We start from the raw sequence: 70,129 nt of genomic DNA on the forward strand, positions 1-70,129 counted from the left end.
GCCGCCCCCACGGCCCTCCAGCTAGTAAAGCTCTTAAGCTGCTCGACAGCTTGTGGGTATGTGAGTCTCTACACGGGTGTGCTGGGCGTCGTGTGTCTGTGTGAGCATGTGGGCACTTTCCGGGGAGGGTGCATAACTCTCATCCGCTCGGAGAGGGCCAGGCCTTACCCCACATTTTAACACTGACCTGAGGGTGTCGTCGCAGTTCAGGAATGATGCGCAGATTTCCCGCGCCTGACCTTTGCCCTCTTCTGCCCTTCCTGTCCGACTCCTGTCCGTCTAGCACGACACACGCTGTCCACACCGAGCCTTGCAAACCCACCTACACAGACGCACGCACGCTCACACTGGGCTCCCCTCGTGTCCGTGGCTTCCTCCACCCAGAACGGGTCTCTGCTGACACAGGGCTTCCCGCGCGGTTTATAGCCCTGCTGACTCCCCCGTCCAGACACAGAACGCCTTCTCGGGGCCTCCCGGCCGTACCGGCCAGCAGAACTCGGGGGGAAACACGTTTTCTCTCCCTGAGAAGTGACCGGCACCTGCGGTCGTCACTAGACTTCACGCCTGGACTGACGGACGGATTGGATTTCAAACAATGAAAAGCACCAAGTACCTCGGAACGTTCCTGCAGATAAGTGTGAAGCAGCCGCCACCTCCCTCTCCCCTCCCCCTCCCTCCCCCCTCCCCCTCCCTCCCCCCACCCCTCCCCCCTCTCCCCCTCCCCCTCCCCCCCTCTCTTCTTTCTTTCTTTCTTCCTTTTGCAACAACCCCGTTCAGTGGCTCCTCCGCTACACTCACGCGAGCTGAGAGCAGGGCCGGCTGCGACCCTTCGCCGCGTGTGTGCAGATGGGGGTTCCTGCCTCTCCTTGGTCTCTACAGCACCTGATGCTTCGTAAGGACCACGCGTGCGCGGGCTTCCGCCCCGCTGCGCAGCAACTCCTTGAGGAGAGTTAATCACATCCCTTCCGCGCGGGTTAATTTTCCTGCACAAATATGACATTCCTCTGCGTTTGTTCCTCCTTCTCTTATGTAACCCACCCCGGATTCCAGCCAGAACAGGTGGAGCGATCATCCGAAACGTGTAGGCTGCCTTAGTTCAGCACACTTGCTTAATTTACTTATGTGAACTTTACTATAATTAGAAAACCTAAAATAATACATAAAATTATAAAGAGACGAAGTAGGATTTTAAACACAGACTTCGGTGGCCTGGAAATCTTGATAGCGAAACCTATCATTTTCTGAGACTTCTCCACGCTGGGTCTTGTGTTTGCTGCCGTCAGGGAGAGGTGGGCAAGGGGCTCTGCCAGAGCCAGGCCGGACAACACGCCCAAAGTCGCAGAAGCCACCGAGCTGCCACAGACCCTGACCTTCGAGCCTGAATCTCCTGGTCTCTGAGCCTAAGCCCCGAGCCCTATTCAGAAGGTCCTCGTGATCCATTTAAAGTGAATTTGCTTAACATGGGGGCACCAAACTTTCAAAATAAATGGTGTAAAGCGTTTTGGTTGAGGACATTATCTTCAAAGATGAAACCAGGAGAGTGACTAATACATCTATTTCCTCACACATAGAATAAAATGTAGGTTCTCACTGCATTAGTGACTAATCCTTATTAAAACGAAGGAAAGAATCAAGTGTCACGTGGGGCTCCGGGGCTAATTTCTCAGCAGAACGTGACGCGGCACCACCCCTCCCCCCGCGCCCAGGAGGGTCACAGGGAAGGTGGGCTTTGCAAATGGTAGATCGGGTTCCCGAAGGCCACTCTGACACTCAAGAATTTCCTTTGGCATCTGTGCGTTCCGTGATCTATGCGCGTCTCTTTTTAAGAAAGATTATTTATTTATTTATTTATTTGAGAGAGAGAAAGAGAGAAAACCTGAAAAAGTTGAGGGGGGAGGGGCAGAGAGAGGAGGAAGCAGGCTCCCCGCTAAGCAGAGAGCCCGACGCGGGGCTCGATCCCAGGACCCTGAGACCACGACCTGAGCTGCAGGCAGAGGCTTAACCCACTGACACCCCAGGAGCTCCTGCGCCTTCCCTTCCGGTGGCCAACTGGAGATGGTCCCCATGGACTCAGCGTGTGCGTGAGAGAAGCGTTGTCTGCACTGCTCCACGGGAGAGTGGCTCCTGCAAAGTCTGTGGTTTTGTCATGCGTCATTTCGCCTTGTGTGAGGTGTTCCGCGTTCGGCGGTGGGTGGCGAGCTCCTGTGACAGCACCCGGGAGACACGGGGCGTTCTGCACATACCCGCCGTCCTTGGGCCAACGTGCAAGCCCCTGCAGGCTGGCGTCGGGCCCTGGGATGTGTTCTGGCTGACGGAGCGGGAGCGGTCGTGGCGTCCCCCCAAGCTTTATAGGAGCCGAGGGTTTGCTTGGGCCCAGGTGCCCCGGCTGTCTGTCAGGAGGTGGTCACCTAGGGCATAGCTCCGTGTCCTAAGAAGGTCTTCAAATGTCCCGACATGTCTCCAAGGCAGGCGGGTCCCTGTGCTGCCAGCCTTCCTCCCTCCGCCCCCAAGAATGGGCTGAACTCTGCGGTCATGGTTATTGGGGAGGAAGCAGAGACGGGGAGGGCGAGGCGGCCTCGGGGCGGAAGGGAAGGTGCTCAGGGTGCTGGTGGCTGTGGCATCGTGTCCTTGCCAGGACAACAAGCGACCTTCGTGGAGGTCATCACCTGCGGCGGCTCTTCTCCCGCACGGATTCAGTAGCCAAACGGAAACTGCGTGGCTTCAGTGAGACAGTGACCCTGCGGAGCCACGGGCCGGGGAGGTGGGCAAGTCCACGGGCGCCACTAGTGCCGGCTCGGGCCGATGGAGAGCGACGGTCGATGAGCCTGTTCCAGTCTTGGCAAAAACCACATCCTGCTATGGGGGTTTCCCTCGGTCCCCACGTCGCCCCGAGGAAAGTGACGGTTTCCTCCACCCTCGCTGTGACATGATCCTGGATGGCAGCGTCGGTCGTGGTCATGGTTTCCCGCAACAAACTCCGTCGACGTGAGCATTTGCTTCTCCATTTTCCCACGGCGTGTTTCCCGAACGAGCAGTGGTGGTTTCATGAGGACACGTCGGCTTCTGAGCGTGGACCGGAAGTGCCTTCGATTCGCTGCAGGGGACGGCATGTCGTGGCACACCCGTGACCCGGCTGGTGGCCCCGCCGTGTGGGCGCCTTCGCGAGGTCTCCTGGCACCTGAACCAGGTTGTGGACATTTTATGACCCAAAGAAACATTCGATTTGAAATCCAGGGGACTGATTTAAATACCCACACGGATGATTTTTACTATTTAGTCGGTGGAATTCTGGAACCTCTTTACACGGCGTGCGGGGAGGCCCGAAGGCAATGCCACGGCCTTGAGACTTACTGATCAAACAGCCCTGAAGAGAGCGTGGCGCAACATTAGAGTGTTCTGTGATAACAAAAACGGAACAGCGATTCAAACCCCTAGGAAGTGAAATGCTGGAAAACTTGAGAACAATATTAACAAATTCTTACGTTTATCCGTCTTGCCCGTTTGCCAACGTGTCTTTGGGATTACATGGATCCTCTCTCTGGTGCTGGGGGTTCCGTCTGTGTCCGTATTTTTCTTTTGAAATCTGTGGAACATAAGGAGTAGCGCAGCGGACCCCAGGGGAAGGGACAGAAAACCGAGTGGGAAGAAATCAGAGAGGGAGACAAGCCATGAGACTCTGGACCCCGGGGAACACACTGAGGGGAGGGGAGCCGGGGTGGGGGATGGGGTGACCCAGGGACGGGCATGGCGAGGGCACATGTGACGGTGGGCGCTGGGTGTCGCACACAACTCACGGACCACCGAACACTGCACCAAACCCTAATGTTGTCCTCCGCAGTGGCCAACTAGACACAATAATAAAAAATCAACAAATAACAAGTAGAACATGTTCCAGGACATGTGGACAGCTGTGCTGTGATCACCCAGGGTTGTCGCCCAGGGTGTTGGGGAGAGGCCGGCGCTCCAGCCGCCCCCAGGGAAGCGCTGACCTCATCCCCGGGAGAGTTATTTCTTGCTTTAATTTAGAGCGTCCCGCCTGGGCTGTGCGTCTCACCCCATCTGGTCCCGTCTGTGAGGGAGACCGCCGCGTGCGCCCCGGGGGCGTGTGTCCTCCGCTCTGAGCTCCGCTTCTGGGATTCGTCTGTTTTCTGCGCATGGAAGCGAGTGGTTCAAGGGCACTGGGGCGTGTGTATCTTTTCCCCATGGGGTATGTGTCCATTAGCATCCTTTCGAGTAAAGTTCAAATTCCCTTTTGGGTTTAGCTAATTGGAGCTAAATGACGCTGCCTTTAGACGGTCGTGGGGACCTGCACACGTGGGAACAAACGCCAGGAAGCCTGAACTGGGGCCGAACAAAGGAAGGAAAAGAAAACATGGTGCTTCCTAGTCCGCGTGGGGGTTCTGTGGGCGGAACAGACGGTTAATAATGTTCATCAGGGCATCTCAGAACGAGAGGAAAAATGAAACTTCACGTGCCCTTGTCCTTGAGTGAAGTCAGCAGAGACTCGGGTGAGTTGGGTTGGCCCGGGTCTGGGCTGGGGACTGGCCCTGGGCTCCAGATGCGACAGAAAGGCAGAGGGGGTCGGCGCGGGCGGCCTGTCTGCGTGCTGCGGCGCTAGGAGCCGGAAACGCGGGGGTGGGCTCGCCACATGCATGTCGTCCTCCTCAGACCACGAGGCTGTGCGCAGTTTGCAGATCCTGAAATTGTGTGAGTGTATCTGTTGATGCCAAAATACCTCTTGAAAGATGCAGGAGAAGCCGGCTCCACGGGTGGCATCCAGGGAAGGAATGTGGGTGGCTGGGGACGGCGGTGGGAGGCAGACTGCCCCGGTACCCGTTGTAGCTCAACGTCTTGAACTATGTACTGATATCCCTTAAAGAAAAACAATTAATGTAACAAAATTGTCAGCACATGCACATGACTCATGCTTTAGGCCCCATTAGCATCAGGTAACTTTATAATCAGGAAAGCAGGGGCGCCTGGGTGGCTCAGTGGGTTAAGCCTCTGCCTTTGGCTCAGGTCATGATCTCAGGGTCCTGGGATCGAGGGTCCTGGGATCGAGCCCCGCATTGGGCTCTCTGCTCAGTGGGGAGCGTGCTTCCCACCCCACTCTCTGCCTGCCTCTCTGCCTACTTGTGATCTCTGTCAAATAAATAAAATCTTTAAAAAAAAAAACAACAAAAGAAGCGACAAGAAGAGCAATTCTGCAGCTGATCCGGGGAGAAGCAGATTCCCTGACCTGGAGGTGATTCTGATTGGAGCAGCTGAGATCCTCTCCGTTCGGGGACCCATGAGGCTGCCTCAGGAGAGGGGCCCAGGGGAGCCGGGGTCCTCAGAGACAAGGGGGAGAGAGAACCAACACACTGAAGAAGCCAGGGCCCTCCGCAGAGGGACACCCCCACACAGGAGCTGAGCTTTGGAGCCTGAAGGCTTCGCTGCAAATAAAAAGTGCTGAAAGAACGTTTTCGTGGCTTCAAATAACTGTGATGTGTGATAATTTTCTGTGTTATTTAGGGCTGTGATGAAAACCTATAAATAACTTGAAGTGTGAGGTCTGCAAGCCATGTTGGTGCCCAGTCCCAGCACAGGTGACGCTAAGGACACGTTTTGGGGTGTAAAACAGGGGCAGGAAAAGTGGGCTGGCCGAGGGGAGCCTGAGTCGCGGGTCCTGCTCCCTGGGACGGTGGCCAGGACGCTGCCAGCAGTGACGTGACCCACGGGGACAACCTGGGCGGGACACGGCCGGTGCGGAACGGAACGCCCTGGCCTGCGGGGGTGCGCGGCCCATGCAGCAGGCCCACGGAACGCCCCCATACATGTCCACCCCAAGCCCCTTTCCTCTCTTCCTTCTAGAGACAGAAGCCTTCTTGGGTTTGACCCTCCGTCCTGACTGTGCCCTGCTCACATCCCGGGTCTTAGTGGGGACCAGAGAAGCTCCCACCCCAGTTCCTCTCTGCTACGGTACATGCACCCCTACCCGCTCTCTGGGGGACGCCTCTGCTTTGTAACGGAAGTCAGGAGCCACTATGGGAGCTATGACAGTCAACCAAAGTGACCCATTCCCCTAGCCCAGGAGAGTCCCCAGTCCACCCCTCCTGGCCCCTAAAGTCTAGACAGCAAATAACCCCCAGGCCGCTAGTATTCCAACACGGATTTTAAAATGTGTGTAGCTAACATCTACAGTGTAGCTGTATATAATATGCTATACTAGGTGGCTGTTACGTATTTTAAAATAATATACACCAATGGTATTTTAGTATACACACGTGCTATGTGTTCAACCACATCTGTGGTTCTTGTCTGCACACGTCCATGTAGGTGATGCAATCGCTGGCCCTTGGAGCGAGCCGTGCACCCCACGAACAGGCCTGATTCTTATTTTCTGGCTAAAGTTCCTGAAGAGGATCCCACACTGGTTACCGGGTCTATCAAAGCGGCTATGGCTGAGACCATGGCTGAGACCACGGCTGAGGCCACGGCTGAAGCGTGTCAGTTTTGATTCCCAGCAAGGGCCTTGTCCCGGGAGCTCACGCGTAGCCGCAAGGTCGATAAGGGGAGGTGAATCCCATCCAAGTCCCCGCGTTTCCTAGAGAGGCGAGGAGGGGTCATCCTGCGCCGAGGGGGCGGTCAGGCTCCCGTCCCGAGTCTGGGCTGCGGTGCAGACGCCCTTGGGCATCCCGTTATTTTAGGGGGAAACTCACAGCAGGAGGTAAGACTCATGGCTCAGCACAGGTGCCGAGATTTTCAGTCGTTGCTGTGACGTTGTGAGCCGGCACAGGAGACTGTCAGTGAAATGCTCTTAGTGACGTGACGGGCGCCGTGGTGGCTTCGAGCCCTGCTCTCAGCCCCGGGGAAGCTTCTGTGTTTGGGGAAGAGTCGGAGAGCGTCCCACCCCGCAGGCTAGAGGGATGGGCGTGCGGACACGGAGGCCGACGGGGGACGGGCCCCCTTGTCACCTGGCAAACCGGCCGCCACTTGGCATCTTACCTTCTTCATTCGTCATGGGGTCACCCACGTCCCACGGAGCCAGCGCGCCTCGCTCAGGGTGGACACTGCAGTGCTTTCTGCGAGGCGGGGGCATCTCCCGAAGCCCACGCCCCCTCGGCTCCTCCGTCGGGGCAGCTCCGAGCAGCGTCTGGGTGAACGCAGAGGGCAGGAGAGGGACGGCGGGAGCCAGCGCGGGAGAGATCGATCCGCTCTGCTTCCTGCGTTCTGGGGCTGACGACACGGATGACATCCGTGGTGCGAGGCTCCGGGAACCGTGTCACTCTGCTTGACCGACAGTGTCCCAAATACTGTGTTAGATTACACTGTCTTTAAGAGAAAAGGACAAGAAACGCCAGCCTTAAGTGATGTGGATTTTTTAAAAAATGCGTTTTCCAGAAGCATGCATGTCTCTATTTCCAAAATAGAAAAAAAGGAAGTCCTAGCAACCACCACGGAGCAGGTAGGACATGGTAACGGCCTTCTCATCCGATCCCAAATACACGTCCATGCGAGGTGCTCTTGTGACTTACGTTTCACAGCTGAGGACATCAAAGTTCAAGCAGTGACTGTCAAAGAGCGAATTTGATGGTTTCAGAACCAGGATTTGACCTCTGGTTGCTCTGGCTCCAAATCCTATGCTCTAGGGGCGCCTGGGTGGCTCCTTAGTTAAGCATCCACTGTTTTTGTTGTTGTTTTGTTTTTAAGATTTTATTTATTTATTTATTTGGGGGAGACACAGCGAGAGAGGGAACACAGGCAGGGGGAGTGGGAGAGGGGGAAGCAGGCTTCCTTCTGAGCAGGGAGTCCGACGGGGGGCTGGATCCCAGGACCCCGGGATCATGACCTGAGCCGAAGGCAGCTGCCTAACCCGCTGAGCCACCAGGCGCCCCCGCATCCCACTCTTGGTTTCGGCTCAGGTTGTGACCCCAGGGCGGAGAGATGGAGCCCCATGTTGGGCTCTGCGTTTGCAGGGCGTCCACTGAAGCTTCTCTCCCGCTGTCCCTCCCCCAACCCCACTCTCTGAAATAAATGCACACATAAATCTTAAAAAAAAATCCTGTACTCTTAACAGCCGTGGAGCAAGAACTCTCCCCCCCACACCCAGTTTCATCCACCAAGAGAGCTGTCATCCACGTTTTACAGGACTTCCTTCCTGTTCCGTCCTCTGTTCTCGCGCACACACACACACTCACACACTCACACACTCAGTTCTGGGTAGGTAGGCTCTGTACACATGCACACACTTACACACGTGCACACACTCACGCACGTGCACACACTCACGCACGTGCACACACTCACGCACATACACTCACACGCACATGCACACTCACAGACACAGGCACGCTCACACACTCAGTTCCGGATAGGTAGGTTCGGACAAGTCATCCCGTTCGACAGCTGGTCTTTCTCACTCAGCCCCGTACCTGCAGATCTGGACGTGTCGGTCTTGTGGCGTAGCACTGAGGTTAGTGTGGGGAACAGTGCAGGAGTTTGGTTCACTCACCTAGAGAGACGAGCTCCAACGTCCCGGCACCTGTCATGTCAAGAGCATTACTTGGGCCCATTACGGCATTTTGAGACTGTTCTTTGTCTGCTGTGAAGGTGCCGCCATGGCTTTCTGCGTGCAGTGACCCTGCAGGTGAAGAGGTACAGCCGAGCTCAGGGTGCGCCGTGGTTTCTACGGACGGTGGAGCCTTGTTGACCGCTCCAAAAAGGAGACACTCTTCTGAAAAAGTTCATTTGACTAACACGTGCTCTGCACGTGACCTCGTGACCCTGGAGACGGATCTGCCGATCCGTTTCCAATCTGTCTCTGCGACGGTCTGATGGACGAACTCCCAGACCCCCCTTTCCTGCAGGGAGGCCGAGTGTGGTCGGGAGGCTGGTATTTCATGCCGATGTGGCAAGACGAAGAGTATTCCATTAGCTCCTGGGGGAATGTGTCATTAGGTACATTCTTAGAAATTCCGTAAGCTTCCTGGGACCTGGTGGCCAGTCACGGTGACGAGCAGCACCTTCCCAAACCCACCTCCTGAGGAACACGCCTAGGCCAGCCCCAATCTCAGCGTGGGCGCCTTCCTGGTGATGAGACCTCAGCCCCCATGAGTGTTCTGCCGAGGCATCGAGATCCATGCTGGAGGGGGGCGGTGAGGAGGGGTGTTTCTCAGCTTGCTGGGTTTTGTTCCCTCAGCCAGGGAGTACCACTCCGTGTCTAAACACTGGAGCTCTCTTTCAGAGCTCGCTACCCTGGTTTCTAGAGTCTGACTTATATAAGAAAGTGCATTTTTACAGTAAGGCTAAGTTTATTTTTCTGTGTCCCTTATATTCCTTACAGTCTATGAGACCTAAGAACAGGGATTATGGGTTATTTATTTCTGCCTCTCCAAAGCCCAGCAAAGTGATGAGTACCTATAGGAAGCAGTTAATTAATGCTGAATTAAGGGGGAAGGCCAATGTGTGAAAGGAATAAGTGCTGAATGAATGAGTGCAAAAACAACCCAAGGTAGTGGAGATATTGACAATATGATGATGACGGTGGTGATGGTGATGATGGTGATGGTGGTGGTGATGGTGGTGATGACGGTGATGATGGTGGTGATGATGGTGATGATAGTGGTGACGACGGTGGTGATGGTGGTGATGGTGATGGTGATGATGATGGTGAATGGTGATGATGGTGGTGATAATGGTGATGGTGGTGATGGTAATGATGGTGATGCTGATGGTGATGCTGATGGTGATGATAGTGGTGACAATGGTGGTGATGGTGGTGATGACGGTGATGATGGTGATGATGATGGTGATAATGGTGATGGTGGTGATGGTAATGATAGTGATGATGATGATGATGGTGATGATGGTGGTGATGATAGTGATGATGATGGTGATGGTGGTGATGGTGGTGATGGTGATGATGATGATAGTGATAGTGGTTTTGGTGATGATGATGGTGATGGTAGTGATGGTGATGGTGGTATTGATGATGATGATGGTGATGATGGTGAGGATGCTGGTAGTGGTGATGATGGTGGTGATGATGGTGATGGTGGTGATGGTGATGGTGGTAACAGTGGTGGTGGTGGCGGCATTGATGGTAGTGGTGGTGGTGGTGTACATGTGTGTGTTCTCTGAGAAGGGAGGCGATGGTAGTCTTTTGGTGTGTGTGTGTCCATGTGTGTGCACACACACACCCCGCGGTCTTTTGGGCGACGTCAGTAGGGAGGGCACAGTGTGGTTTGCTGGCAGCACATGGCACTCCTGCCCCAGCACACAGAAAGGATTACTAGTTTTGATTCCTGGGTTCAGCTTTGGGAATATGGAGGGAGAATCTTTTTTCTTATAATCTGGTTTCTGTTGGTTTGTTCTTGGAAGTAGTGAGTCTTTTCTTGCACTGGCTTGCTGAGCTGAGCAAGTGGGCTGGTGGTAAAGCCGACTGCAGGGACAGCGGGGAACAATAGCTAATGGAAGGTGATTGCCTGTAATGACACTCTTTGAAAGTGTCAGATGCTTACACACTAGAGGAGGAGAGAATAATCGTCCGTATTTCAATGAAACTCTCTTCATGGTACCAGAGGTGTGAGCAGTCTAATGTCGCACCCTTCCCGGGCTCCCAGCTCCGTGACCCATTAGAAACTCCTACGGGATTGGGTCTCAGGAGCTCCGTGCTGCTGAATTCCATCACCAGGTGGGTGCTTGGTGTCCGTGGTCATATGCCTCTGGACGGAAGTGCTGAGTTGGCTGACTGATCCTTTACATTATGAATTAACACCTTAAAAGATCTTGATTCTTAAGGAAAATGTGGTAGAACTTCCAGTAACTGTGGAGAAGGTGTAAGGAAACTCTGATGGTTTCTGATCTTGCTCACATTCAGCTGCCCCTTTCTGGGCAGGCAGTCGGACAACCTCTCAGCCACTGAGCATGTGAACACTTGCACTGAGACCCCAACCCCATTCACAGGTCATAGTGTCAGACCTTTGGGGCCACATACCATGAGCTTCCTGTCCTGGCCACAGTGTGTTCCACAGGGACCCAGCTCACCGTCCAAGCCCAAGGCTGCCAGCCTGCTGCAGGAGAGGAGCTCTTGTCGGCAGGGGGGTTCTTGATGTTTCCGACTCTGGTGACTTCGGTACGACATCACGTGTAACATGGGACACCAGCTCTGGGCTCACCTGTGGACACTCACAGACCCCTGGGCAGCGGGGCCTCTCCCGGGCAACTTTGTGGGAGGGCACCGGTGCTTCTGAAAGGCACCAGGCCTCGGGAGGACCAGAAGGAGCCCCAGGACCGTAGCTAGGCCCGTTTATAGGTTTAAAACTTTCTTTGCATCTAGCACAGTCTGATTTTTGTCTGCTCCCCGCACTGGTTTTTTGACAGCATGTAATACATGCTCCATTCCAAGACACACACGGACAGAAGTAGATAAATGAGACATTAACATTGTCAGACTATTTGTCTGAAATCAAAGTCCAGAGAGAAACATGCATTGTGAGTGCTGCTGGGGGCTCCTTGTGCCCTCCCCACCTCAATGTGGAGTGTCCTGGGGTCTGGAGAAGGAGAGCCTATGTCTGTGACGCGCTCCCGCCCTGGAAAGCTGAGGGGAGGGCGAGTGTCTCCATCTGTTCCAGCTGTGGTCCCAGCCAGAGGCCACGCGGGCCCAGTGACTGCGGCAGTTCCCACCTGTCGGCTGAGCCCAGGGAATCAGAAGTGAAATCCAAGATCAGCTCAAAGAATCCGGTCCCGTCGTCTTTGCTTATGAAGCCAAGACTCGCGAAGGGGTTTGAGCTCCTTCAAGAAAACCGTTCTTCAAACACCAAACATGCAAATGTACAAAAATCACATCCCCCCCATCAGACAAATGATCTGAAGCAGCAATGCCTCACTCGAAAATTCCATCAAACTGTGTCTTTGAACAGAGAACGCATTACAGACTGTCAGGACCCGGCGTCAGAAGTCGTAAACCCACAGTCGCTGCTAAATGCAGACGAGACTTTCACCCACAGATAAACTTTCAAACTCACATCATTTAAAAACCAACCTGGAACCCTTTCAGATTCTAAATACATACACTTTATTGAAAAAATAATCTTAGAGTTTTTTTGTTTTTTTTTTTTAAGTTCTTTCCTACGCGATGAAAATTCCTAGACAAAGCAACGTGCTCCTTAGGGCCCATCCAGACTCTGTCACGTGAGGCCCGCGTGGACGGCGCTCCTCGCTTGCTGTGAGCGGAAGTCCTGAGCCATCAGTGTTGGCTCGGTAACGAGCTCTCTTCCGCTCTGTCCTCGCCTCTGTCATCCTGCCCCCCACCTCCCGGGCGATGTCCAAGCACCCACCTCTTCAGCAGAAACCCGTGAGCTGGCTCCTCCCGGTCGTCAGTTATGGGGAGGCACGACCGCATGCACAGATCACTGTTCCCCAACAGAGATCCTGAAGGAGGGCGTTTGACGGGCACCAGCCTCCGGGTGGGCACCCTCCGGGCGGGGACCCTGCAGAGGGCAGTCTGACAGGGAAGGTCGGTGCCCTACGTGTGCGCCCATCTGCGGGAAATGGCTGTTTTCTCAGCTTTCTCTGATGGGCTCTTTCGGTCTTTACGCCTGTTTTGAACAGAATAGAAGGTTATACTCAGCAATCTCGGGGAAGGGGGGCGTCTGTTTTGGAGTTATTCCCTGAGATCGCGTATCCGCTACTGTGGTTCTGGGCTGTTCACCCTTCTCGCTCGGGGGACACAGTCAGTCTTGCTGTGTTCAGTCTGTGGGTCCCCCTGCTTGTTTTCAAATCAGCCCGAAAAAAGGAGTCTTTCATTTTCTAGTCTTCATCTGGTGACGGCTTGCATTTTTTTAAAGCATTCAGTGTCCTCGTGAATTAATTTCTCTTCTATCTCTTTCTTTCCAGAAAAACAAAAAGCAAAAAACAAAAAACCTCGCGGAGTATCATTTTTGACATTGACTTTGTTTGAAATGGCGACGTGTGGCTCGTGCTGCCTGAAGCATCTAAGACCCCCACAGGACCAGAGGAAATCCTGGGAGTTAATGTGAATATTTCGTCTCCCGCTGAGACAAACCCCTTTATTTTCAACTAAAGCAATCTTTCCTTCCCTTCCCCCCCTTCCCGCATTGTGAGCGGTTCTTTATCAGCATTTCTCATGAATGACATGCAAATGAAGACTGTGTCAGTCACAGGGAACACGGATATTTATTTTCTTCTCCTCCTGCTTCGCACTGAGGCCAAGCGGCAGCCAGCGTTCTCCCTCCTGCTAATTCTCCGCCTGCAGGGTGGCTGGTGCCAGCCCTTTTGTGGCGGGATCTGACACCCAGGGCCAGTCAGTGCTGGGGGCTTCTTACTCCCCTGTTCCTCCCAACCACAGCCCCCCCCCCATCCAGCTGTCTGTCCCCGTGCGACCCCGGGGCCCTCCCAGCGCTCCTGGGGGGCAGCTCAACCCTGAGCCACGCGTGCTCACGCTGACGGAGCTTACTCTGAGAAAGAACCATCCAGAGGAAGACTCTGAACGTGGGGCTTGGGCTCTGGGCTGGCCCTCCAGAGGGCGGTCTCGGTAACAAGCGGGGAACCGCACACCGAGCTCGGGGCTGGGGTGGTTTCGGTGGGAAGCCAGAGGGATGTCGTTGTTTGCTCTGTGCCCTGAAGGGACTTGAATTAACCAGGCGTGAGATGAAAAACAGAACAGGCAAGTTCAAGTAGATTCTGGGCCTTGGAGGAAGAGCCACAGGGTGCGTCTATTTTTAAAAATACCTCAAATTTGAGCTTGTCATTGCTAGGGGTAGAACTGTGTCCCCCCCCCCCCAGGTTCTGAGCCCTGTACCTGGGAAGTGACCTCGTTCGTGGGGTCTCTGTGGCATAACCAAGTCCAGAGTGACTGAGTCCTTACAGGAAGGGGAAATGCCACGTGAGCACCCAGGGGTGACTCGGGCAGGTGCAGGGGTGGGGCGGCTGGGCGGAGGAGGCCAGCGATGGGAGGCAGAGGGCTCGGAGCCCAGCCGCCCCTCGGCCCCTCCCGGAGAGTGCGGCCCTGCCCACACCCAGACCTTTGGCCTTCCCACCTGGGAGGGGCGGGTTTCTGTTGTTCTAAGCCGCCCAGGCGGAGATGCTGGGGAGGCAGCCCCAGGACACCCACCCAGCCCCAGCGAAACCCTGGACTGAAATGAACCCGAACCGGGGCTGATGTGGGGTGACTCAGCTTGAGATGTTTTCCATCAGCAGCTTTGGAGATAGAACACAAAGGACATGACATGGCCCCTGTGCGCGTTAACACTGAAGGGAATTAAAATCTGTTTTGTCTGGGGCTTCCTGCTGAAATCCCAGTTGAAAATCAGAGATCTACGGAATTAACTCCTTTGTTCTCGGCAGACTCTCATGACCCAGTGCCGCGCCAGCAATGGGGGCACCGGCGGACGGGAGGCCCTTTGTCCCCAGACCTTTCCAGAACGATGCCCCGGACCACTCCTGCGCCGGGCGGGCCCCTGTGCGGCCACTGGGGAAGCAGAAGGGGTTTAGGTGTCGATCCCACTGCCTTCATGGGCTTTGGGCAGAACAATGTGAGTGCTACCCCTTCACATCTTTCCTGCTTTAGAATCAGACCATCTTGGTTGTAAAGCAGCCTCCAGAGCTCCTCCAGACTTCCTTCTGCCAGGGCCTTTCCAACGTGCCGACTCCCCTGGGAGAGGCGGGTCCGTGTGTCCCCACATGCTCAGCCCCGACCTTCCTGGGGCACGTCTCTGGCAGGCCTGCCCACTAACGCAAACCTGGGTGATTTGGTGCCAGCCTCCTGTCCCCACGCCTGCAGGGCTGGTTCTCAGATGAAGGTCGACACACACACTATCTCAAAGCAGGTGTACCCTGCGCTTCTAGGTGGACCCTGAGGTCAGCCCAGGGCCAGGCCCACACGTCCCGAGCTGTGTGCCCCTTGGGGCCGTGGGATGAATGCGTGCTCTGTGCGCCCGTGTCCTGGGCTGGGGAGAGGGTGGGAACCCGATCCCCTTTGTTAAAGTTCTGGGGGAATGTCAGCTGCTGATGGCCGGGGCGAACGTCCAGAGCCGTCCTCTGCTCAGCCTGGGCTTCTCTTGGCCTTTGCCTAGCCGGTCTGTAACCAGACACCAAGGACACAACGAGGTTGGCCTTTCTGCTTGTTTTTCACTTGAAAGGCCCTGTGAAACTGGAATTTGAAAAAAAAAACCATATATTTGTTTTTAAACGGCACTCCCTACCCTGGAGAAGGTTCTCCAGGTCTGGCAGTAACTCCTTCCCTTCCGAAGCCCCGGACCCTTCTGAGAACTTGCTGCTCGCCAGCACGGGGCGAGCCGCCTTCCTTCCGTTGCGGCCTTCGTGGTCACTAGAGTTTCGTCGGATGGTTTCATCGCCAGCACTTAATAGATGGACAGACAGACTCAGAGAGGACGTACAACGTGGCAGATGGTAAGACTGGGGGCCTAGAGGGGCAGGGGAGAGACAGCGACGGAAACGAGACAAAGACAGAGAGGGACAGACAGACAGAGCAGGGGAGAGGTGGCGGCGCTGTGGCCGGGGCGGGCTTGAGGGGGGGGCCTGCGGGAAGGCACTCGGGGCCACCTTCTGAGGGCTCCCGTGTCGCCGGCACGTCCTCTCCGCGGTGTTCCTGCTCTTCGGTGCCCACCTGGCGGTGTCTTCGGGCTGGTCTCAGGCCACAGAGGTCAAGCCAGCAGGTCTCTCACCCTGGCCCCCGCGGGGGAGCCCAGGACCTGTCTGAGAAGAAACCTATTTCCCAGCTTTGTGGCTTTTCCGCAGGGACCCCCTCCGCGGCCTTGGAGGAGCCGCACCCCGTCAACACAGAGGCTTTCCTGCACCGGCAGGCCCAGCCCCTCCATGGGCCTCTCCGTGGGGCCTGGGAGCAGGGCTGGGCCTGCCGGTGGGGGAGGCCCCGGAAGGGCAAGGTGACTGTGACCTTCCCGGGTGCCCTTCCCGTTCTCCTGGAGAGGAGGCTTAGGGTCTGTGTGAGTGTCGCCGCTTGTCAGTTTTAGAGGAAATACAGCAAGACCTGTGTACTCCTGTTTCCTCCGGAAGGAAGGGTGCCGTGCACTTGTCCCCGCTGACCCCGGACCTCCGATGCGTGGCCTCCAGACCCAGGGACACCGTCCTACCTACCGGCTGTGCGAAGTGTCGTGGTGGCCCTGGGAACCGAGCGTGGAGGTCTTCCTTGACTGATGAGGGGGTGACCTCCTGATAAGTCCGTGTCGGCCATGGCCCCCCGTGGTCACGTGGCCGGCATGGAGCTGCTGCTCGGGGCCACGGCCCAGCGCCCCGAGTGAGGATCTGAGTGTCTGTGGCAGGGACAAGATCCACATTCAAAACTCCAAGTATGATTTGTAGTGAAATGCATTGATTCTGCACCGCTGTGAATTCCAAACATCGTCAAGGTGAACTTGGAAAACCGCGGGCGTCTGTAGGAGGGACAGTTGGACTAAAATTGTATTTAGGAACATCGTCTCCTACATTAATGTTTATCGTCTGTTCTACACGAACGCACGTTTGCTGTGCAAACTTAGTTTTTAAAACAACCCCCTTCGCCTGTCTTCTGGTCAAAGGGCTGCTCCCTAGTCTAAGCCCCTTGGGGTAGAGGTGCTGGAGCCACGGCCACGAGGAGCCATGGCCACGAGTCTGTGGGCGCCTGCCTGGGGGCCCACAATGCCCCAAGAGAGAAACCGCCAGGCGGTCAGGATGTGGAGGGGCGAAAGAGTAGTGACGAGGGTGCATGTGGCGCAGAAACTCGTACACTGAACCTGCAAATACCTTCCTCTCGGCTCCTGGGAAGCAGCTCTCCCTCCATGGGTCCTTGGGTCCCGAGGTTCGAGGTTCGAGGTCTGGACTCTGGGCCCTCAAGTCCCGGGCTCTGTCTCTCCGGGCTGGGCCAGGCTTGGACGTCGAGAAGCTTCCAGGCCATTCTGACGGGCGCCGGAGGCAGGAGCTGCAGCTGCGGACTCCCCGGGCACGGCCTGGCTAAGGGAGCCGAGGTGGACCCAGGCCAGCACCATGCAGACCCCATGGGGGCACACCCACAGCCCCCCACACGGGCCACAGTCAAGGGACGAGCCCTCTCAGAGCGGAGCGGGGGCTCATTCCAACAGTGCCGGAGGGAAGGCCTGGCGATCTCCCCGCAGGAAACGCTTCCGAACGCTGGTCGTCATCAGGCACTTCATTAGCAAAAAGGGGGTTTTTCTCTTTTCTTCCGGTGCTCACTGCATTTGCCAGGGTTTGTTTGGGATTCCTCTTCTGTTCTCAATACCTCTCATTCTTCTTCCCTCGGTGCCTGTGTTTTTACTCTTTCTCTTGAAGAAGGTCCCCACGCTGTGCACTGTCCCTGCACGGGGAGGTCTCCCGGCTGGGGGTGGGGGACCCCAGGCCTCAGAGCCCCCAGAGGGACAGACGATAGTGCATGGTCGGTGGGGGCGGACCGTGGCCACAACGTGACCCGCGAAGAGGTTTAAGAGCACAAAAAAAGCACAGATCTGGAGCAGTTGCTGTGAGTCTGGAATTTTAGGGAGTGGCAGGGAAGTGGGAGCACGGAATGTTAAGGAGCGCTGCGGGCGGTCGGCCTGGATTTCCGCCCGTGCGTGTGCGTGCGTGCGTGTGTGTGTGTGTGTGTGTGTGCGCGTGTGCGTGAGCGTGTGCGTGTGTTGGCGGGAGCGGGAGGGAAGTGGGAGGCTGAGAAAGACGAAAACCCACCGCTCCTTCCCTCGAGCACTTTCCTTCTCAGCAGCAAGCCTTTGTGACGTGAATGTGACTGGATTTATTTATTCATTTTAACGATCTTTATTTCTTTATGTGAGAGGGAAAGAGAGCACAGCAGGGACAGAGATGCACACACCCCGCTGAGCAGGGAGCCCCACGCGGGGCTCGATGCCAGGACCCGTGGACCGTGACCTAAGCCCAAAGCAGACACTCAGCCCCCTGAGCCACCCAGACATCCCCTGAGTGTGACTTTAAACAAAGACTGAGCCACAGGGGACCCAGGTTCTTCTCAGGCCACACCGGGATCAATGGCCAGGACTCTCGTCCTTCCCTTTCTGGACTCCCGGGTGCCCTTTGCAGCACGGGCTTTGCTGCCGTGTCCTCCCAGGAACACCCCTGGTCCCTCCTGGCATCACTCAGGCCACCCCTGTGCCGAGTCCTCGGAGGTAACGGCTGTGCCCACCCTGTGTCTAGCCAGACAGGTGCCGTTTCCAGAACATACTTGCACTTTCCACTCCCTGCCCCTTTGTGAGTTTGTTCTTCCCGTGGGCTCCCCTTCTCTACCAAGGGGCCCTCGGGGGCACAGCAGCATCAGGATGTGCCCCCGGCCCCTCCTCACCCCAGGGCTGGTGCTTTCCTCACCGGCCGCTCTGCGGTCCTCGTCTGCGGGCAGCTGGTGCTCTGGGCGAATGCTGTGTGCAGGGAGGGGAGCCTGGGAGCCTCTGCCGGATCCGCAGCAGACTTGTCCGCGACTTGTCCCTGCGTGGACCTGGCTGACCCCTCATGGACGGGGTCACGCCTGCTCCGTGTCATGACCCCGGCACCCGGCCAGAGCCTGGCTCGCAGGCGGTGCTCCGGGGAAGAGGAGGACGGCGAGTGTGGCCGCTGCGTGTCTCAGTCCTTCCTTCTCTCTTTGGGGGCACATGTCCCATGGCGCGGAGGAGACCTTGGTTCCCGTGGGGGCAGGTGAGGCTCGCAGCCATGTCCCTTGTCTGTGTCCCCAGTTGGCAGGCGTGGGCAGGAATCCCACAGGGCGTCTCCCTGTGGCCTCGAGAAAGGCTCCCCTGCCTCAGAGCAGAGGGGTATCGCGGCACAGGGGCCGTTCCAGTTCTCCCTGAGGATCTCTGAGGGTTTCCAGCCACCAAATGTGCCCGGGGCACATATGTTGGTGGGTGAGAGTCTCGCGGGGCGTCCTGGCGTGTGCATGTTTTGGAGCAAGTCCTCAGGCTCTCCTAGTCCATCCTTCTGTGCGTCAGGATAAGAGGTAACCGTGTTCCCGTGGCTGGCACAGCCGTGCTCTGACCGCAGGGCTGTGGCCGTGTTCCCGCCCCTCCCGCGAGGCAGCCTCTGGGCGTGCGTCCCCACAAGCACGCACCGTGCCCTAACCACAGACCAAGAAACCGCAGCTCTGGGTGCGCGTGGAGGAACGGGGAAGGTTTGCCGTCTCGCTGCCTGGGGACCCGCAGAGGGTGTGGAAGGAGCCCAGGGCGCCTTGGCCCTCGGTGGGAGCCGTGGAGTGGCCTTCGTGATGGGGACAGCACTGCTCACCTGGGGTGGGGGCTCCCCAGGACACTGCAGGAGGACAGCGCGGAGCCTGCTGACCGGTTAGCTTGAGGTCGCCACGGGCTTATCGTCGTCACTCACAGCCTCACTGGGATGAGCCCCTGGTTCCTGCGAGGTTTTGCTGCCCGACACTCTGGAAGGAGTGATGGGGCTGGACAGAGAGCGAGCGAGCAAGCCCCGGCTTGCAGCCAGGAGCCTGGAAGCATCGGGAGCTCGTCTGTTTGGGGCCACAGCAGCTGGCCTCGGGTCTTTTCTGCGGCCACTGCGGTGGGACACCACAAAGGCAGGCGTGGCCTGCAGCGGGCGGGCCGGGCACAACGCCACCGGCACGTGGTGGGGAGCCGCCTCCGGACTCGCTGGCCAGAACCGCGGGCCTGCCAGTCTTCCGGGCTCTGAGGATCCATGGGGCCACGGACCCAGGCCCGGCACAGAGCTGCAGCTCAGGAGGGCAGGGGTGGGGACAGCTCGCGGGCTGCTGCCCGGCCGCCTCCTCTTCCAGGCCTGTCCCGCCACGGTCCCCGGCAAACAGGCGCAGCGCAACCGGTCTCCAGGAGGTCAGGTGGGGGCTCCCGAGCCTGCCCCCAGACTCCCCATGACAGACGTGCTACAGTGCGGCGCCTTCTGTCCTCCACCAACCCCGCGGGGTGCTCGGAGGCGATGGATCCGCGCTCGGTCCCACGATGCCGGCCGCCGACATGGGCGAGTGGCCCGCACGCAGCCTCGGGCCCGGCTGGAAAGGGACGCGGCTGCCTGCGCCTCGGACCAGAGGCGGGGAGGCTGGTGTCCCCTCTCAGGGCCACGCTGTCCGGGGAGCGGCCGCAGAGCCTGCCCGGAAGCTGGACCTGTCCTCTTGTTACAGCAAGACGGAATCCAACGTTCAGATCTGGGATCCGGGATCGGAAGAGAGCAACTTCCTTTTTCTTCTCTTTGTTCTCGTCCTTGACTCTGAACATGCGGTTTGAAGGGTCACATCAGTCTTGTTTGCACCATCGATAACATCTACGACAATTTCTGCTCATAGGAGGGTCTCAGGAAACACATGATTATTACAAAGTCACTGAATAATTCAATGAATAAGTGAGTGATAAATGAAATAAAGAATGAGTGAATGCTATACTCTTGGTCTTTTATTGTTTATATAACTGTAGTCAAAGCTTCATTCATAAAAGTCTCATTTGGCACCACCATTTGTGTTTACAATTCAACAACAACAAAATGACCCAATTAAAAAATGAGCAAAGTACTTGAGTAGACATTTCTCCAAAGAAGACCTGCAAATACCCAATAAGGACAGACAAAGATGCTCAACATCACTAATCACTCGGGAAATGCAAGTCCACGCCGACGACGTGGCTTCTAGCAAAGGACAGAGGATAGCGAATGTTGGAGAGGAGGTGCAGAGGTTGGAGCCCTGCGCCGTAGCACGGAAAATGGTGCCGCCATTATGGAAAACAGTTTTCGGGTTTCTTAAAATTTTAAAAATAGAATTACTATTATGGAAATCCCACTTTTGGATCTGCATTCCAAAGAATTTAAAACAGGGTCTTGGAGCGATATTCGCACACCTGTGTTAACATAACATCATTCACAATAGCCAAGAAGTAGAAGCAGCACAGAGATCCATCACCTGGTCAGTGGAGAAACAAAATGCGACATATGTATAGAAACACATATACACACACAACGGAATATTATTCAGCCTTGGAAAAAAAGAAGGACATTTCATCACGTGCCATAACCCGGCTCAACTTGGAGGACACGATACTAAGCCAAATAAGCCAGTTAAAAAAGAACAAATACTGTATGTTCTAATGCATATGAAATATCTACAGGCGTCAGCATGGGAGAAACTGGAGGGAGAAAGGTGGCTGTGAGGGGCTGGGGACCGGGAGATAGGAGGCAGATTGGTGCTTAACTGGCACAGAGTTTCAGAGTTACAAGATGAGAAGGTTCTAGAGATCTGCGGTACGGTCGTCATTGACCTGCGTGCTTGAAATGCTTACGGTGGGAAAGGTAGTGTTGTCTTTTTTACCATGATAATAATGTAAAAAATGGATAAATCCCTTAACCAACACAATTTTCCAAAACTAAGTCAAGAAAAGATTTCAAAAACCCTGAATATTAAATATTCTATTAAATAAATAAAGGTCATAATGATAAATCGTTTCACAAAGAAAACTCGGGCCCAGGTGGCTTCACTTTATTCCTCATAATACCATCAGATTTCTGAGGAAAAGTAAAATAATTCCACCATCCATTTAAGAAAAGGAAGAAGAAGCATCTCCGAACCATTCGATGAGGTTAGCGTGACACTGGTCACCATCTGAGAAAGTCACAAGCACATATTCCTCAGGAACAGACTTGTAAAAATATTTAGAAAATATTAGATAATAAAACTCGGCAGCATATAAAAAGGATAATGCATCATGTCCAAATAGAATTAATCCCAGAAATTCAAGACTGATTTAACATTCGAAAATCAGTTACTGAACTGGAAACAAACAAAATGACCCCAACTAGTTAATGATAAACACATTTGGTGTCTCCATAAAAACGGAACACTGCTCAGCGATGATAGAAATGTGCCAACAATATACATTTCAATACGCATTGCGGCAAGTCACCATAGCCAAACCCTGTGCACAGTATGATTGTATGAGTAGGATAGACAGAAAATGGAAACGTTCGAGAAGAAAACACAGATGAGTGTTGCTAGAGGCAGCAGGTGGGGGAAGGAGCTGATTACTAAGGCGTAGGAGGGCATTTCTTTTGGGTGATGTAACGGGTTTATCTCGATTGTGGTAATAGTTAAAATCTGTGTGTGTCAAAATCATAGAACTTTATAGCAAAAACAAAGTGAGTTTTGCTATATGTAAGCTACACCTCAACAAAAAATTTAAACAATGTAATTCACTATTTAATAAGATAAGGGAGAAAAATCATATATTTATCTCAATAGATACAAGAAAGACATTGTAATCCTTCAGCATCCATGCATGAAAAAACTGAACGAACGAAAAATAAATGAAACATCTCCAACCTATTAAAGGACATCCACACTGAACATCCTTCTAATGGTCAAAGATTCAGTGTTTTTTCGCAAAGACTGGAAAAAGGCGAGAATGTTCATCCTCATCACCTCTATTTAATATTATCCTGGAAATATTAGTCAATGCAAACGTCAGGAAATGACACGCGTACAGATAAATAAGTAAACTTGTGTCTTTTTCTCAGATAACATGATCCTATACATAAAAAGCCCAATGAATCCATAGACACAAAATCTATTAGAATGAATAAATGAAATTAATAAATAAAATCTATTAGATTTTATTTTATTTTATTAATAAATAAAATTGATAAATAAAATCTATTAGAATGAATAAATGAAATTAATAATAAAAATAGACACAAAATCTATTAGAATGAATAAATGAAATTAATAATGTCATAGAACACAAGACCAAGATAGAAAAATTTACTTCTGTACGCTCGCCATGGATGATTGGAAAGTAAAACAAAAATATTTCTACTTTGTAATAGCATCAAAAACACAAAATAATTCAGAATAAATATAACGGAAGATGCTTACAACTTGCACCCTGATTACTCTAAAACACTGCCAACAGAAATTACAGAAAGCCTAAATAAATGGAGAGGTGTACAGTATTCATGGGTTGAAAGCACCAATAATGTTATGAGGTCAGTTCTGCCCAGATTTATCTAGGTAAGCAATGCAATCTTAATCACAACAACAGCAAGCAATTTTTAGTGGAAATTAATGAGTTGTTTCTATATTATTTAAAGAAACTCATAAAGGACCTAGAAGATTCAAAAAAAATTTGATAAAGAACAGAATTGGAGGACTTGCATTACCTGATTTCAATATTGACTATAAATCATCTGTAGTCCCATAGGGTATTATTAGCATACAGAGAGCCACATAGATTATGAATCTCTTCCAGTAAATATACACCTGCATGTATATGGCTAACATACTTTCAGTAAAGGTGTCCAGGTTCTTCAACGTGGATGGGATAGTCGCTTTTCAACCACTCTTGTTAGAACAACCAGATCTCCACATGTCTCCTTGGCCCTCACCTCAGAACAAACACAAAGATTAACTTGAAATGGAAAAAATCCTAAATATAAAAGTTTAAACTGTAAAATGTTTAAAGACAAATTTTTTTTTTTTGCAAGATTGAAGAGGCTGACATTTCCTTAGAACACAAAACTCACTAAATGTAAAAGAAAAGAATTGGTAAGTTGGACTTCATTCAGATTAAAAACCTACTGTTCAGATAAAAAGTCAAGTCACAGATTTGGAGGAAACATTGGCAGCACATCTATCCAACAAAAGGATTTGTGACCAAAATACATCCCAACTCCAACAAATCATCCATCAAATAAGATGAACAACGTACAACGAACAGAGGAAAGACCTGAGCAGATACTTCACGAGAAGGTCTATGATAATGGACCCTAAGCTCACGAAAGGTACCTTACATCGCTGTCAGGGAAATGAGAATTAAAACCCCAGTGAAATACCACCTCACTAGAATGACTAAAAGAAAAAAGGTGGGCCATTCCCTGTGTTGGTGAAGAGCGGCAGTTGGAACTCACATGTCCCTATTGAGCGTGTAAAACCTCACAACCACTTTGGGAAAGGGTTTATCGGCTTTTTATGAAGTTACACACACAGCAATCTCACTCCCAGCTGGATGCCCAGAGGCAAGAAAACATACGCCCATGTAAACCTGGTAAACAAATGTAAACAGCAGCTTTATTCATAATAGTTCCAAACTAGAAACAGCCCACTGACCAAGAACAGAGGAACACACAAGCGTGTCACTGTACACCCACGCAACGAAGGGAACATAACCCCTGACAGATACAAGACGAATCAATTTCAGAAGTTTTTATTGCCCAAAATGAGGCAGACACGAAAGAATGTTCACGTGTGACTCCAGTGATACGATTCCAGAGCAGCAACACTACCCTGCGGTGAGAGCTTTGAGACCAGGGGTGAAGTACGGACCCAACGGCAAAGAGGAACAAGGAACTTTCCAGAACATCTTGATGGTGGCGTTTACCCAGGTGAGGAATTTGCCCCCAAATTAACAAATTCTGCACCTAACAGGAGTGCATCTGCGGATACAAGGCCGTTATGAAGCGTGAGTGTCATGAAATTCAAGGTCCTCCATGGGGGGGTCAGGGTGTCCAAAAACACCAAACGCACGTTGGAAGATTATGTCACCTAAACGGCAGGAAGTCTGCAGTTTTCTGCTGACAATATACACTCATATTTTTCTGAATTTGTAACCCCAGTGCTTTTTATTTTTTAGAATTTACCTTAGTTTCTGCAAGAGTGAAAAGCATGTTGGGAAACCCCTTCTCACTCGCTCCACGGTTCTTTTCCGGACTCATGACCTAGAAATTTGTCCTGCTCCACATTTGACGAAGGCCTTGTGGAGCAAGGTGTGAGCAGTTCTGATAGCTTGCAAGTGGGAGGTGCCTTGCGTGGAGGAAGACCTGCCTCTGTCACCCCAGGAGGGACTTACGGACGTGCCCCCCACCGCCTGCCGCCACAGCCCCTGGGAAGGCGTGCCGGCCACGCGGCCAACCACAGTGTCGGTTCTCCACATGTGCGCAGGCTCTGGCGTGCCACTCCCGTGCACTGTGGAGACCTCACTGGTTGTGGGGACCACCCCTAATGCACAAAAGCCACGATTCCTTGAATTCTCCTCTGGCTGCTTCCGTGGCTGCAGAAAGGATTCGCACCTGCCTCCCTCGTGGCGCCTGATGGCTCGTCAGTCTGCGCCCTGGCAAGCCGCTGTGGCCTCCGTGCGGCCGCCGCGGGACTGTCTCCCGGGACGCGGTGCCAGGACCCAGGCCCAGGGCAGCCTGCCCCCCCCATCAGCCCTTCAGTCCCATCATAGGGGTTCTGGCTGCAGCGCACACGTGTGCGTGTCCACACACGAGCGTGCTCTAGTGCCCAGGCACGCACGGGGCACACGCATAGGCCACCGTCCTGGCCTGTCTCTTTCCCGCAGCCCCACGCGGCCTCAACGACGATGCTTCTCCCTTTCTTCGCCGGAAATCTGGGAAATAGCTTAAATGCGGAAGATGATTCTACTTTAAGCCAGGCAGCCCTTTGTCTGATTACTTAGCATGCCTTGTACAAGAGCGCAGCGAGATTTACAGAATGAAATGGACGGAACGGGGAAGCACCCGGGACACAGGGACCCACGCGGGGTCTGGGGAAGCCCGGGGCAGCTCGCTGGCGGAGGTGGTGCCTGGCGGAGGGAGGGCGCTCCCGGGCGGGGCGACAGAAGGGCCCGAGCCCAGAGGTACCGGCTGTGTTTGGGAATCAGTAACTTCTTTTTATGACCTCCTTCAGAGTGGGCCCTAAAGGCTGCCTGCAAAGCTGTTTTGCTCTTTGAAGAGAAACAGGATCGCTAACGGTTTTTTTCGTTTTATTTTTTATTAAAAAAAAAAAAAAAAAAAGAAAAGAAAAGAAATACAACTATTATTATTCCTGCCCTTCCCAAGAATGTGAGGCTGGGCTCGTTCAACATTCGGGGTGTATTTGAGGAATCCTGCTAAACAGGGAGAGTTGTTATTCTTGTTTTTAAAGAGCTGCTAAATTTTATTTCAAGTTTTTCTTTATTTTTTAGAACGGCTTATTGATTTGGGAGAGAGAGAGCAGAGGGAAAGGCAGAGGGATAGAGAGAATCTCAAAAGGCCTTCAGCTGAGCGCGGAGCCTGGTGCGGGGCTCGATCCCATGACCCCGAGATCATGATCCGACCTGAAATCAAGATGGGCACTTAGCCGACGGTGCCAGCCAGGCGCCCCAAACATGAATCACTTTTAAAAGAAAAAGAAAAAGTCAAATGATTTAGCAGAAGCAAGTCACAGCAGTAACGACTCAGAAGGGGGGGAGACAGCCGAGCGCAGGTGTTTTGGCCGGTTCAGGTCCGCGGATTCCTGTCCTGGGACAGAGCAAGCGCGTGGGCCGGGTGTGGCCTCGAGGTCCCCGCAGCCCCCACCCCCCGCCTGCTGTCTGCCGCGCCACAGGTGCCGCTCGTCAAGGACACGCAACACGGTCCACGCCATGGGGCCAAAGCCATGTTCCAATGAAACTTTATTTTGGGATGCTGAGATCTGAATTTTTTACAAGTTTCATATATCAAGAAATAGTCTTCTTCTGACTTTTCAACCTCTTACAGGTATGAGAAACTGCAGGCTCCTGGTGTTAGGACATCAAGTGTGATCAGCACATTCGGCTCTAGGAAGACGCAGCCCTTCCTCCCCGCTCGGATGGAGGAACAGAAGACCAGGGCTCATGCCTCCCGTGGCTGCAAGGCTGGAAGAGACAAATGCTGAGCCTGGGGCACCCACGTACGCAGCCGTGAACACGTGACGTGGGGGTCACCCGCCTTCCCCACTCGGAACATGTGGGATTGGAGACAAAGACTTAGACCTGACTTTATCCGGATACCGTGTCTCTGAAAAGAAAGAGTAGACAGGTCATTCTTCTGCTCAGACCGTGTATTTTGCACAGGTATCACCTTGAGGAAAATCGGCACCACCTCCGGGGATCTCTGCTGACCCCTTAGAGGGAAGACACGGCCGAGCGGCGAGGAGCGGGGCGGTACCGCCTCGCTGCCAGGTCCCCGTAAGACAGGAATCGCCCGCCAAAGCCTCGTTCAGCGCAGACGGGATCTGGGATCGCCATGGCGACCGTGTTTTCTCAGGATCAAGGCCAGTTCCTTAGGAAAAAAATAGGGTTGTTTGCTTGAAATTCTCAAAGCCGCCTGTAACTTCAAAGCCATGCTCATTGTGTTTGAACTTTCTCGAATTATTGATACGCTTTGTTCAGAGTATAGATCTGCTCTGGAAAGCGGAGCAAGACCCAAACTGCAGAATGTCACGTGTGAGCCCGTGTCAGCAGGACAAGAGCAGCGGGAGGGGCGCTTGCCTGGCTCTTCTTGGGGATCCAGGTGGGAGGAGGGGGCGGGGCACTGCAGGTGCCGTGCTCTCGGGGCGGCTCCCTGTGGCGCCGGACACCAAGGGGGGGACAGCCCTCAGCACGACTCGGAGCACAGCTGACCCCACACTGGCTTGTCCAGGCAACCAGAACAGGACCTCGAGGTGCAGGCTGTGGGGCCCCCGCTGCCCCGGGGTCAAGGTCGGTCTGCGGGAGGATGGAGCGTCACAGTGCGGGAATGTCTGTCCCGGGATCTGACTGCTGGTTCCCGATTCGATTTAGGGTGAGGCGCATGTTAGCAGGCTGAGAAAGGTTTGTTTGATCTTAAGTGAACATTTCTCCTTAAATCGCCCGCAGGGTCCTTCCTGTCTTTCCTCTTGTGAGGCTGGGGACCGTCCGGGCCCGCGGTGAGGCTGGATGTGACGGAGGACAGGGCCTCGACTGGGCCTCAGTCCCAGATACGGGCCATGGCAGTGGCCACCCCAGTTAGGGCACCCGCAGACCAGCTCAGGGCACCTCATGGCCACAACCATGTAGGAAAAGCCCGAGACACAAGTCTGGCGGTAAACCTGCAGTGCCGGCCTCAACGGGTGTGAACGCCCCTAGGGCGACAGAGGGGCCAGCACGGAGCGCGGGAACATCGTCCCCTGGGGTTCCAGGTGGGTCGGAGTCCCACTGGCGCTCCCAGAGCTCTCCGGTGCTGGGGGACCCAGTGCAGTGGGGGGGGTGAGGGGGGCCGGCCCGGATCCCAGTTCTCACCTATCCTGTCCCCGCAGCCACAAAGCAACGCCGACTTCCTTCCTTAGTTCACAGTATCGTTGATGAAGGAAGGAACCCAAACGGCATAAAACAGGGCTCGTGCTTGCCTCAGCAGCCGGACACTTCTCTCCTCACGTTCTGAGCAGACAGGTGGACGCCGAGGAACGCTGCTGACTCCGCTGCGTCCTCCTCCTCCCGCTGGGGATGTCTCTCTGGGACACCTGCTCTACCAGCAGGTCGGCGGCAGGCCCGAGTGCCCCCTGCCCTGCCCTGGGCCTGACCCTAGCCAGGGCACTTACCTGAGCCCTGTCCCTGACCCCTGGCCTGACCCTGATCCCAGCCCTGACCTCTCCCTGACTCCAGCCCTGACCCTGACCCCAGCCCTGAGCCAGGCTTGAAGGTGGGCACCGTGGCCAGAGACGCTGCAGGCAGTAGGCAGAGTGCTGGGCCGCTCTCGGGCTCGGGGAGCCGTTGAGTCTCACTCCCTCTCCAGGTTAGGTGGACACGGGACCCCGAGGGTCGTTCACCTCTAACGGACACCTGCCTTGGGTTTGGAAAACCCAGACTTGCCGCGAGCTTGGTTCTCCCTTGGCTGCTGCTGCCCCTTCCTCGGCCAGACCCGAGGGCCTCCCTCAGTGGACGGCTGTGAGCACGGGCCAGGACGACACAAAGACAGCCTCTGCCCGCGCTGACCTCCAGGATGAACTCCTGGTCTCCTGGCAGATGCACGCTGGCTCCGAAGACCCCCCCCCCAATCTGACGACTCCCGCAGGGGGACCTCGTGTTGCTGGAGGATGCACGGTCCCTGCCCGTCTGCCGTGGGCGTGGTCACTTGACTGGCGGTGGGGCTTCGGCGGGGCCCCCCACATTCTTGGCCGCCATCCTTAAATCCCCAGCCCCCAGCCCAGCTCTGACATGAAAAGGAGCAGTGGGTCAGAGAGGAACCCAGGGAGCCACCGTGGGGATAACTGGAGTGTGGGCGGGCTTTACAGGAACGATCCGACACCGCCATGTGCCTGCGGGGGAGCTGGCTACTGGGCTCCCGGCTTCTCCACCCAGCTGCTCCCGGGAGAAGGCAGGACAGGGGTGAGTCGTGGGATGGAACTTCAGGTAGAGTAGGAAGCTTCTATTTTTAAAGGATATTTGACGATCCAGAAGCATAATGTACTTCCAGGTGATTCACTCAGGATGGGCCGGATGTGCTGGTAACAAACACGTGCAGATCTCAGCGGCAAATCAATGGACACGTCCGTGCGCGTCCACGCGTGTCACGCATCTGTCCGGGGACCGCGGGCCGGCTGACCGGGACGCCCCCTTGCTGCGTGACGTGGGGCGTCAGCAAGTCCTGCCAGAGGTCAAGGGGAGCTTAGGAATTCACGGTCCTCCCTCTGCCCCATTTTAACATTTTAACAAATTAAGCTTTTTTTTTTTTTTTTAAGATTTTATTTATTTGACAGAGAGAGATCACAAGGAGGCAGAGAGGCAGGCAGAGAGAGAGAGAGGAGGAAGCAGGCTCCCCGCTGAGCAGCGAGCCCGATGTGGGGCTCGATCCCAGGACCCTGAGATCATGACTTGAGCCGAAGGCAGCAGCTTAACCCACTGAGCCACCCAGGCGCCCCTAATTAAGCTTTTTTTTTTTAATTTATTTTTTATTTTCAGCATAACAGTATTCATTATTTTTGCACCACACCCAGTGCTCCATGCAATCCGTGCCCTCTCTAATACCCACCACCTGGTACCCCGACCTCCCAACCCCCGCCCCTTCAAACCCCTCAGATTGTTTTTCAGAGTCCACAGTCTCTCATGGTTCACCTCCCCTTCCAGTTTCCCCCAACTCCCTTCTCCTCTCTAACACCCCATGTCCTCCGTGCTATTTGTTATGCTCCACAAATAAGTGAAACCATGTGATAACTGACTCTCTCTGCTTGACTTATTTCACTCAGCATCATCTCCTCCAGTCCCATCCATGTTGCTACAAAAGTTGGGCATTCGTCCTTTCTGATGGAGGCATCATACTCCATAGTGTATATGGACCACATCTTCCTGATCCATTTATCCATTGAAGGGCATCTTAGTTCTTTCCACCCTTTGGCGACCGTGGCCACTGCTGCTATAAACATTGGGGTACAGATGGCCCGTCTTTTCACGACATCTGTATCTCTGGGGTAAATACTCAGCAGTGCAATGGCAGGGTCATAGGGAAGCTCTATTTTTAATTTCTTGAGGAATCTCCACACTGTTCTCCAAAGAGGCTGCACCAACTTGCATTCCCAAGCTTTTTAACTCCTGCATCCCCCGTCAGAAGGAAGGAGCGCGGCCACGGCCCTCGAGCTCGAACGGTCTCTCTCTGGAAGCAGCAGGCATCACCTCCCCTCGAACTCGCTGACCCAAGCCTGGCTCCCGGCCACGTCCACCTTCACCGAGGGCGGCCGCGCAGCCCCTCTTTCACCCAATGGCCGCAAGTCTCTGTGGCGGAATCAGCCCCTGCCAGCAGCCTACCAGCTTCGTGAAGGAGAAAAACTAGTCTGAAGGTGTTTTAAGAACCAGATTTATATTTAAGAAATGTATCTGAGGGGCGCCTGGGTGGCTCCGTGGGTTGAGCCTCTGCCTTCGGCTCAGGTCATGATCTCAGGGTCCTGGGATCGAGTCCCGCATCGGGCTCTCTGCTCAGCGGGGAGCCTGCTTCCTCTCTCTCTGCTGCTGCTCTGCCTACTTGTGATCTCTGTCTGTCAAATAAATAAATAAAATCTTGAAAAAAAAAAAAAAAGAAACGTATCTTAGTGTTCATGTTGCTGCAAGTGATTTCCACATTCTTTTAAACGTTCTGTACTTGATGTATTTTTATAGTAAACATTATTTTATAATTTGAATTGAATTTGTTTTTCTAAGGACCCCGAAGACTGTTGCAGACAGGAGACCTACGTAGCTGCGAGCAGGGCTGATAAGGGAGAAACCCGACACATCCGCAGTTGTCACAAGTAACGTCAGGACAGCGTTCCCCGAGAACACCCGTGTCCCTCGCAGTGGCCTGCGGCGCCCGGCCAGGTGTGGGTCTCACTCAGCTCGAGTGTCCCGAGCCTCTGCTCAACGCCTGCAGTCCTGCTGTTAACCACAAGATAACAATACGATAAGGAAGAAATCACTTAAGGTTTGGGTTTGGTTTTGTGAACTCCTGGCCCTCGGCAGCGAGCGTTGGAGGGTCTACGGGACTTCTGGTTTGCGAGCGTAACCGAAGCGAGGCCAGTCTCAAACCTCGGTTTTCTGCTGGGCAGAAAAGGGAGAAAGTGTGATTTTATTATTTTTCTTTGTTTTCTCTTGTTGGGAACAGAGGAGCCCCTTGATGTCCTGTTCCCCAGAGGCTAATTCAAGTCCCTCCACCTGCTCCCAAGCGGAGAGTGACCCGTGTACTGATGGAGGCTGTGAGCGAGGGTTAATAACAAAGGCTTTTGCTTGTCTCTCAATGCAGTTTTGCCTCGAAAAGAAAGAAATAAAAAGCAGCTTTCAGCTCAAGGAAGACCAGTGTTGGGATACGGATTCGGAGGGTTGGAGACACGCAGGCTGGCGGGGTGGGCGGGCGGGGTCTCGGGCCCGCGGTCCGTCTCCCCCGGGGCGTGACCGCGGCACCCGCCCCTCCCCAGACAGACTTTCCTGGGGAGTGACCTGGAGATCTGCCGTGCGAGTCTGAACTTGACTTTTTCCTGGAAGTGTCTGTGCGCCGAGTGAAGTGTTTGGCTCTTCCTCTCCCTCCTCACGCCTCTTACCGGCTGTGTCCTGACTCTTCGGGTCACTGCTAAAAGGGGTCTAAAGATGTTTGGGAGCCTCGTTCGGGACAAAGGCCACGCAGGGAGGATCCTTTTTTTTTTTTTTTTTTTTAATTTGAAGAGAGGGTTCCTAAGGGCAGATGCCCATTAAGGAATCAAATTCAACTCTGACTTGGGGACGTCTCTATAAACAGTCCCACTCATGGGGCGGAGGTGCCCTGCCCAGGGGGTCCCAGAAAGGGGCTTTTTGGTGAGCTGAGGTGTCCTGGGGTCCCCCGGTGCCGGCCAGACCTGTCTCAGTAGAAGGCACCTGCTCAATGCCGGAATCCTGATTCCTTTGTCATGATTATTTCAGGCCCACAGAGGAGGGAGGAAAAGGTTGTAAATAATGCGTGATAGAACATAGAAGAGGTTTGTGGTCTATCGTGATAGGAATGACTGGGTTCTAGACTGGCCCTCTGCTGCTTCAGCTTTTCATTTCCAACCTGTGTTCTCATTCTCTGAGCATTCGCTGAAAATAGTGCACAGCTGTATGTATTGCTCTTCTTCTTTTCTAAACTCTCCAGTGTGAAGGGGCCGGGGGCTCAGTTGGTTAAGCGTCTGCCTTCAGCTCAGGCCGTGATCCCGGGATCCAAGCCCGTTTCGGGCTCCCTGCTCAGTGGGGAGCCTGTCTCTCCCTCTCCTCTGCCGCTCCCCTGCTTGTGCTCTCTCTCCCTCTGCCAAATATATAAATAAAATCTTAAAAAAAAAAATCCAATGTGAGACTCTCTGCCTTTTCACGGATGAAGGCAAAACATTCACATTTTTAATTCCTAAAAATCTGGCTTCATTTCTACCCCCTTGCCTTCGGTTTACACTGACGGCTCCGCTGCTTTGGGTCTCCCTCAGCTCATGTTTTCCTCTTTCCAATCTGCTTGATCGACTATTCTATATTTCTTCTCCTCTTTGCTCTGCTTTGGAGGTGTATTTTCTACAAACACAGACAAATTTTCACTCTTGAAATATTAATGCGCCTTTTGAAGTTAACAAAGCCAAGCGCCATCAAACCCTCCTCATCCCCCCAACCTCTCACACCTGCAAACTCCTCTCCAGAGCTGGTCCTCCTGGTTTCATCACCCCCAATGCTCCTCTTTCTTTGTTTCTTTCTTTTTTTTTTTAAAGTATGCCTTTATTTTATTATCACTCTTGAAATATAGCTTGTTGGGACATGGAATTCTATGATAACATTTATGTATTTTTGTTCTATTAATTAATTATTCTGACAACCGTACTTGTAGACGAGACAGTCACTGTTTTCTGGACTGATGCAGGTACATTACTTTCTTTCTTCAGCTTTAATTTTTTCAACCTTTAAAAAACTCTTGTCTGTTTATGACTTTGGATCGTGAGCCCCTCTTCTGTGACGATGTTTCTGGGAAAGTCTGTGCAGGTTTGGTAAGGACGTGTCTGCCCAGAAAATCCCGTGACTGCTTTTGCCACAGACCCAGAATTATTATCCTTGGATAAGTCTTACAAAATTTTCAGCTTGGAAGTTTTCAGTATCAATGTTTTTATATGTTTTAATTTATTTTTAAAACATTTATTATTATAAAACAGTAAGAATATATCTGAAATTAGAGAATAAGAGACAAGAGATAAGAAAAAGAAAACACTATTTCTACCACCCTGAGCTCATCACTATTACTACACATCTCAGTATATATAGTCAGTCTTCTCTTCACGTCCTTTTTTCTTAAAAAAAAAAAAAAAGATTTTATTTATTTATTGACAGACAGAGATCACAAGTAGGCAGAGAGGCAGGCAGAGAGAGAGAGGAGGAAGCAGGCTCCCCGCTGAGCAGAGAGCCCGATGCGGGACTCGATCCCAGGACCCTGGGATCATGACCTGAGCCAAAGGCAGAGGCTTTAACCCACTGAGCCACCCAGGTGGCTTTAAAGTCCTTTTTTTAAAAAAGGAGGTTTATTTATTTATTTGAGAGAGGGAGAGACAGAGTGCACCTGGCGGGGAAGGGCAGAGGGAGAGGGGGAGAGAGAATCCCAAGCAGACGCCCCACTGAGCCCAGAGCCCAAGGTGGGATTCAATCCCACGACCTTTAGATCATGACTTGAGATGAAATCAAGAATCTGAGGCTTGACCAGCTGAGACCCCAAGTGTCCCTTGTACCGACCTTTCTACCCTCAGCCTGTGTCCCCAGTCTGCACTCTCTCTGTTTCTTATTAAGTTGAGATCATAATCATATTTATTGATAGTTATTATACTATTAATTATTATATTGTATGTCACTCTGATTATAATATGACATATTAATTCTATTATGTTATCTACATTATTATATAAGGCTGTCATATAATTTTATATATTTATTATAATGTATAAGATAATTGTCATGGTAATATAATGATAGATAATAAAATAATGAAATAATATAATAAATGTAACACGTTTATTACGTACACAAGAACTTTTCTTGGTTAATTATCTCTACCTTTGCACAAAATCACATATTCATCTTATTACATCCACTGTCCATCTCCAATTTTCCCCACTGTTCCAAAACGTTATTTGCAATAGGTGTCTTTAAACTAGGACCCAGGAACTGTATCTGATCATCACAGACTTAAAACTCAATTCATCTGGCATAGTGCTCATTGTATTTTCAAACTGGAATTTACACAGATATTTGTGGAGGGTGTGTCCAGTCAGGGACACAAAACATCTGCACCGTTCACGGGGCTCAGAGTGACTTAAGACAGATTAGGACGGGGCGCCCGGGGGGCTCAGTGGGTCAAACCTCTGCCTTCAGCTCCCCGGGTCCTGGGATCGAGCCCCGCCTCAGGCTCCCTGCTTCCTTCTCTCTCCGCCTGTCTCCCTGCCTGCGTGTGATCTGTCTGTCAAATAAATAAATAAAATATTAAAAAAAAAAAAAAGACGGTAAGATGATGATGGTTGGATGTTTCCATCATAAAATTCTGCTTTGCCGATAGAGTTTTCCAAAAATTAGAAACACGACTCTTACAAACAGGTGAGTGACCGAGATTTGTTTAACTCATTAATAAGGCCACAAAGAGGGTGACGATCTTTGCTCAAAGGGTTCTAGAAAAGATGGAAGCATTTATGGCCACTGAGGGAGACCGTCTCGTCGTGAGAGCGCTGAGTAGGTTAAGCCCTGTCGTGTGCCGAAACTGGACGGTTTAGGGGTATCTTTTTTACCAGAAAGGCTTTTTTAGCATTTCCACCAGACCAGACTCGTTCGCGCTGCTGTGAGGAAAGGGTCATTCTCATTGAATCCATTTCTGCTGCTTAACATCTTTCCTTACTTTAACTTCCTTTCGAAGTTCTAAAATATCCTGATCAATAGCAAACTGTGGACAAAGAAGGCAGCCCCTCCAGGGAACGAGATACCCGGGGGGCGGGGGCAGGACCCGGTGCTCCGGAGGCCCGCAGGTCCGACGCGGGGCATCTGCCCCTCACCCCCGCCCCGCCCGTCGACCAGAAAGCAGAGTGTGGGGCTCCTTTGCTCCTGATGGTCGCGCCCACAGCGGATAGCCCTGGCTTGAGGCTGGGACTTCCACAGTGTTCCGGAAAGCTGACTTCCCATTTCCACCTTTCCGTTTCAGCACCCGCCGGCACGCCTTTCATAAGGAATGTTCCCTCACGGAGCAAGCAGTAAGTCTGACCCCCAGTCCCAGCTGAGAACGGGCCGGCGGTGATGGATTTTCTGGGAAGTCTTCCCAGAAGAGCCACATCAGAGCCCATGGAAAGAGGTGAGCTCGTCTGCGATCTCCTTTTGCCAGAACGGGGTTTTTCCCGGAGTGTGCTATTGCTGAGGGGAAATCTTTGAGGGTCCCGTCTTTGTGGTTGGGTTTTGGTTTTACTTCCCAACCTCCCAGCGACCTCCGCGTCCCAGAGCTGGCGACCCAGGCGCCGACAGAGCCCCCGGGGCTGCCGGGGCACATCCCTCGGGGAGGTCTGGTCTCTGCGGGATTTGCTCTTTACCTATTTAAAAGGATGATTGACATATTTTATTCAGCATTTCTAGGTGTCGCTATGAAGTAGGTGCAGCCTATTGGATCCAAAATATTGTTGGAAATCACAGTCACGGCTCAGACTCTTCGAGTATTTTCCTGCGTCTAGAGGTGCTGGGTAAACTGCTGCCCTTGGGGTCCCCCAACCCGCCCCCCGGGACCCCCGCCACCCCCGCCCTCCCCCAACCCGCCACCCCTGCCCCCGGCGGACGACTCAGACTCTCTCACCGTCCCCGAGAGACGGCGCCGCCACATAATTCTGCCGCCTTGGGGGGACCCTGTAATTGCGACTGTGTGTGGGGACCTGAACCGATCTTACCGGTGGGGCTCGGACATCCTGTCGCTACCGCCGGGTTGGCCGACCTCGCACTCTCGGGGAGCCAGAGGGAAGCTTCACGTTCGTGATCACACTTAGTCCTCCCAACCCGGTGAGGTGGGACCGATGCTCTCGTTTCGTCCAGGGAGAAACGAGGCACACCGAAGTGGCTTCTCTCCCAGGAACGCTCGTGTCACTACATCTCCCCTGGGCTGGTGACCGGGTCTGCGACCCATGAAGAAAGGTCATTTGAATCTGCTGCAGCCAGAGTCTCGTTTTAAATATGAACGGGATGGGGATTTGACCGACGCTCGACCGGAATTTATTCAACACGGAGCAGGGGCAAGGCCTCATCTCGCTGCACCCTCCGGTCCAGCGCTGTCCAGGGGACAGACGGACGCCCCCGTTTGGCGACCCAGGACGCAGAGTGCAGAGACTCCCTCTTCCCGCAGCCGAGCGCGGAGGCACAGCTGTGTCCACCCCCGCCCGTCGCAGACCCGCCACCCCTGGCAAGCAGCCCTCGGTGCCTGGGGGAGCGGACTTCCTTCTAGACTTCTCTTCGTGGCCGGCGGAGAAGGCCGGGGGCGTCCGTCGGCCCAGCTCTGGGATGCACTGGCGACCTGGGGGAGTGCGGGGCAGCCACGCGCAGCGTACCCAGCTGGCTTTCCTTTTCTTTCTTTTTTCTCGTTTTTGCTTGGAGGGCAGAGAACAGCCTAGAATTACTGATAAGCCCTTGTCCACTTGTCCACTTGTCGAATATTGGGTTGAGGTTAGAATCCTGGGTTTTTTCAGTCCAAGGAAAACAGACGGAAATTGAACGGGCTTCCTCAGCGGTGCGTCTGGGCCTTGGTTTTCTTCTAGGAAATGAAAGTGGGAACCGGGTGGACCAGGTGCGGGGCTGACGGGCTGTGTATGAAGGCGAGGGTGTCTGCTCTCCTCCGGAGTGACTAGTTACACAAAAATCTTCTGGTTTGAGGGGGAAAATAGCGAATATCCTATGTGCTCCCAAAAGAGCTTCTTCCCCCAGAAATTCTCTCTCTAAACCACACAACGCATTTTGGCAGGACCTTCCTTTTAGTCTGAAAGTGGCAGGCACTGACCTTTCTCCGGGGACTTTCTGAGACCTCTGCTTATCCGGGAGTCTGGGAACTCAGATGACATTTAAAATCGTCTCTCCCTCTAAAAGCCTGCCAGCCTGACCTTCGGGTTTGACCTTGGCATAGCTGACGTGTATAAAACAAGCTGCTTCTTGCTTCCTTAAAGGTCCTCCTCTCTGTTCATCTCTCGAGTTCATGGAGTGTTTCTGTAGATACGCCCTTTAAGGAAGGACGGAGGAGGCCGAAGGCGGCGTCCCAGGCGAGAGTGAAGCACCGGGCGAGTTATCGGGCATCACCTGAGGTGATTGAAGCTTCTGCCGCGCAGTCACAGCTTCCAGGGTGGCCGCGGGACAAAAGGGACTTTCATCTTGAATGCTCGAGCCTGACTTCCCACTGAAACCAGCAGCAGGCAAGATATTCAGGAATAGAATTTCTAGAAATGCAGTCGAAGGGTTTAAAGATGGCATCTTGGGGCGCCTGGGTGGCTCAGTGGGTTAAAGCCGCTGCCTTCAGCTCAGGTCATGATCTCAGGGTCCTGGGATCGAGTCCCGCATCGGGCTCTCTGCTCCGCGGGGAGTCAGCTTCCCTCTCTCTCTCTGCCTGCCTCTCTGCCTGCTTGTGATCTCTGTCTGCCAAATGAATAAATAAAATCTTTTTTAAAAAAAGAAATAAATAAAGATGGCGCCTTGACCCCAGCTTTCCTTCTGAGGGGACACCAAGGAGGCTCAGGTGGTAAGAGCCATGACAAAAGCTCGGCAGTTAGCTCTCTGCCGGAGGCTGTAGCGCACGGGAAGGTAAAGGAAGGGACAGGCGCTGCGTGCGGCACCTTCAACTGACCAGCACGTTGACAGCTAGTCAAGAAAAGGTTTTTTAAATATTATGCTATGTTAGCCACCCTACAGGGCATTATTAGTTGTTGATGTAGTGTCCGTGATTCCTTGTTTAAGTGAAACACCCAGCGCTCCATGCGGTCCATGGCCTGCTTGGTGCCCACCCCCGCCCCACCCATCCCCCACCCGCCGGCCTCACCCATCCCCCACCCCCGCCGGCCTCACCCATCCCCCACCCCGGCCCCTCTAAAACCCTCAGTTTGTTTCCCAGAGTCCACAGTCTCTCGTGGTCGTCTCGTCCTCCGATGTCGCCCCCTTTATGGAGGACAGTAGCAGAAGGAAGAAAAGATGTTGCTTGGACATCAGCAAGACAGAAAAAGGTCGTTTACATTACATTTTTTAAACTATTCTTTTCAGAGCGGTTTGAAAGTCAGAGCAAAGTCGAGAGGCAGGTGTAACGGTTTCCCACCGCTGCTCACCCCTCGCGGCGCAGCCTCGCCCCCAGCAACAACCACCGCTAGGGGAGTGCACCGTTCCAGCCGGCGGGCCTCCACGGACACATCACAACCACCCAAGGACCACGGTTGACCTTAGGGTTGACTCCTGTATGTTCTTTGGGTTCGGAGGAACGTGCGATGATGTTTGCCCGCCGTTACAGTGGCGATCGGAGCCGTGGCCCCGTCCCCAGTCCTCCACGCGCCGCCCGTTCGTCCCTCCCGCCTGCTCAGGTAACCCCCGGTCATTCCGTGGTCTCTGCGGTCCTGTCTGTTCCGGGACGGCACACGCTTGGAACCGTCCAGAATGCAGACTTTTCAGGTTGACGTCTCTGGCTTCGTGAGGTGCGTTTAGTGCTCCTCCGTGTCTTTCCACAGCCCGACAGCTCGTTTCTCTTCAGCACCCGAGAATGCTCCCTTGTCTGAACGTGTTGGCTTCCTTATCCACTCACCTGCTGAAGAATACCTTGATGGCTTCGGAGCTTGGGCGACATTGAATAAGGGGGTTATAGACACCCACGTGCAAGTTTTTGTGTAGACATAAGCTTTCAGCTCCTTTGGGGAAGTACTAAAAAGTCAGTTGGTTTGAAGGTGTGGTAAGAGTGTGTTTAGTTTTGTAAGAAGGAACCAAACTGTCTTCCAAAGGGGCTGCAGCGTTGGCACCCCCCCGGCGACGAGCGAGAGCTCCTGCCGCTCTGTGCCCCACCAGCACGTGGGGTGTGGGTGCTCCGGGTCTGACTGTTCTCCTGGGGTGCCGTGGTATCTCACTCTTGCTTTGATTTACATTTCCCAAGGAACGTGATTGACTTGTGTATCAGCCTTGTGTCCTGCAAACTTGCTAGGATTCCTGACTAGTTCTAGGAGTTTACGGATCCTTTTGGATTTTCTACAGAGCTGATCATAACACCTGAAAACAAAGCTTTATTTCTTTCTTCCCAGTTGTATGCCTTTAATATCCTTTTCTTGTCTTATCACAGAGGCAAAGGCTTCCCGTACAATGTTGAAAAGAATGCCACAATTTGTTTTTCCATTCAGCAACTTTTGGGCATGCCTGTGTTTTCTAGTTTCTGCTGGTAATGGACGAAGCTGCTTTATGTTTATACAGAGAGCTTGTGTGGACATGTGTTCTCGTGTCCCATGGATATTGCTGAAGTATGGACGCCGTACTGCAGGAAGAGAATGCGCTACTCTGTGAGATGCTGCCAAGATGCCTTCCAAGTCAGCTTTCTGACCAGCAGGATACAGGTGGCCTTAACTCTTTTTAATCCAGTCTGCTAGTCTCTGACTTTAACTGGGACATGCAGACCATGGTGTTTTGTATGATCATGGACACGGTAGGGTTTAAATCTGTCTTCTTCTTAAGGCTCTTTACTTGTGTTACTTGCTCTCCCCCCCCCCCTTTTTTTGGCCTACCTTTGGATTGAGTATATATTTTTTAAAGATTCTAAAAATTTACATATTTATTTATAGAAAGAGCACATGAGGACGGGCAAAGGGAGACAGAGAAAGATTCTCTGTAGGCTCTACGCTCAGCACAGAGCCTGATGCAGGGGCTCCATCTCACGACCCTGAGATCATGACCTGAGCTGAAATCAAGAGTTGGACGCTTCGCTGACAGTTAGTTACCCAGGTGCCCTCAGATTGAGTCTGTATATATATATATTTTTATAATTCCTTTTTATTTAACTTATCAGCTGACCAGTTACCCTTTTGGGGAATTTTTTAGTAATTACGCATAGGCAGTGGGTTTTCACTCAGAGAGAGCACAGCTTTGCCTAGACTTGGGCCCATCAGGACTTCCCGCCCGCTCAGCAGTTTATAGCTTACATTTCTTACCAGAGAAAGGCCTGGTGACCGGGCTGGGTTTCCTACCGATGTGCCCATTGGGGGGCATTTCTACTAGCTCTTGGGAGTGCCCGGTCACTGGTTCAAGTCTGGGAAAGAGCTGGAGACAACAGCAGACCGTCCTTTGTCTAAGCCAGCACGCTCGCCGATATTGTGCCTTTAGGAATCCACAAATCCCTCAGTTGCTTTCCTTCTGTCTGATTTCAGGGCCATGATGCTCTAGTCCAGAATCGTCTTGGGCTTCTTGTTTTGCTTCATTTTGTTTGGTGCGAGAAGCAAGGAGCAGAAGGTATAATGTGAACAGATGGAAAAGAAGCCAGAATGACTCCGTGTGAACTTTAGTTCTCACTTCCTTTACATGAAAATGGTGTTCAGACAGAAAGGACAGAGTAAACTTGTAGGGACTGAAATCCCAAATGGTCAGAAAATAAATGAGAATGCCTGCTTTCCACAAGACAGCCTGAGCTGTCTGACTCAGATGATCTAAAGGATCTTGGAAATGAGATTGCGAGCGTCTTGGAGGAAACCTTAGTGAGATCGTGAGAACGAGGGAGATACCAGGAGGAAAGGGTGGAGAGACGTCCTCACTTTCAAAACGGGGGTGAGGGGCCCTTTGGAAGCAAGTGAACCGGCTATCTATTGGCAGATAGGTTAGATTTAAAAAGATGTTTGGGGACTGCCTGAGGAAGAAAGAAATTCGCATCAGCTTACCTGAAAGAAAACACCACCCCAAAGCTGCATTATCCCTTGAGTGTGATCTCTTACCAGGTGCGGAAACTGTGTGTGTCGTAACTTAGGTCAGGTTTTGATGTCCCTTGATATACTCAGATGAATTCAAAGCTGGCTGAAGACTTACACCGCACGAGTTGTGAGGCCAACTGATTACCGGTCCCCTGAGTACTGAAGTCGACCGGCGTGCATGGGAAGGGTCCTGTGTCTAAGTCATAAAACGGAGGTCAGGAGCCGTCTACATGGAAAAGATCAGGCAACAGCGTGGACGTGTAACACAATTTTTTCTTTTTTTAAAAAATGTGTTTCTGGGAGCGCCTGGGTGGCTCAGTCGTTAAGCGTCTGCTTCGACTCAGGTCATGATCTCAGGGTCCTGGGATCGAGCCCCGCATCGGGCTCTCCCCTCGGCAGGAAGCCTGCTTCTCCCTCTCCCACTCCCCCTGCTTGTGTTCCCTCTCTTGCTGTGTCTCTCTCTGTCAAATAAATAAATAAAATCTTAAAAACAAAATGTGTTTCTGATGGAACTGGCGATAAAGCATCTGACGGGGGTCGGCGAGACCTTCACTTTCTCCTGAGTCCTCGCCGCATCCGGGAGGGGGGTGAGAACCGTGCCGGGAGCAGAGGGAGGCGGTGGAAAATTAAACCGTAACATCTGAACTCAAAAAAAATATAAAACCTTCTCAACTTTGAACTATTTGTGAAGTCAAAACTGGACATGCAGCACATCCTGCAGGAAATCTTTGTGATTGGATGGACTGCGGAGCCGAGAGGCCTCCTGAAGGCCGGGCAGGATCGCCTCGGCATTGTCTACACTGGAAAAGACCGTGACCTCTCAGAAGGTGTCAGGGCTCAGCGGTCCTGCAGGAGGGAGTGATGGGCTGTGCATGCAGGACAGCACCTTGGACCCAGGGGCCAACGTTCCCATGGTACCCGCAGTTCCTTACAACTCAGTTAAGTGCCCTTGGTGAGATCTCTTAATTGTTTGCAGGTCTTTGTGGAACCCCAGTCTTGTTATGTGCTTTCACTGACGCGGATGTACTGAGCAGAAGCCTCGGCTTGCGTCTCAAACACGAGGTTTCGATGAGTGGGCTCTGGTGAGTCTGCGGGTCAAGGGAGAAGCGACAGTGGGTTTCCAAGCTACGCTGGCAAAGACAACCCCGTAAGCAAAAAGGAGACTCTGGGACTGGCCTGCCATTCACCCGGGAATTCGGGTAGATGATGGGACCCCGTTTTGTAAAGAATTTGGGTCCAATTCATCAAACACTGGGATAGTTGAGAAGTTTTACTACACCCAAAAGACAACGAGGGAGGGCCAGTTTGGTCCTACAGACCTGTTGTCAGAGCCGTGCCTTCCGGCGGCTTCGGGAAGCTCCCTCCTCACTCCCGGGGCTCCCCGCACCACTCCTGCTGCAGGGGCGGACGCTGCCCCGCCTAAGGTCAGGCTTGCAGAGCGGCAGGGAGGCTGTGTGTCCTGTTCGCACACGGAGAGCGGGACGCATGCTTGGAACGCCCACGCTCGCTCCACAGGGCGATTCTCCGCACCTCCCCCCCAAGCCGACCCCAGCAAATGAGCCAGGCCAGTAAGTCTCCCCTTGATGTTATTGAAGGGAATTCTGGTGCCTCCTGGCAGATTTATTGTTTCCAAAATCATCTGGACAAGCTTGCTCATTGACCTCAAGAAACTCAGAGAGAAATGCGTCGACTTGCCTGTAGAACACGGGGTAACCATCGTTTCAAGGATCTATTGCTGTCTTATGCCAAATCAGACTGCGTTCCTTTTATAAGCATTTTAGAAACTTTTCCCAGAAAACATCAGCATTACCCTGTGTCACATTGTATTTAATTGTACAGAGTCAGCTTCCCTTAAAAGAATGTTGGGAAGACTATATTTTGAAATATTAAGCGTGAGCCGGTGACCGATTTGAAATATTAAATAGTTACGAATTAGTTAGAGTTTATAATAGTTACAAACTCCTGCAACATAAATCAGTCTGCTTATTTGTTGAGCCCAGGACATGCAATGCAACAGTAACCTTGAAGGAAATTCTAAGTTACGATCTCCCTGACTGCCATGGGGCACCCAACAGGAGGTACTTAACACCAACTCATCCAGTTCCAGATGTCCCCGGTGCTGCTGGACAACCCGGTCTCGGACTGCGTGTGCAGACGTCGTGAGCTCTGACAGCGTCCAGCGTAACTCACCCTCCTGCGTGTCACTCGTGGCAGACATCTGGGGCCACACCGCATCCGTCTGTTCCTCTGTTTCATGACGGCCTGAGGATACCACAGCGAAAGGAATCACAAAGCGTATTCTGGTCACGGCAAAACTGTGCCAGCATCCTTCTGTGATCTGGAAACAATTTCCGCTCTGCCATAATGTGATTTGAAGCGAAATCTCATCAGGTTGCACGGGACGGTGAAGAGGAGGTAAGCCTGTCTGAGTGCGGCCAAGGTTGCCTTCCTCTGCTCTGCTGGGTGTTGATGGACCCCCTGGGAGGGGCTGTTGAGGCTGTGAAGGGTGTCGGGACCAGCGAGACCACCCTGCTCACCTCAGGGGTTTGTCACCTGCTTCGGAACGCGAGACCCGAGCCAGAATCAGTTATGTGACCTTAAGGCGGTGTGGGATTTTGAAATATTACAGACAATAAACTTGTCCCGAGGTGGAGAATTTTACCTACTAGAATTATCCATGAGGTGACAGAAGACTGTTTCCAGGGAATCCCCCCTCCCCTGCAGAGAGCGGGGCCACCAGCAGGCTGGGGTCTAGCAGTCCTCCTGGGGGTCTGGGTCGGGTGTTAGTGGCCGCTCCAGGCTGGGCACGCTGGGGACGCGGGCAGGCTCGGGGGGAAGGAGAAGCGCCTGTGGGGCATCAGCGGGCATCTGACGGGGAGTGAGTTCAGAGGCGGGCCCGGGAGTCTCTAGGCTGTGAGGGGACCCCCCAGGACGGAAAAGGGAACCTGTCGTGAGAGTGAACTGGAATTCCTTTCCTGTCCTTTGGGAGCCGTTGATAGGACCCAACTTGGCATTTGGACGTGGTCTGTGTTTTGGGCTCCCTTGCTGTTCGGAACCAAGGCAGAGCGGTCTACGGTCCGAGGGCGCCAGCGCGAGCAGCTCTGGAGCAGGGAGCTGGGCCTCCCGCAGGCACGCCCCGGGGCAGGGGCTGCTCGGGAGAAACCAGGGGCAGCATTAATGCTGGGGAGGGAAAAGCAGTTTGAGTCTCCAGGGTCAAGTCCAGTTCTAGAAGCTCTTGACTACCGGCTGGGGTGCTGGCCTTTTAATCTGTACGGGACGAGGAGCCATTCGGAAGTCCACAACGTGGAGGACGGGTGACGGCCAGGGGGCGGCTGGAAGCCAGGGTCCTCAGCCCTGCAGCTGCGGGAGCCTGGACGGACCGGCCGCGGAGAGTTTGGGGCGAGGCCCGTGGGTTCCGGCTTTCCTTCCTCTTCCCCTCCAACAGCCCCCCCACCAGCACCTTCAAAGCCTTCTCCTGAGCTTTATTTATGTGTGTTTTTATGAGAGGAGTTGGTTTGAACACAAGACTTCCTGCAGTCCCGTCTCCCCAGACTGGACACGGCTAGGCCGGGTGGTTCAGACCTTCCCCATCTGACCCGGCTCTTGGCACTGACCGGATCCTCCTGGAAGGACCAGGCAAGTCCACCGGAGAGAGAAGGACCCATCCATCCTGCAGACATGCCTCCCCTCTCCCGCCAGGGGCCGGGGAACAGGCACTTGTAACAGCCTCGGCTGTTCTGTAATCGCCCCTAAGTCAGGCAGCCCATGTCCTGGGGGGAGGGAAGGCATAACACCAGGGGGTTCTGTGCACGGGGAGGGGCTGTCCCTGTGGCCTCTGCCCCAGTGGCCTCTCACAGAGGCTGGGCCACCTTTCGAGACAGGCATCTACACAAAAGCCCTCAGTCGAGCGCTGGGTGCCAACGGCCGCCTTCCCCCAGCCCCAGAGCACGTGTGTTTGTGGGGTCAGCTTCAAGGCACAAGGCTCACAGTGGTCTCTGGGGCAGCGTGATCAATGCGCGTGCTGGGAGAGGGGACATCCCGCCCACGACACACACCCCCCCCCCCCCCGCGTACACCTGCCCCAGGGCTCGTGGCCACCCGAGGGACAGCTGAGGATCTCAGAGGTTTTCCATCTCTGCCGCACCTCACCCACGCGGGCACTCGGGCAGATGGTGGAGCAGGAGACCGTGACCTTGCCTGGAGAGAGATGTGGTGCCCACGGCCATCTTGGAGCCTTGGTGGCAGGACAGGCACAAATTCACTGACTTCAGCAGCCGCCAGAGTGCCTCGGCTCAAGGGCAGGGTCTTTCTCGCCTCTTCCTACTTCTGGCCGTGGCAGGGTTTGGCCTCTGCACAGGGGTGAGTCTGCCTCCGTCCCGCACCACCCCCCGTGGGAGTCTGTGTCTCTCCCTCTTCTTATGAAAGCCCCAGTCCCAGGGGATCTGAGGTCTCCTCATTCCACAGGATCCGTTAGCTCCGTAATGACCCTAATTACCAGTAGGCCCCATCCTGAGGCTCCAGGAGGGACATGAGCGTTGGAAGGGTGTGTGGGCTACAGGGCTCCCCCGAGGCTTGGGGACATGGTGGAAAGCTCAGTTCTGCCTTCTACGGATCCGGCCGGGAGAAGGCGGTGCTGCTCCGTGTGCGGTGGTGGGTGCGAGAGCTCAGGTCCTGGTCCCAGGAAAGATGCCCCCGCAGCTGGGCCGAGGCCACAGGAGCCAGCCTCCTGCTGAGCTCTTCTGGGGCAAGTCCCCCTCGAGGACAGGGAACAAAAACAAGTTATATTTTCATTAAAACAGCTGGAAACACAAGTTCTTTGACTCTCAGTTTCCAAGGCCACTTCAGGAACTGCCACAAGGTTCACCTTTTGCTCAGAATACTGGCGCAGTCTAGGGGGAGAGAGGAGCAGCACGGAGGGAGCCATGCGCCACACTGTCCTGAGTGCGGTCAGGAGGCGGTGTGTCCCCCAGCGTCCCCAGCGACCTTGAGTAAGCTGTTGTGACACTCCAGCCTCCCCGGCTGTGTTCACAGGACCCTCGCTGCCCGGGGCACATGAACAGGCTGAAGTCAAACTCCCACCCAGCGCCCCGTGCCCGGCGGTCTATGCCGCGCGGGGGGCACCTGCACGCGCCCTTGCACACTGTCCACGGCTCAGCGCGCCCCTCTGCGTGTGTATATCACCCCCTCCCCGCTGCGTCCTTCTGTCCAGACCGTCCCAGACGCCGGGTCCGTGGCAGCCGGCCACAGGGCTCTTTGCGCATCTCGGGCTCCACGCTGGCCGCAAGGGGCGGCTGGGCACAGGCCTTTCAGAGATGCTCTGCTCTTTGTGTCCTTCCGTCATTATAACTAATCTCTGTGACCCAAATTCTGCCACCAGCGGGGTGGGGTCTCCAGGAAGCGGGCATTGTATTTTCCTCATGGCTCTGAGATCCCTCCTTCTGACCTGCAGATTAGAAGGTTAATTGAGATTTCTGTGTTTACATTCTAATCTCCATGTCTAATGCATTCTAAATCTTTGCCTCTTTTAGCTGGGTGGTGCTTAATTGCTTTTCCGAAGGTAAACCTGATGGGTTCGGGATGAATTACAGGGCAAGGATGACCCTGATAAGCCCAGGACGGCAGAAGGAGAAGCTGATTTATGTGGCATAGGGTGACGCCCGCGACCCAGGCAGATGCATCTTGAATTCCAGCTTGTCAGACCTGGTCGTCCTCATCATTCTCAAGTATTGCAAGGCTTGCTTTACACAGATTTTTATTTCAACTTTGTGCATGGTGCTGATGAAATGAGAAGATAGAATTTTTTAAAATAAATTGTTTAGATGTAATTGTTTTTTTTTTTAGTCAAAAATTAAAGAGTTGGTAGCATAGAAAACAGTGCAGGTGTTCACTGTTTACATATTTAGAGAAAATAATTTTTCTATTGTTACCATTGTTTTCTTTTTGTCAGCCTTGAGCAAGGAGCTCTCCTGGGGACATTGCATGCTGGAGAGAGGAAGCAGAGCGGTTAGGAACATGGGCTCTGGAGTCAGGCCAACCCTGGCTCTACTCCCAGATCTAATGACAACCAGCTGGTGATCTTGGTCCAGTAGTGAGCTCCTTTGTCTTTGTCATCTTATCTACGAGAGGCCGAGCTGAAGGTATAAGGTCTTTGTGAAGCCCAGATGCTCCAGTGCCTGGCAACAGGAGGTGCTAGTCAGGGTAGTGATGATGATGTCATCATGATGGTGGTGTTGCTGATAAAGATGATGATGATTATGATGATGATGGTGATGATGGTGAGGATGGTGAGGATGATGGTGTTGATGGTGATGGATGTGTTGGTGATGGAGGTGATGGTGATGGTGGTGATGATGATGGTGATGATGGTGAGGATGGTGAGGATGATGGTGTTGATGGTGATGGATTGTCGGTGATGGAGGTGATGGTGATGGTGGTGATGATGATGATGATAATGATGGTGATGATGATGGTGATGATGGTGATGGTGATGATGGTGATGATGATGGTGATGATGGTGATGGTGATGATGGTGATGATGATGGTGATGGTGATGACGGTGATGATGATGGTGATGATGGTAATGATGGTGATGGTGATTGATTTTTAATGTCTTTTCAGTATAAGTTTTACCTTTCCAACTAGAGATTTGAGGACCAGCCCCCTCTGCAGGTTGATTTTTCTACCTCTACCATACCCAGCGTGTAGCTGGCATGGAGCACTTGTTGTTAAAGACTTCAGCACTCCGACTGTAGCCCTATTTTCCTTAGACCCTTTGTTTTTTTCTCATTTGTCTTGATCCTTTCAAGCCAGGGCCTCTGAAGATAATGCTGAGTTTGGGCCATTTTGCAGGGTGTTCCTACATATCGAGTGGTCGCATGGAGGACATGGAGGAGGAAAGCTCCTTTTGAGAGTATCTGCATGGCCCATGTGTGACTCACCACCTCCAGAAGTTGTCTCTCTCCTGATGAATGGCTAAGGAGTTTTGACCCCTCGTTGTCTGCAACCCCCCATTCGATGGTGTCCTTCTTACTGTAGTTGACAGAGGGTCCTTAAAAGTGATCTCTATTAAAGCAGAGTGAAGGCTGGTCCATGACTGGACCAGTCTGGTCTAGCGCTGCTGGTTTTGCATTACGCTGGTGACAAGCGGACCCTTACCTCCGTCCGGGGTCCAGTACGCAGCCCCACAGCACGGGCGGCCTGTCCCCTCACTGCCTCGGCTCCCGTCCGTGCCTCTGTTCCTTGCCGCTCCTGCTCCCCACCGTCTGTTCACCAGCACGTCCTTGGCCCGGAGCCCGAGTGCCAGGAACACAGCGCTTCAATTGACTACATCTTGGGGGAAAACATTTATTTTTAAACATTTTTTAAAAAAATGATTTATCAATACTATTGAAGGGAATGTGAAGAGGAGAAAACTGCTATTTTCATTCACGGTTTTCACTGATTCTGGCCCACCGCCAGGCCCATCCTTACCTCCCATGGCAGGTGACAAGTGTGACAGCCGTGTTTTGCTGTCCCGGACTGAGGGGTGTTCCCGGTCCCGCTTGCCCCACAGATTGCGGCAAAACGGTGTCACACGTGTCTTGCAGCTGAGGCCACTGTGTTGTGAAGCCCAAGAGGAGGGGCTCAGCCTTCTCCGCTGACCCTGCGGATCCCCCCAACAGAACGCCATGACAGGACAGCCCACGAGGAGGAGGTCAGCCCTGACCACAGAGCCCTGGGAAGTCATCCGTTGTCGCGGCTTGTTAGCAAGCAGCGCAGAACCGAAAGGCACAGAACGTTTTCTTCTCCCCACGTCTACAAGCGCGTGTCCCTTTGAGGTGTTTCTACCTCACCCCCCCACCCCCACCGCTGTGCTCTTACAGACGAGGTGCTGGGAAGACAGAAACAATTGTTCTAACCTTAGAACCCTTAACGGAATGCGTGCGGTATGCTATTTTGTTTTCGTAGTAGTAATACTCCCCTGGCTCCTGGGCTGAGTTAAAGAGGCTTACCAAGCCGCACCGACTATGTTAAGACAAAGATAAAAAATTGGGGGAAACCCAGGCCCAGGACACGTGGGGCGAGAAAGAAGACGAGGCCAGGGGCTGGCCTGCCGTAAGACCCAGCAAGTGGCCAACCCCAGCTTTTTCATAACGATAAACCTGCCCTATCTGCGAGTTCTTCTGGGAATTCTCACACTGGATAAAATCGCTCTTGCATCCAGGGCCTGCCCGTGCCGGAGGCGGTGCGAGCCACTTACTTACGTGCACGGGGTCCCAGGCACTCATGACCCTCCCACCGCCGAGGTCCCCTATTTTCAGGTTTCAGGTGGGACAAGCAGAAAGACCTAGTGCTGTGGGGGTGTGAGCTCCCGGCAGCCTGAACCCAAACCCTAAATCTACCCTTTGCTACCTAAATCTACCCTTCCCATGAGACCTTTAACCTCTCTGCGCCCGAGACTCCCCATCTATAAAACGGGACTGATAACGGCATCTTCTTCAAGGTCACTGTAAAGACTGGGTGAGTCAGTATACAGAGTCCTTGTCACCGTGCCTGGAGCGGAGCACGCTTGTCGTTAACTATGATGACATGAATTGGAGTCGTGGCTCTTGCTACTTCTCACCCGGGGACCACCCGTGAGCCAACGTCAGCTTCCCTCAATCTCGGGCCCTTTCTGGTGACTGAGCCAACTGTCTCCCACTCTCATGCCCCTCCCTCCCCAGCCAGCAGCGACCCGTTGGGGCCACGGGGGACCGTTCTGCACTTTCCCGGCTGCATTGGATTCTGTGGGTTAATACAAAGCTATGACACCCATTGGTGTAGTTTTGAGATCCCAGATCCCAGCAAGACACCAACATTTTTAATCTCCAAGTGACGATCCAGTCTGGAAGGGAAGAGCAGGTTGTTTCTGTTGTCGTAGTGGGCAGATGAGAAAGGAGACACAAAGCAAGACTGGCTTCTGAGGCTGTCATGAATGAAATGTGATGGCAGCTCCTCACGGGCTGTCTTATCCTGCACCGCAGCCCCCATGGGAGGCAGTCCCCGGTGCGTGCCCAGGGGCTCTGTCTTCGGGAATCCACAGCCGGAGCGCCGCCTCTCACACTGAGCTGGTGATGGTCTACGCGTTGGTAGATGGTCCACACGTTGCAGTGGGGTGACATGTGACATGTGTGCCCTTGGAACGTCGATCATGAAGAATGCTGAGCCCCCACCTCCATCTCTCAGATCAGGCGCCCAGGGGACAGCCGCTGCCGTGCGTGAGGATGCGCAGGTAGTGCCGGGCGAGGCCAGCGTGGAGAGGCCTCCTGCCAACAGCCGGCACCTGCTTGCTAGCCACGAGAGTGAGTGTGAGACGGTAAAAATCTCTGTATTGGTCTCTGCCCCCATCCCCAGCAGAGGGATCCTGAAGCCCTTGGAATCTCCTAATGGACGAGAGCACTAGAAGCTTCTCTCGTTCTATTGGGGCGACTCTGGAGGGCTCCTGGGTGCAGCTTGGTCACTGGGAAGAGCCACCATGGCTATGGCGGGGGGTGGGGTGGCAGGAAAGGGGGTTAATGGCCCGCCGTCCGTGAGGAAGCCTCCATAAAGCCCCCCTCGCATGGGATCTGCGAGCTCTGGGCGAGCGCGCGCGCAGATTCGGGGAGCGCGGCTCCCGGAGAAGGTCCCATGACCTCTCGCGGCCCTCTCTCCCATCTGCGTGTTCACCGGTGCCTCTGTCGCGTCCTTTAATAGGCTGGTAAATGCAATGCTACGCATCTCTGCGTTCTGTGAGTTGCTCTAGCAAGTTCATCAAACCCGAGGTCGGGGTCGTGGGACCTCCACCTTGCGGGACCGGGACCGTCTGCACTCGGGACTGGGGTCTGAAGGCAGGGGCAGTCTTGTGGCACGGAGCCCTCAGCCTACGGCACCGGACGCTCCTTCTGAGTAGCGTGAGAATCGGGCTGAATTGTGGGACACCCAGCAGGTGTTGGAGAATTGTTTGTTGGTGGCGGAGTGGGGGTGCCCCCACCACACACACACACACACACACACACACACGCACACGCACACGCACGGACTGTCTTCATGCTGTGTTTCGTGTCACCCGAACTCTCAGGAAATGTGCCTATTTGAGTCACCCCACAGGCCGTCTTGGGCACAGTCATTTCTAAAGACCTAGGAAGGTGAGAGAAATCTCCTTTCCATATAAACAGCCCCCTGCTCCCCTCAGCCCGTGGGTGAGTATGGAAAACTTTTCTCTTTTTCAGGCACAAAGGGGAAGGAGAGCTCGGGGCAGCAGAGCATCTCTGCTCGGGAGAACTAGGAGGGTTGGGGAAACTTGTCACAGACGGCAAGTGTTCGATGGTCTATTTCTCAGCATTTGTCTTCACTGGAATTGGGCTCCATTTACTAAGAAATATCTGAAAGGAAACCCAGTGGAGAGCACGGGGTCAAAGCCAGGCCCTGGCTCCCGACACAAGAATCTCAGTATTGTTTGCACGGCCTTGGGTTTTGTTTTCACAAAACACAGTGAGGGCCAGCTCACCCACAGGGCGCGTCACCCACAGGCCTGGGGACGAAGACGTGGGTGGCCGGGGAGGGGCTGCTCTGGGAACCCCATGCAGCTCTGTGTTGGGGAGGGGGACAGCCCCGCTCTCGGGGAGCTAGGGTGCGCTGCGGAGAGAGCCCGGACGGAACACACTCAAGGGCGGTCTGCTTACGAGCCCGATCCGAGCCATCCCACAGCCGCGCCTCCGACCTTGGCTCCATGGGGGAAGGGCCGTGTGGCTCCCCTGTGGCCCCATCCCGGCTCCTACCGCGGTCCAGAAGGTGGCAGAGGCGTCCTGGGAGATGAGAACAGTTGGCGCTCACCCCCTTCCCGGCCGGCGCCCTGGGCTTCTCCCTCAGGCCCACTTGGACCCTTGTCAATCCCCTTCTCCAGGCCATGCCCGGTGGGCACCTTTCCCTGAGGCTCGCAGTCCCCGGGACCCCACCCTGCAGAGCTGGGTGAGAGTCTTGTTCCCTGGGGCCTCCGTCCCTGCCCCAGGGCTTCGGTCCCAGAAGGGTCGTCGCAGGAGGTGCCCGGGCGGCCTCACAGCGCTGCCCGCTGCCTTCCTTCCCTGTCTCCCTTGAGCAAGGAGCTCGGTGGACCCGGCACCCATCATGCCCAGGGCTCTGCTTCCTCCTGCACCGCCTCCCTCTGAGCTCACTGTTTACACTCACAGCACGGCCTCAGAATCCCAAGAAAAACCTTTTCTGGCTCAGCAGAGCCTGGATCTTACACATCAAAAGCATTTTAGCTTTCAGACTAATGCCTTTGTCACACAAGCACACAAGTATTCAAGATCTCAAAAGCCAAAAAATGACTTTCTCTTCCCTGAGGCAAAGCCTCAGACAGAAAAACAGTAACGTTGTGGGGGGCGGGGGGGTAGGAAACCTCCAGTGGCAGGTAATAGTTGAGAACATTTTCCATTTCCTGCGTACCCCACACTGCCTCCCGCAGCTCTCGAAGCCCTTGTCACCCGTCACCTGCTCTTTCCTGTCATTTTGCCCACAAACGCCCACTGTCTGCCGGCCAGTCCTCCCAGGTACCCCCGTCCCCACCTGCAGGGGGGCCTGGACTGACCCTGAATGAAAGACCCTGAATGAAAACCGAGCGCTCCGTCCTGGTAACGACCTCCAGACTCGCTCTGGCGGGAGGGCTAGAGTGGGGTCCCCAGCCATGGGCGTCAGCCGGCCGCGGGGGGCTGTGGAGGCCGGGGGGGGAGGGGCGAGGCAGGTGGGCATGGGAAGGTCCCGCTCCCCAAGGCTCCGAGCAGAGGAGGATCGTCCTCATTCACAGCACTGAGGCTCTGGGGCGGAACCCCTAAGCTCCAGCTCTCTGGGGTCCCAGGGCAGGTGTGCCTCAGAGTTCTTGGGGGACCCATGTTGTGAGGGCGTGCAGGAGGGAAGAGGTCAAGCTGGAGATGTTTGTCCACCCAGAGACGGACCCCCGAAGGGCCTAGTGGGGCAGCCAGAGCAGTCTCTGAAGCACAGGCAGGAGGCGGAGGCGGGGCAGAACCTTTCTGGCACATTCTTCCTGCGCGAATTCGTCCGAATGCAACTAGAAGCGAGTTTGTTGTCGGTCCTCCTCCTCTCCAAGAAGTGTGCCCATGCCCATGTGTTGCCTCGGGCGACCCAGGCTGGTCCCAGAGGGGGGGCAGGGGAGCCTGGGCCGTCCGTGGCCGAGGTTGCTGGACCCCCTGGGCCACACAGCACTTGCCGCTTCAACCTTGGGCTCTGGCTGCCAGGAAAGCGTCGTCGCTGGAATGTAGCCCTTTGGTCAGTTCTTGCCTCACTGTGTGTCTCAGATCGTCCCAAGCCAGGGCCCTGCTGGGCCTTCGCCGGCTCCCTCCGTCCACGGCACCAAGCCCTGGGGAGGGGCCTAGGCCTCCCCCCCCTTCTCTGCATTAACTTCTTCTGACGTCCTGGCTTCACCCCTTACTCAAGTTGGCACCCCCGAGGCAGGTGTCCTCCTAAAAGACTGCAGGGACCAGAACTCTCCAGGTCGTTAGCCAAAGCTGCGGTGACTCGACTTCCCCAGAGGCACGCGCCCAGCTGATGTGTGGTGCCAAGGAGAGCCCGCGTGCCCATGAGCCCACGAGCTATTTCTCCGAGTCACAGTTTTATTTTGGTCGTCCCAAAAGATACATTGTTAACTAATCAGAGCACAAGTACACTTGCGAGAGCTTTTCTTCTTTCCTTTTGGATGAAATAGGAATCACTGGTGATCGGATGAGATCACATGCGCCCTCTCGTGCGAGCTCGAAGCGAGCCCGCGAGACGCATCTCAATGTCCCAGGCGACGCCGCTGACGGGTTCTAGACACGTGGCCAGCGAGCCTCCCCGGGGGGAGCACAGCCGTCCCCATGACCGTCACGGCCCGCCCGCTTGGCCGCAGGAGCCCGGGAGCCGTCGTGCCTCCCCGAGACGACTTACGGTCTGCGGGTCCGCGGCAGCGGGAAAGGGCGCTCCCCATGAGCCCGCGCCAGGAGAGGAGGACCTAGTGGAGTCCACTGCCAAAGTCGCCCTGACTCCGAGGGCCCTGAGCCCGGGTGTCTCCCGCACCCTGAGCTGAAATGTGTGGACCGTGAACAGGCCGTGGGCTGGCGCGTCTTCCCCACGTACGCAGTGTGGACCCTGGGACTCCTCCCGCTCCCTGGCGCTCATCGTGTGTGGAAGCAGGGGGAAGCCGCGGTGTGGAGCGTGGGTTTCCGAGTCTGGCGGATCTGGCTTCGAATCCGTGTTCCGCTGCGTGCTAGCCGCGTGACCCCAGGTCAGCCACTTACTACCTTCCGGCTCAGCTCTCAACCAGGTCGCTGGGCGCCTGCAGGCGGGTTGCCCCAGTTCTGGGCCATAACTGGATGGTGCCTGGCACAGCCCCGGAATTTGGGGGTGGTTATGCGGGGCAGGGGTGGACATTGGTAAACTGAAGGAAGATTCTACTTACAACTGCGGTGGAGTTCCTCAGTGACATCAGCGACTCGGGGGTCTCCCAGGATCGCTTTGTATTGACGACACTCTCGAAGGAGGAGCGCCCTAGAGAAAAGCCTTCTGGCCTTTTCTCTCACAGGAGAATTTCACTGATGGGGGAATTCGGACAACAAAAGATGGTCTCCAACTTATGACATTTTGACTTAGGATTTTTTGACTACATAATGGCGCAAAAGCGATTTATTTCAGTACAAACTGTGCCGGAATTTTGAATTTGGATCCTGTCCTGGGCTAGCGACATGCAGTCTGGTCCTCGCTCGATGCTGGCTGTGACCCCCAGACCTTAGCTCCGGTCCACCAGGTGATCCCGAGGGAACCCAGCAACACCGACAAGCATGCTCATACCCACGGACCACACGGTCACCCACTCTCAGCACAGTCCTCCGTACGTCCCACGAGGTGGTCGAGACTTCCTTATAAGATGGGCTTCGTGGGACGTGACTCTGCCAGACTGTGGGTTCATGGGGGCCTTCTGACGTTTGCGGGCAGCTTGGCTAAGCGAGGGTGTCAGCTGAGGTGCATGAGGGGCATTTGTGACTTTACAGCATGTTCTGCTCCCAACAGGTTCATCAGGATGTAAGCCCGTCACAGGTTCCGGGGAGGGTCTGAATGTGAAAATGAAAAGAGAACATGTCAGAAGGTATGGGGTACGCGATGGGAACGCTTAGACGGATACTTAGAGCTTTAAATGCTCGTCTTAGAAGAGGAGACACAATTAAGCCAGTAATTAAGTTTCTACCGAGAGAATCTCGGAAAACAAGCGGAGACTAAATCCGAGGCCAGGAGAGAAATTAAATCGTGAATATTCAGTGAGAGTAAGTGATAGTAAAACAGAAAAACAAGAGAAAATCAATGAAATCAAAAGTCATTTGTCTGAAAACCAACAAAGTGGAAAACCTCAAGCTAGATTACACAAGAACGAGTGAGAAAAGGCACAGAGCACCAAAACCATGAACAGAGGTGAGGACATTGCCACGGACAGCTTGGAATTAAAAAGACGGCAAGGGAAGACTTTGAACAACTTCACGCCAGCAGATCCGAGCAGACGAATCCCTAAAAAACACGAATTGCAGGAACTTACTCAAGAAGAGGTAGAAAATCTGAAAGGATCCATTACAAGTTAAAAAAAATTAAACGAGCAATTAAATGTCTTCTCGCAGAGAAATGCCAGGCCCACGTACGTTCCTGGTGAATTCTGTCAAACATTTAGAAGGAGAAACTCCCCGAACTCTTCCAGAAAACAGAGGAGGAGAGAGCACTCCCCAGCTCCTTCGGTCAGGCCGGGATCAGCCCGACCCCGAAGCAGATGGAGACTCGCAAAGGCAGGGGAAGTACATATCGATCCCTCGTAAATTCAGAGGCAAAATGGCTCCAGGGTTCCCTCCGCCAGCAGTGACTTGGGTGGGGGTGGGGACAACCCAAGCAGAGGCCACCTGGCCGGTGGCGTGCACGTGGGGGCTCTTTCCTCCAGCATCAAGACTGGGGCAGCGGTCTGGCGAGGAAGCGCTTTGATCTCCGTGGACCCAACAGAGGAAGCCAGCGCGTACGTGTCTACACGGCCTGCTGTGCTCTAAGGAAGCACCTTTGTTTGCCTTGATGTAAGGAACACAGGAGCCCCGGCTCACCTTCAGACGGTGCTGTCCTCATCGTGACATCAGGCATGGTCCCGCCGCAGAGGATGTGAAGTCTAGGGGCCCCCAACCGGCCATCCCAGGCCCCCAGCAAGAAGGCTGCAGTGAGAAGCCGGGGGGTATTTTTCTCTAGAGCTGGTGAAATCCCCGCTCAGCCCTGACTTGAGAAAGGGGAGGCTTTCTCTTCTGGGGCAAGGCTTCCTCTCTCCATGGGAGGGGGGTTCTTTAGAGCAGGACCGAGAAACACAGCGCTCTGAGATGCCGAGCTCCCCAGCAGCTCAGTGGGACCCAAGGAGGCTTGACAGAGCCCTGGGCAGTGGGGCGTCTACCCCAGCAGCCCCTTCACAGGACAGGAGCCTGGGTGCCTGGGGCCCAAAGCCCAGCCCTGCCGGAGAGCTGGCACTGGCCGCTGTCCTGCTGGTAGGCGGAGCAACGGGTCCCTGGTCGGGAAGCATGCCGGGTAGTTAGGCCACGATCTCTGTGTCACCAGGGGCTGCCCAAACTTCCTGACCGAGAGACAGTCTTGGGGTCGTAAGATAAATAATAAGAACAGGGAAACCCATTGTCTGCTGGACCCCAGGCCGATGTCCACCATCACCGTGGGGGGCAACATCATCTCTTCAGTGCTCCTGTGCACGCCTGGGCAACCCCAACGCTCTCCGCTCTGTGCCCCAGCCCGACCTGGCTCCAGCAGCACGGGCCTGCTGCCCCTGAGCTCTCCGAAGCCCATCACTGGTTCTGATGAAGCCAAAGCTGTGCTTGTCCAGTCTCTGATGTCTCCCGATGCAGCCCTGCGAGGGGACAGTCACACCGAGGCTGCTGCACGCGAGCAGTGAATGGAGACTCAGGATCCGGGCAGGTCGCAGAGGGCCCTGCACACACAGGACCCGGGCAGGTCACAGAGGGCCCTGCACACACAGGACCCGGGCAGGTGGGGGGGGAGGAGACAGGACCTGGGCAGGCGAAGGAGGGAGATCAGCACAGCGGGGCGCTGTGGCCCTGGGGTCTCGGCTGACTTTGGCTGAGGATCCGGTCTTTAGGAGCAGGAAGACGCTTGTCCTTTTCCTGGCTGGGTCCCTCCCGCTTCTCCTCCCTCCTGTTCTCCAAACCAGGCCCCCAGGGACCCGCTGATGGAAAGGAGGGGGCAGTGTGGCCAGAGGCACCCGCTCAGGGCACCCGGGCCCCAGGTGCTCATCTCCCGCCAGTGGTCCCACTCGAAGATGGGCGACCCCTGGAGCTTGAGTCCCCGTTTCTCGGGGTTGGTCGGAGGTGGGGGAGGGGGTCGATGGAGCGCTGTAGAGCCGGGCAAGGGGGCAAGCTAAAGGTCAGTAGGGCCCTGACACACGACCTGTCCCCGGTTTCTTGGGCTCACATTCAGCCACATCCGCCAGCCCCACCTGCTGGGCCACAGGGACGCGTGGACCCTGCCTGCGTATAACGACCCAAGCGGACATGGGCTGTGCGCCCCACGACGTGCTGAATCAGGGGTAGGAGGTAGAATTAGCACCTGCCCTGACCTGTCTGCCGACCCCCACAGCCCCTGCAGGGCATGGGGAGGTCTTCCCCGACCTTCCCCACGGCCTAGACCATGAGGGTGTTCGTGAGGTCACACAGGATGGGAGCCGCACGCAGGCATGCACAGGGTGACTGTGTTCGGAGAAATGAGGGGCACCCAGCGAGTGCTCCTGGCCTTCGTGCCTCTGGGGTCCAAGGCCAGCTGGGAGACGGTGTTCGGTGGGGCTCATGAGCTACTTGTGGATGTGCCTAAGCTGACTGGAATCCTAGGAGGGAACCAGGTACTGGTGTCCGGTGAGCGGGCCCTGGCTTTGGACCCTCAGCCCCTAGCAGCAGCCACAGTGCCCCCTGTGCCCCAGGTCCCCAAGGTAGGAGACGCTCTCACAGAGTCCCCGGGGGCCCTGCTGGCTGTGGTTTGGACCGGGCCGTCTGTGGGCCCTTCTCTCCAGTGGGCTCCTCAGACGTCGGCCCCGACAGGCTGGTCATTGCTTCTTCCCATATCAGGACTAGACTTCTCCATCTGCGTCTGGAGGCGTGGCCCGTGTATCTCCACCGATAAACCGAACGCCCAATCCAACAGCTGCCCCCACCGTGTCTACGGGATGAAGAGCCTCCCAGGAAGGTGACTTGTGTATCTTCCTAATAGATCTGTCAGAGGGGGCGGCCACCACGGAACACCCAGGTGCGTGGTTGGGGAGCGCAGGGTCCAGGCATGGGGCTGGTCGGGTCTCGCCCTCCACGGGCGGGAGGAGGCGGCCGGCAGGGCTGGCAGGACTGGAGTCGCTGGGAGGTCAGCGGAAAACAGCCTAGGCCACGTGGAGAGCTGTGAGTTCACTGGGACCCAGACCACCTGGCGGAGGAGGGAGGGTTGCAGTGCGGGCTGGGTGGCTTGGTGGCCGCAGGCAGACGGGGCCTGGCTGCCGGTGCACCTGCTGGTGGGGTTTCCATGCTGACAGCCAAGGTTCTGGTCAGAAGAGATGGACGGTGCGGCCGCTTCACCAGCATCTCCAGCCAGCACGTGTGCCCGCTCCACAGCTCAAACCCCTAGGCCTCCAAGCACAGTCCCAGAATAAAAGGAAGGTCCCCTTTTCCTGTACAGGGTACAAAATTGAGGACTTTCTGGAGCCTTCTTGGGGGACAGTTTATAAACTGGAGACTGCTGAGAAAGCCAACCCCTGGGAAAGTTCCAGAAACCACATCGTCTCTTCTCAGCGACAGGTCCTGGTACAGGAAGTTACCCTTGAGAGCTACTCGTTTTGGAAAATCCGAGTGTGAAAAAGAAAGGGGCGATGGGCCCTCCTTTCTACAAGGGCAGGAGCGAAGCTGGCCAAGGCTGCCCTTGTCGATGTGGCTGCTCGCATGGGGAGCCTTGGATGAGACGAACACACGTCCGCACCCCGCTGATGGCCCTCCCCGTGTTTGCCGAGCTGTCTGTGGCAGAAATGTAGGCGCCAACGTGCTGTGTCTTCCCGTTAGGATGACGATCGTCCTCGCCTCACAGTCTTCAGAACACCTGTCCGGGCGGCCGGATGGACCGGATCAAGTCTCCGAGCCCCACCTGCAGCGGCTCGGGCTGGGCCCCGTCGGGCCGGGATGGGGCGCAGCCGTAGAGCGTGACTCGGCTTTCAGGCCCGGGGGCCCTGAGGTGTCCCGGGGGCAGGGAAATCTGCGCGGTCCATGAACGCCCCCAGTCCCCAAGGACATAGCAGGACGCTAGGAGTGATGGGGCGGGGACACCAGTCCTGGACTCAAATGGACCACCCCGAGCCTCGGCGGCCGGTCACCGAGCAGACGTATTTACCGGCTGCGGAAACATCACGCCGAGTTACTACGCAGCGAGGAACTTGCTTGTGGTTATTTGTGCTGGAACCTGACTCCCTTTTCCTATGCAAACATAAAGTGTTTTTGCATGGTTTTAACGTGTTCTGAAGATTGAACTTTATTTTGTCTGGATGTTTTCTGGGAATTATTCCCGATGTTGGAAAACCGGGTCACCGCGGCACACGAGCCGTCCACGCACGGCCCTTCCACATGTGTGCGTCTCGCATCCCCGAGGAGCCGTGTGTGGTGAGAGCACAGGGCCACTGACCCACAAAGCCGCACTGGCAGTTCTGACCTCTGGAAGGCTCGAAACCCCGCGGTTATTTCCACGGTCCATCTGGCGCTGCAATCTGACTTGAGCCGGCACCAGGCCCCTGAGTCCAGCACAATGCGAGGGACTCCAAATCAGCACATGGCATCATTCCGGCATCATTCTGGCACTCACAGGCGTGTGCAGAAGAAACGTCCTGCCTGCCAGGGAGCAATCTGCCAGCCTAAAATGGGAGTCAGCCATGGGGGCTCAGGGCAAAGGCACAGGCAGGTCCCAGAGCTTTCAGGGGCCCAGGCACCTGGGCTGTGGAACAGAGGGTCAGAGTGGGCCCCAAAGGGAGCGCAGATTCCATGCGGCTAAGCGGTATCAAAAAGTGTGGGAGGTCCGACTCGGAGGAGAGGGCTGGGGAGGGGGCCGGGGTTCACTGCTGGAGCCGGGATCAGGGGCCACAGCCAAAGGCCTCCCAGGGAATCCTGGCTTGGTCGCCCAGACCTGGCTTTGAGGGACATCAAGCTGGACAGAACCTGGTGACTGTTCCACGCTGGGGCCTTTGTGCGGTAATCCTGGGGGCCCGAGGGACAGGTTACTGGGGGATGCTGTGGCACATTGATCCCTGGATTGGAGGCGTCCCCACTCTCCCCGCCCCAGGCCCTGTGGCAGGGCGGTCTGCTCCTTTTGGACACATGGGAGGGGCATTGCTATTTTGGACAGTGACTGGGGTGTGGGAGACACGTAATGGCAGGCCCCAGGGGGACTCAACGTCCTGCTGTCCAAAGATTTCTGCAAAATGAAGGAGTGTCCTGCCAAAAACACCCACTGAGCTCCTCATGAAAAACACTGGTTCTTCATTAAGAAAGGAGAGAGACAAAGCAAGAAACAACAATAGCAAAATGTTGTTTTCTTTTCTCTTCATAAGCAAGTGCCCTCGTTAGGCAAGGCCGCCAAAGGGCACTGGGGGAACCTGGAGTTTCAAGTCCATTATCCGCCCTCGGGGCAGCCGCTCCTTCCTTCTGAAAGGCTGGGGTGACCACTCACGGTCCCGCCACCACCGAAACGAAGCCTCAGCGGGTCCTCAGCCAGATCCACCCTCAAGGGCCGTAGACACACGGTGAGATGTGCACTGATCCTGGAAAAGCTCCCGGAGCCCATTTCCTCTGTCGGGCCCCGAGCTGCTCCTGCTGGGGCGGCAGCGTGTGTCCGAGAATGGGGCGGGAAGCGGCAGGCCAGCATCGGGAGTCCACCGGGGAGAGCAAGTGGACAGACCCCAATCCGCCGGCGCAGCAGGAGCTCAGAGGACAAAGAGGAAGCGGGAAGAGGAAGGAGGAGCCTCACACCCTTCATCGTCGAGGAGAAGGACTTCACGGTCGACAGCAGAGTGCGTGACCTTGCGAAGGTCAGGGCACGGTGGAGGCCAGAGACGGAGCTCCTTCCTCCTCCCCGCCTCAGTGTGTCCACTATGAGTCGGGGTAGTATGCTGGGGAGCAGCGTGTGCCTGCTCCATGGGGAGGTCTGTGGGAAGCCACAGCCTGGATCCTTCTAAGGCCCCATCGCAACCGTTCTGCGCTGAGACGCCCGTAGATCTCCTGGATGCCTCAGAGCAGATGAGGCTTTATTTGCTCAGAAAAAGAGCTGCTGTGTCCATGCTGAAAAGCAGCGCAGTTTCATGCTTTCCCCGGGTGTCACTGCAGACACCCAGCCGTGGGCCGTCGCAGAGTCTCCAGAAGGAATGGCCCTGAACACATCCTGGCCCCGGCCTCCTGATTTCAGAACCACTGAAGTGCACGTCTTTGCTGTTTTAAACTGCTAAGTTTGTGGTGATTTTTAAAGAAACAAAAGGGAATGTATGCAAAACAGTACAGGAACCCCATAGCTCGCCCTGGGCCTAAAGGCGAAGAAATGGTGACTCCCCCCAGGTTGGGCAGAAGGCGAGGAGGGCCTTCCCGCTCAAGGCAGTACTGGAAGCTGGTGCTAAAGCAATACGGCAAGAAAAAAACCCACATCTGGACAGGAAAGGAAGAGCCTCTACTTGCAGACGACAAGATCACCTACGTGACGGATCCCAAGGGATCCACGACGAAGCTCTGAGCCCTTACAGGTGAGCTCAGCAAGGACTCAGGGCGTGAGATCTCACAGGTCAACCGCCTTGCACAGGCAGACAGCCGTCATGTGGAAACGGAAATTAAAAACAATGCCATGTACGACTGCTCCAGGGAATGAGCTTCCAGATACCCGTGGAACAAAACACGCAGGGTGCACATGCTGGACATCAGGGAACGACAGGGGAAGACACGCCAAAGCCGATGTGAGGTGCTGCAGGGTTTGCCACGTTCCTGACCTGAAGTCAACGTAATAAAGCCGTCAGTTCCCAAATGGACCTACAGATCCTACCCAAATCCAGGCATGGTTTATGTAGACATAAACAAGCTTATTTAAAAACTTGAAACGAAAAGGACCTAGAATAGCTAAACCATTTTTTGAAAGAAAACTAAAATGGGAGGAAGCTACCAGGCGTTCAGGCTAATTGTGTAGCTGGAGCAAGCAAGACAGAGCAGCGCCCGGGAGAGAACATGTCCACGGCAGAAAACCCAGAGCCCAGCAACGCACCCACGCAAGCATGACCGCCGGAGATTCGGCAAAGTCGCAAAAGCAGTTCAGCGGGGGAATGACCGCCTTTTGAACAAAGGGTTCTGGAACAACTGGACATCTCTAGGGAAAAAATGAACCTTGACACACTTCATACAAGGTTGAGTGTAAAGCCATAAAATTTTTAAAAGAAAACAGGAGAGGGCGCCTGGGTGGCTCAGTGGTTAAGCCGCTGCCTTCGGCTCAGGTCATGATCTCAGGGTCCTGGGATCGAGTCCCGCATCGGGCTCTCTGCTCAGCAGGGAGCCTGCTTCCTCCTCTCTCTCTCTCTGCCTGCCTCTCTGCCTACTTGTGATTTCTCTCTGTCAAATAAATAAATAAATAAATCTTAAAAAAAAAATGCTTTAAAAAAAAAAATAAAAAAAAAAAATATAAAAATAAAAGAAAACAGGAGAATCCACATCAGGCTCAGGGTAGGGACCATAACTTATAAAATAGAAATTGGTAAATGAGACCTCATCCATATTAAAAACTTTCTTTATGCAAAAGGTTCTGATTGAAGAGGCTGGAAAGACAATGTACTGATTAGAATTAATTACTTGCAAACTAGGTATCCAATAGATTTTTTATCTACAAAATATGAAGAACTCAAAGCTCAACAGCAAAAACCAAACAATCCGATTAGAAAATGGGGTAATGACAGGAACGGACATTTCACCAAGGAGGACGCACAGGTGGCGAATAAGCATATGAAAGGACATTCAGTTACATCCGCACGAGGGCAGGCGGACGGAAGCCATGTGACCCGTCATCAGAACGGCCAAGATAAGACACAATGAGAAGACCATTGGCTGGCATGGCTCTGGGGAAACGAAACTGCTCCCAAGTTACTGACGGGAATACAGAATGCCACGGCCACTCTGGGAGACAGTTTGACAGTCTCTTAAAATCAAAACTGAAGGTGCACTTGTCATTTGGCCCAGCAATTACATTCTCGGAGATTTATCTCAGAGAAACGAAACCCAGGTTCCTACGAACCTTCACGGAAGCTTTATTCACAATAACCCCAAACAGCAAGCAATCCAAGCGCCTTTCCAAGACGGATGCTGGACTGACACAGCTCCCCCGCCCTGTGGGACAGCAGGCAGCCGCCGGAGGAACGAACTCTCGGGCGCATACAGCTTCGAGGGATCTCGAGAGAGTCCTGCCGAGTGCAAAAGCCCGTCTAGGAAGGTCGACTATGATATCATCTCACTCTTAGAACGCGCTTGATAAAACAGGATGACAGAGACGGGAACAGACTCTGTGGTTGCCTGAGGGAGGGACGGGGAAGAAGGTGCGGCCTCAGCGTGTGCGGGAAGGAGCCGTTCTCACGACTGGGATGACAGGCATGAATCCGCACGTGCGATAAAACTGCACGAGACTGGGCCAGCGGCGCAGCTTCACCTTCTCCATGGTGACGCCGGGGGCCCGGGATAATGCAGGAATAAAGACTATTTGGCGGGGGTGGGGGGCGGATTGCATGGAACCACACGCGTGTACGCACCGCTAGCGAGGTCAGAATAAACTGGAGCTTGCCGCTCCGGGAGCTTCCGGGTGGGACACGGCGCCGCGGCTCTGCCAGGCTCTCCCACTGGAGGACCCGCGGGAAGCCCAGGGGAACCCCTCTACGTAGTCGTCAGCCTCCATGAGCTTACAACTATTTCAAAACCTGAAAACAAATACCACGTGGGTGGGCAGAGGACACATTAAGGGCCACGGATGAAACACTAAGCCTGGGGTGCGGGCCCCCCTGAACTGACCTGGAAGGTCCAGCAGGTCACGGTTTGGGAGACCCGCAGGGGCCCCGGGACGGGATGAGCCAGACGGGCCTGTAACTCAGGCTTGCAGAGGCGGCCCCGGCAGGTCTGAGGGAAGGCTCGGCCCCAAAGGTCCCCAGGCAGAGCAGGGAGGTCGAGGCAGGCGAGGGCAGTGGGGACTCTCAGTCACGGGGGCTCCTTTGATCAGATGAGTTCAACCTTCAAGCTCCTTCCTGCCCTGAGACTCTGCCTCCCGGATTCCAGGACTCGCTGGAGACGGGGCGTTTCGGACAGCCCATCACCGCGCCAGGATGCAGGGCTGCAGCGACAAAGCTGGAAGCTTGTTAGTACCCTCCGGTCCCAGGGGAGTGTCTGGAGAAGGCGCGGGCCCTCCCTGAAGTCAGGCTGGTGCCTCATGGAGGCCGAGCCCCTCGGACTCCGGCCAGGACGGCCGCTCAGCTCCCGGTTTGCACAGGACCCACCAGTCCTCGACTTACCGGATGAGGTCACAGACCCCAGCAGCAGAGGTGACACCCCGTGTCCACACAGCAGAGCCATATGCTCTGAACAGCCATGACAGCTCGAGCTCGTGGCCCTGCTGTAATTCGTGAAAATGCCATTAGCATAAATTAAAAAAAAATTCTTTAAAGCTTTTGAGCTCTTAAAAAATTTGTTCTATGAACACCGTGTATTTTTTATTTCCATCTCCAGGTTAGGTTGAAGCAAACTTGGTGGCCCAGTTACGGGGGTGTGTGTGCACAGCTCCCCTGTGACACCGTCTGTCCCTGGGGCGAGGGCACGTTAGGAGGGCCGGCCCGTGCCGCAGAAAGCCCAACAGTCCTCATGCAAGAATACGTCTTAATTTCTACAGCAGTGTGGGACACAAGGTGTCTGTGAACCCACCCACGGTCCCAATCTGGTCTGCAGATAGGACCATCCTCGCTAAATGATCGCAGCCCTAATCAACTGGTCCTTCAAAGCGTACCGAGCCTGACCGTGTCCTAAGAGCCAGGGGTCTGGACCTCAACTCTGATCCGCCAGCAGGCCTCTGATGGGTGTAAGTGGTCATGGTTTCTGGTCATGGTCATGGTTTCTGGGCTGAGCCCTGTGCCGAGGCCCTTATGCTCACTGCCTCCAGGAAGCCTGCAAGCCATGAGCCGGCAGGGAACCAGGTCTCTTATTCACAGTCAACACGCAGGGCGCCTGGGGGTCTCAGCCTTTGACTCAGGTCAGGATCCCAGCGTCCTGGGACCAAGCCCCGCATCTGCTCCCTGCTCAGTGGGGAGCCTGCTTCTCCTTCTCCCTCTGCCGCTCCCCCTACTTGCATGCTCTTTCTCTCAGACAAATAAATGAATAAAATCTTCAAACAAACACACAAAAACAAAGTCAATATGAACAAAGGACCTTTACCATCAAAAGTCCATGTTGGGAGCCTCAGCACGGGGAAGAATGACGACCTTTGTTGGCGTCAGAGGCAGCTCTCAGGAGGGTTTTGAGGGCTGCGTAGGAGTACCCAGACGGCACAGGCAAAGAGCATCCGAGGTTTGCTTCGGTGGCTGCCTGCGACCTCACTTATCCGGTGGCTCAAGAGAAGTCATTGATTTACCCTTTCCCCAGCATTTTCCTGTGACAAGGGGGGGACACTCAGCTTTCTGACTCACAGCCCACCAGCCAGGAGGGCCCTGACAGCAGTGGAGACAGCGTGGGGGTTGGGGCAGAGCGGCCAGCCCTGCACACAGCGAGCGCCCTCGTCCTCAGCACGGCCGTGCCCAAGCACTCCAGACTGTGACTCCCACAGCAGCCGCGCATCCCCTCACAGTTCCGGGGCCAGAAGGTCAAAATCAAGGTGTGGGTAGGGCCACGCTCTGTCTGAGCCGGGGGGCGCCTGCATGTGGTCATCCTCTGTGTGTGTGTGTGTGTGTGTCTGTGTGTTCATGTGTGTCCGTGCATGTGTGTCCGTGTGTGCGAGTGCACGTGCGTGTGTGTGTCTTCCGCTCTTCTTACGAGGACCAAGTCGTGTTGCGCCCAGGCCACCCCAGTGACCGCATCTGAACTTGATCCCCTCTGCAAAAACCCTCTATAAAGTCAGTCGCAAGCTCCGGGGCTTAGGACTTGGACACATCTTTCCGGGGGGACACGACACAACTGAAGAGTCTGTTTTGAGTAATGGCCAAAAAGAAAAAAAGAAAAGAAAAAGAAAGACGGAAAGTAGAAAAGAAGAGAAAGGAAAGGCAAGGTCTTGGCAAAAACAAATGGGTTCTGCGCAGCGTCCCCCCGTTCCCGGGAAGGACATGGCGCGTCCCTCAGATGCGGTCTTGGAGGTGAGTGGGGGAAGGGGAGGCGTACGTTGATCCTTAAATCCCACAAGAGTGAAGGAACCGAACGACCAGATCCCGGGGGCGCAGCCTTGCCGACGGGGACGCGCCGTGCAAGGCTGAAAGCTGGAGGCCTGGGCGTGGGCAGACACAGGCACGGGGAGCCCCGAGGAGAAGGGGCCGGCGTCCTCAGATGCGAGTTAGCGCAGCCCCTCCAGGCCCCGCGACGGTTGGACTGGCTGGATGTCGCAGACAGAGAGAGGCTGCTTCCGCAGAGACGGGCGTCAGCTCCGGGTGTCGGCGCGCTGGGTCGGGCCCCCGCTGAGCCACCCGGCGGGTCCGCAGCTCCTGGCATTTCCATTTTGGAAGTGATTCACTCCTTACGGAAGCAGGACGGAAAATCTGATACAGGGGTTCGGAGGTGTGCGTGAAGTTCACCAAAGAGTCTGTTTTGAGGGTCATGTAAAAGGAAGAAGAGCTCGGACGTGGCCGCAGCCGGTGTGATGTCACAGCGTCCTACATTCCCGACGCAGAAATGCCGGTGACCTCACGCGCGGTCTCAGAGCAGGAGGAGGGAGCGGGACACAAAGGTAACGTATCTGAATCCCTATAACGGTTTTCCATCCTGGTCTACGACGTCGCAGGATCTTCCAGAACTTTCTTCCTGTCGTTTGAAAACAGCCGAGTCACGAGAGAAATTTATCAAAAGCCAAATCATATCCCCGTGTCAGCGCACGGCGAGCTCCAGTCCGGACAGCCCTCTCGTCCCAGAGTTTGGGGTGACATCCCCCGCCCCAGGCTGCAAGTCTGCGGGCCAAACGCCCAGGCAGTGCCCAGCGGGGCAAGAAGGTCTGGGGTTTACACGGGGAGAGTTTTCCTCTGCCTTCAAGATGGACTTGAGTATGGAGGACCAGCTGGGAGGAGGAGGAGGACCGCGTCAGCTCTCAAGGGCTCATGCCCGTGGCTGGGGGAACGGGAGGACTCTGAGGTGTGCCCGGCCGACCGTCTGTCCTCACAGCAGAGCGAAGGAAGTAGTGGCGGCCGTGCGGGACGGGCAGGGGCAGGTGTAAGGTCGCTCGGGGAAAAGGGGACAGACCCAGCCTGGGGACAGCTTGTGGGGACTCTGTGGGCCACAACCCGCACCCTGCATGTTCTCAGAAAAGAGTGGCTGTTTCTCTTGCTTCTAGAAACAAAGTCAAACTGTCTGCAGACGCACGACCACCTAGAAACCAGAGATGACCTTTCCCAATGTGAAGGGCACACAGATCCACCGGAGATCTTGCAGAAACGTGGGGTCTGGCTCGGGGTCAGAGAAGAGCCGGGCTGCCCCACGGGCGTGCTGCGGGTGCCGTGAGAAGCCGGGCCAGAGGAGGTTCGGCGACAGGAGCTCACCCACCCTGGCGCCATCCGCAGAACTGGCCCAAGACCCAGGTTTGTGGACTCTCCCCTTCGAAGTCAAAGGGTGGGCTCCACCCTGGAGGGCACACGGGGCTCCTTCCCGGGCAGCTCCTCGAACTCAGAATCCCTTAGCTCCTCTCCGCCCTGGAATCGACCTCGTGCTCTCAGGAATCAACCTCCAGGAAGTGCGAAGATATTACCGACATTTTATTTTCCGAGCCCAAGTCACAGAAACCGTCAGAGCATCTTAACCTCTGCTCACTGGCTGCATCCACAAAAAATTCACACATTTCCTTTTTTTCCCCAATAAAAACACTTCTAAAACACAACAGAGGAGTGTCCTGACAGCATATTCCAAAAGGCAACAGCTCCTCGCACACGCAACCAGGGAGTGAGACCCCGAGACAAAAGGCGTCTCCAGTCCTCGTGCTCCCTGCCCGGCCCCCAGGGGTCCCTTCCTCTCAGTATCGGCTCTGACAGCTTGCCGCAATCTCGGCTGCCCACCTCCACAGGCCCCTGCCCACGTGAGCACAGCCTCCCCCTGCCCTGCACGTGGTAGCATGGTGTTCCTGCACCCGGATCTGTCAGCTGAGGTCACGACTCCGTCGCCGTCTGAAGGCTCCCAGGACCTGAAGCAACATGGACAGCCGGCGGAGCTCCAGGCAGCCCCCGAAGGCATCGCTGGGCCATAAAACCCCATCGGAGCTTGTGCACCTCCAAGCCTTCCTCCGCAGAACCAAGAAAAGATGAAGCAGACCCGTCTTCACCACAGGCCCAGATGTACCGTGACGGCATGTTTTGAGAAGAATTTTCTAACTTGGAACCCAAAGAACAATGAAATTATGTTCATGGGCTCTGCCCCATATGGCTGTTATTGGGAAAAAAAAAATTAGTTTTAACTTCCCTTGTACAGACCCCACCATCGACTTCCAAAATCACCGACTTGAATGTTAGCGCGGAACACAAAATGCCGCCGGCCCCGCGTGCGGCTGGGCTTACTCTGGCCGCTGCTCCGGCTTGGGCGAGGCGTCTGATTTGGTGTGCGTGGAGTGTGTACAGTCCATAAACGACACCTTTACGGGACCCAGAGCACGCCTCACTATTTTAAAGGGTCGTAAAGACTTGTCGCTTCTGTATCTTTGTCGGTTGTGCTGGTGTTGGTCTGGCTGTGCTTCCTGGCCGTGGGACCAGAGACCAGAGGGCCAGCCCAGCTAGAGCCTGATTCCTGTGGGGGAAGGCTTTCCTCTGTGAGCTTTGCTTGATAACGAGGATTTCATTAACACGTTGTGGGGGTGTGAAGCCTGGGTGGGGGGTGTGAAGCCTACGTGGGGGCTGTGAGGCCTGCGTGGTGGAAATGGGCCAGAGGGGCTCTCCCTCCCAACAGCAGGTGTTTTCTCCAACATCCGAAGGCAACGGGGGCGCAGAATCTGCAGCTTTCCCCTGGCCAGGCTAGAAAGAGAGGAGCCCACGTGTGCAGAGCCGAGAGAGAAGCCAGAAGTCCGGGTGGAAACACGCAGCCCCCGGCGCCTCCGCGAGGAGTCAGAGATGCAGTGGGGAAGGCCGTGCGAGTTGCTCTCTGCGGCCCGCCCCAGGCCCGTCGCAGGTTCCCCCAGTCCGCACGCCGCAGCCTCACCCCCTCCGACACCGCTGTTGTCTGTCCGCCCAGGGGAGGAGCTTGCTCTGTCTGGCCAAGTGCGATCGGTAGGCACTTCGCCAGCCTGGGGCTTCAGCAGACCTGCTCCTGCAGCCTGGCGGAAAACAGGCTTTGTTCTATTATTTACAAATGGCATCAAAGAAACCCAGCTGTGGAGGCTGCCTAGCTCCTGTGCCTCTGGGGCTCAGCCCAGCAGATGCGCAGTGTGTGGAGACCCTGTTCTGCCAGACGGGGAGGTGCCTCCCGTGGCAGGAGCCCTCCCGTGGGATCCGGCACCCATGTGCCCTGAGCCCCTGCACCAGGAGGAAGGCGGGCCGCAGCGGGTGGTCCAGGCCCCGCCTGACCCTGGGACACGGCGCCCAGCACGAGTTTCAGGCTTTCCCACGGAAGGCGGCCCGTGAGAGCAGTGGCCTCTGTGCCGGGCTCCTGCCGTCTCCTTTTGAGAATTAAGGCTGCCACAGTGAGGCTGTGTTGCAGAATGAGCCAGCGCCTGCAGACTGTCTTTGGGTTTACGGTGCAGCCTGAA

General features: G+C 54.7%; 4 long non-coding RNA genes across 7 annotated transcripts; 2 read left to right on the forward strand and 2 right to left on the reverse strand.

Annotated features, from left to right (window-relative positions):
• Positions 1 to 4,735: 4,735 nt before the first annotated feature.
• LOC123392100 lies at positions 4,736 to 7,385 on the reverse strand. Its single transcript, XR_006606780.1, has 2 exons — positions 6,988 to 7,385; positions 4,736 to 4,872 (listed from the first exon to the last, which is right to left on the reverse strand). It is a non-coding gene; the product is annotated as an uncharacterized LOC123392100 (long non-coding RNA).
• A 4,649-nt stretch (positions 7,386 to 12,034) lies between these two features.
• On the reverse strand, positions 12,035 to 14,440 carry LOC106003509. The gene is made up of 2 exons (XR_001176038.2): positions 13,805 to 14,440; positions 12,035 to 12,581 (listed from the first exon to the last, which is right to left on the reverse strand). It is a non-coding gene; the product is annotated as an uncharacterized LOC106003509 (long non-coding RNA).
• An 839-nt stretch (positions 14,441 to 15,279) lies between these two features.
• Positions 15,280 to 29,479, forward strand: LOC106003510. Of its 3 annotated transcripts, none has more exons than XR_001176040.2 (3): positions 15,280 to 15,414; positions 26,497 to 29,102; positions 29,191 to 29,479. It is a non-coding gene; the product is annotated as an uncharacterized LOC106003510 (long non-coding RNA). The 3 variants fall into 3 exon arrangements; XR_001176041.2 differs by having other exon boundaries at positions 26,497 to 28,252; positions 28,510 to 29,479; XR_001176039.2 differs by having other exon boundaries at positions 26,497 to 27,916; positions 28,064 to 29,479.
• Positions 29,480 to 30,171: 692 nt separating this feature from the next.
• LOC106003511 lies at positions 30,172 to 40,032 on the forward strand. 2 transcript variants are annotated; one of them, XR_006606781.1, is made up of 6 exons: positions 30,172 to 30,547; positions 30,906 to 31,061; positions 35,395 to 35,541; positions 35,808 to 35,920; positions 36,264 to 37,516; positions 38,463 to 40,032. It is a non-coding gene; the product is annotated as an uncharacterized LOC106003511 (long non-coding RNA). The 2 variants fall into 2 exon arrangements; XR_001176043.2 differs by having other exon boundaries at positions 35,808 to 37,516.
• The last annotated feature ends 30,097 nt before the right edge of the window (positions 40,033 to 70,129 follow it).

This window comes from Mustela putorius, unplaced genomic scaffold (genome assembly GCF_011764305.1).
Source record: "Mustela putorius furo isolate JIRA1106 unplaced genomic scaffold, ASM1176430v1.1 tig00000450_pilon_pilon_pilon, whole genome shotgun sequence".
NCBI classification, from domain to species: domain Eukaryota; kingdom Metazoa; phylum Chordata; class Mammalia; order Carnivora; family Mustelidae; genus Mustela; species Mustela putorius.